Source organism: Piliocolobus tephrosceles, chromosome 7 (assembly GCF_002776525.5).
Source record: "Piliocolobus tephrosceles isolate RC106 chromosome 7, ASM277652v3, whole genome shotgun sequence".
Taxonomy (NCBI): domain Eukaryota; kingdom Metazoa; phylum Chordata; class Mammalia; order Primates; family Cercopithecidae; genus Piliocolobus; species Piliocolobus tephrosceles.
Window position 1 is genome coordinate 73,199,869 of NC_045440.1, and position 72,089 is coordinate 73,271,957.

Genomic DNA, 72,089 nt, shown 5'->3' on the forward strand with positions numbered 1-72,089 from the left:
TAGATGTACTTTAGTAAGTTTTAAAAAATCACATTCTACCATGACCAATGGTTCTTTGTTTTGGAAAGATGCAACTAATTTCCAAACTGCCTTTTAAATCTCAACACTTTTAAAAATCAGCATTTAAAATACATATGTTGCCCCAATGCATATAATAGAGAACTTGAGGAGTTCTTATAAGTAATAATGTTTATACCTAGTTCTCAAATTATGCTTTATTTTCACCATCTTCTTATAAATCCCTATTACTTGAAATTAGATATCTGACTGGTAAAAGGAGTATCCAGATATGCAATGACTATTTTATCCATATTAAAAGAATAAATTTTCATGTTTGAGTTTTTACAATTTATAAAAAGTCACTCGTGGTATGGTAAAATATCAAGTACATGAATTAAATTGTGTTTGAGAGATTTTGGAACCAAACTTGGAAAAAACTTTGAAATATGATGGCTAAATTTTTAATAGTTTTCGTATAGTTACTACTTAGTCTAGATAAAAAGAATAAAATGCTTTAAAAAATTGTTCTTTCATATATTTGCAAATGATTTAGTCTTCCATATTGGCTAGTATTTATTGAGTGCTGACTATGTGCCAAACATTTTACCTGCACCAATTCATTTAATCCTTAGTGCAATTCCATGAGGTATGTACTCTTATTATCCCCACTTACTATAGAGTTTAAGTATCTTGTTTAAAGAAGTCACACAGCGAGATAGTAGTTAGACTTTCTATGACTCAGGCTTCCTGACTTCAGTGTCTGTGCACTTGTTTTCATTATGTCTGTAGTATTCCATGTCTCTTACCCTTCAAATGCACTTACCTATGAATGTTACATTGGAAATATCCACTCAGTAACCTCTAAAGTATAAAGTCAATGAAGAAAGGATGCTCTTTGATCTTATTCTTATTTAAGAGATAGTATAACTTTGTATTAAGAACACAAACTCTAGAAGCAGACTGCCTGAGTTTACATCTCAACAATGTGACCTTGACCAAGCTACTCAGCCTACAAGTGTCATGATTTGTTTTACAAAACAAGGATGATAATTATCATAGCACCTACCACTTATAGGTTTTGAGACTCAAGTGAGTTAGTACATACTACTTGGAACAGCGCCTGATACCACAGTAAACTTCATAAGCCTTTTCTTTTTGATATTATTTAATATGAAGGCACAAATTGCTTCTTGCAAAGTACAAACCTTTCAAGTGCCCATGCTAATCATAGTTAACAATCATTAAAACAACAGCCCAGATTGAAGCGGTGGGAACAAAAAGGGAGAAAAGTGGTGTTTGATGCCTCTTCCACCACTTAGAGGCAAGTTATTCAACTTCTCCAGGACACAGTATCAACAGAAAAAGGACACTAAACTACTTTTCTGAGGCAGATTGAGCCAGTTTTCTTGCAGTCTCTCTCAGGCCTATGATATTTATTATTTTCACTGATTTCTTTTATTTGCCTATGTGTATTTGCTGAGCAACTGTCATGTGCAAGGCACAGTGCTAGAAGCTCCACAAGATGAAAAAAAATGAAATAGGATGTAACTCCATGGATCTCTTGAGACTACTGGTGATAGTGACCCATAAAGCTCGGGGAGTCTACCCTCTAGTTGGGGGAGGACGTGGCAAGTCACAGTCACCGTTAACAGGCTACAGTAGCAGAGGAGAAGTGCAGTCTGTGCCAGTTCATAGGAGGTAGGAAGCATAATGAGTGGGGAGCATTAGGAAAAGACTTAAAGGTGGAGATGCCATTTAAACTGAGCTTTAGGAGTTAGATAAGGGACATTCTGGCTGGAAGAGAATAGAGTTGGAGGTAGGGAGATGGGAAAGCATAGTGTCTTCATGAAACAGTGGTCTTCCAATTTGGATGAAATGAAGAATACTGGAAGATAAAGCTAATTTAGATTCAGAAGTCAGGTTAAGAAGATTAGTTTGCTTATGAAGAAAGAGAAAACCTTTAAGTTTTTAGCATGGGTGTGAAGGTTTAGAGCTCCACTTTAGGAAGATTAAATCAACTTAGTATGTTGACTCCTTTCGAGTCCAGGAGCTTGAGAGAATCCTGGTGCCACTGATGGAAATAGGAAATCTAGAGGAGCTGGTTTGCTTCTCTCACTACCAAATTCAGATTTATATGTATTTAATTTGAAGAACTGTAGGAATGTTGGACCGGACTTTAGGAGAAGGGACAGAGGAGAGGAAACAGAGGAAACAGAGCCAGGTACGACCTCAGGGATGTACACATGAAATTAGTTGGCAGGAAAGAGAAGCCAGTCGGGAAAGAGAGAAGCAGCAATCAGTGGAAGCAGTGGAAAAGCAGTTCTGTGTTTGGGGGTACAGGAGAAAGAACTGCAGAAATAAATGAAGACCCATTAAATTGTAAGCTTCTTGAGAGTACAGGTTGCTGAGGTTGTTGTAAGACAATCTGTTTACTTAAATATTTCCCATGACAGGCATGGTACAGTGTTTCTCACATTCTTGGCACTCAGTGAATGTTGACTGAGATCTATATTGTGCAATGCCACACAAGGTTTGAGGAGAGTAAAGACTGAAAAGACCATTTGTCTTTATGATCAGGAGATCTTTGGTTATTACTCCTGTATTGTGATTTTCCAGCCTTTCTGTTTTAAGAAATATAAAGAACAAAGATATTATTTGTATAAAAGATTAAGGCATATACAACATTGCGTCTAAGCCATGTGTTCTGTTGGACCATGAATGTAAAAATGCTTTGTTTTGTAATAGCACATATTGTTCCTCAGCACCCTGCTTGTTTGTATGAATGTCGGTATGTTTGAGAATGTGTGCAGGAAGGTGGAGGTAACCAAGCTGTCCATATCTAGAAAAGTCCAGTGTGGTGGGTGCACACAATGAAATAGTAAGCCACATCAAATGCCCTGTACTAGGTGGAATATGGTAACGCAGTTGTATCTTGTAAACATCATGTCCAGTGAAAAGCAGTAAGAAACACAAATGAGTAAAAAATATAAGTGAGAAGTATAACAGAAGTAAAAAGTAAAAAAATAAAAAATAAAAAATAAGCACCTTAGTATAATATCAGTGTAAATAAAAACAAACTTAAAATAACACTATTCAGCATAACACAAAGACACATACATAGCCAAAGACATATTCATTAAAGTGGATGTCTCCTGGGGGTAGTGAGAGAATAAACATTGGAATCAGGCTGAAGGGGAAAATCAGACAAAACAAGAGAAGGATCTTGAAAAGATCAATGATGAGGTATGTGATTAATTCATGTTTTATACTAAACATCAAAAGAATGAAGGGAATATGTGGTGGAAGTGTTTTTTGTTTTTTCAAATCTCAAAACACAATGCAATAAAAGGCTCAAACAATGACAGTAATACCATGTAGGTTTAATATTTATTATGCTCATTGGCAAACAAAAACACAGAAACAATATAAATTATCTATAGTAAAATTCATGCATATCATAAGGGCTATTACTTTGTACTTCAACTATATGGCTTAAAGTGACATTAGGTGTGTTGGGGACAGCAAGAAGGGTGAGGCTACTCATCGTAGCAGCAATAGAAGAGTACACAGGGTGCCACCCACAGGTTCTTCCAACACAAAGAAGCTTCCAACTGGTAGAACTCAACTAATACTTAAGACTGTCATCTAAGGCATTACTAATACTTGTGACTATTTTCTAGGGCATCAGATATTAGGCAATTAGCAAGCAGGAATACAGTACTTACATTAGCATTCTAGCTCAATAGTTACATTTATTACTCCTTAGCAATAAACATGTGTGTTCTAGCAAATTCATTTTCTACCCATTCAAATAATGAGATTATCTCTCATCAAAGTGAAGTCCAACTTGAACATACCTGCAAAAATATCCCCAATATATAATGATTGGCAGAAAATATGAATAGATGATAAAAGATAGTTTACTTTTGTATAGCATGCAGGAACCATGATTTCACATGTAGTGAAATGAATCAGATTTCTGCTTATTTCTCATTCTTTTTAAATTGAAAATTAGAACCGGCAAATTGTGCACCCACACCCCCACCCCATTGCATTGAAAGCCTCACTGAAGGTCTGGAGAGATAAGGCTCAAGATGGTATATTTTTGCCTTGACTGCTGTCAACAAACAAATAATTCCATTTGTTCCATCTGCAGTTTCTTAAACCTGTCTTGAAAAGAACAACAGTTATCTTCATTCTCTGTCTCAGAGATGATCTCCATCTTCTGAATGATCAGTTTAATGAGCTCATGCTGCTTTTTCAGGAGAAAAGTGAGTTCCTTCAGCCTAAAAGGTCATACACATTTCATGAATTTATTTTCAGTTCTTCTTTTAGCCCTTCTGAATGTGGGAAGGCGTAGGTTTTAACCTCGTGGTAGTCACAATCCTTCCAGGAAACACATATTTTTGAAGTCTAAATAGTTTTTCCCAAAGTTACACTGTTAGTTCATGGCTAGTTTATTTTTGTTCCCAGTTTACAGGTAAGAAACTATTATAGGAAAAGGTTAAGCAGCTTGCCCAGTGTCACAGTTACTAAGTAAATAGTTGAATAGGGGTTTGAACTCAGGTAAACTAATAGTAAAACCCTCAGGTTTAATTACCACCCACCACATAGTTACTCCAAAGATCTTCAAAAGCTTTCAGATGTTTGCTTTATGAATTCAGATGAAGAACACAGTTTATGATACTGCCTCCAAAAGAAAGGAAATCAGAATTTTAATTTTTATTCACTTATTATTGGAAGGCAACCTGGTGATAGTGGCAAATAAGTTGTTGGTTCTCAAAAATGCCTCATGACTCTCAATACACTACCTACAGCCATCAATAAAGCATGTCTTAATATATATAAAATCAATAAAAACCAATATAAAATATAACCTTATACTGTACATTATTATTTATGAGTTTTAAATTTCTCAAGTTCAGAGAGAAGGAAAAATGTGTACTGGTATTTCTGCTTTAATATTTCAATTTCTAGAGAGGTATTAGCATTTGGTATTTCTTGTCTTATTTCTTGAGTGGAAAATAAAAAATAGAATAGACTCTGTGGGATTAAAAAATAATAGTTACTAAAATTGAATTCAATTCAGGAATTTTTTCTTAAGCATGTGCCAAAATTCAACCACCACTGGCACAAATATGCATAAAGCACAGCTACACCCTCAAGGAGCAGATTGTGGAATCTGCTAAAAGAAATAGGCATGTGAAAAACGAGCTATGAAACGAAGTAATACGTTTTATCAGAGGAAAAAATGTACAAATAGAAAAGGAGTAAATTAAGGTAGGAAATTGTTTAGAAAGGGGCTTAGCTGAATTGTTCTATGCATTTTCATGAGAAATGCCCATCACTGAAGGTGGTATTCCATACGAGATTCATCGTTAATTATCTAAAACTGCACTGCACATTATCCCATACAACTCAACCAATCAATGAAGTTTCACCTGGAGAAATTTCTGAAATGTTATTTTAATACATTTTGTCTTACTTTAATATCTTCTAAACCATAGGTTGACTTCAGAGGGTCAAGGGCAGATGTGAAATGATCAAGAATGAGGTAATTCTAGGAGTCCAAGCAAGAGAAAATGGTGACTTACACAGTCCATCCAGAAAGTCAAATGGGCCAGACTGAGCGGAGAAGGAGGTGGAGGTGACAGGTCAGGGGTGGCTGGTTTGAACAAGCAATGGTCTTGCTTAGTCTTTGATCACTTCATATACTTTCTACAGTGAACATTCCAACTGTGTGTGTGTGTGTGTGTGTGTGTGTGTGTGTGTGTGTGAGACAGAGAGACAGTTAGGCTTTTTGTCCCCAACCAAATCTCATCCTGAATTATAATCCCTATAATTCTAATTATCCCCAAATGTCAAGGGAGAGACCAGGTGGAGGTAATTGGATCCTGGGGGCAGTTTCCTGCACACTGGTCTCATGATAGTGAGTGAGATCTCATGAGATCTGATGGTTTTATAAGTGTCTGGTAGTTTCTCCTGCATTCATTCTCCATCCTCCACCTTGTGAAGAAGGCGCCTTGCTTCCCCTTTGCCTCTGTCATGATTATAAGTTTCCTGAGGCCTCCCAGCCATGTGGAACTGTGTCAGTTAAACCCCTTCCCTTTATAAACTACCTAGTCTCAGGCAGTTCTTTATAGCAGTGTGAAAATGGACTAATACAGTAAATTGGTACCGGGGAGAGTGGGGTACTGCCATAAAGATACCTGAAAATGTGGAAGTGACTTTGGAATTGGGTAACAGGTAGTGATTGGAACAGTCTGGAGGGCTGAAAACAAGAAGGTGTGGAAAAGTGTGGACTTGTTGAATGACTTTGACCAAAATGCTGATAGTGATATGGACAATGAAGTCCAGGCTGAGAAGGTCTCAGATGGAGATGAGGAACTTAGGAATTGGAATGAAGGTGCTTCTTACTATGCTTTAGCATAGGGACTGTCAGCATGTTGCCCCTGCCCTAGAGATCTGTGAAACTTTGAGAGATGATTTAGAGTATCTGGCAGAAGAAATTTCGAAGCAGTAAAGCATTCAAGAGGTGCCCCGCATGCTCTTAAAAGCATTCAGTTTTAGGCATCCATGAAGAGATGGCTTGGAATTGGAACCCATATTTAAAAGGGAAGTGGGCATAAAAATTTGGAAAATTTGCAGCCTGATAATGTGATAGAAAAGAAAAACCTATTTTCTGGGGACGAATTCCAGCCAGCTGTAGAAATTTGCGTTAAGCAATGAGGAGCCAAGTGTTAATCCCCAAGACAATGGGGAAAATGTTTCCAGGGCATGTCAGAGGTCTTTACGGTAGCACCGCCAATCAGGCCCAGAGGCCTAGAAGGAAAACACAGTTTTGTGAGCCAGGTCCAGGGCCTTGCTGCTTTGTACAGTCTTGGAACTGTGTACCTCACGACCCACTCATGGCTAAAAGGGGCCAAGGTACAGCTCAAACCTTTGCTTCAGAGGGTGCAAGCTCTAGGCCTTGGCAGGTTTACATGTTGTGTTGGGCCTGCGAGTACAAAGAAGTCAAGAATTGAGGTTTGGGAACCTCCGTTTAGATTTCAGATGATGTATGGAAATGCCTGGATATCCACCCAGAAGTTTGCTGCAGAGGCAAAGCTCTCACGAAAAACTCCTGCTAGGGCAGTGCTGAAGGGCAATGTAGGGTAGGAGCCCCAACACCGAGTCCCCACTGGGGTACTGCATAGTGGAGCTGCGAGAAGAGGGCCACCATCCCCCAGACCAGAGAATGGTAGATCCACTGACAGCTTGCACCATGTACCTGGAAAAGCTGCAGACACTCAATGCTAGCCTGTGAAAGCAACTGGGAGGGGTGCTGTAACCTGTAAAGCCTTATGGATGGAGCTGCCCAAGGCTATGGGAGCCTACCTCTTGCATCAGTGTGACCTAGATGTGAGACACCGAGTTGAGTCACATGTAACTTTAAGGTTTAATGACTGCCCAACCAGATTTCAGACTTGCATGGGACCTGTAGCCCCTCCGTTTTGGTTAATTTCTACCATTTGAAACAGGAATTCTTACCCAATGCCTGTACCCTCATTGTATCTTGGAAGTAACTAATTTGCTTTTGATTTTACAGGCCCCTAAGCAGAAGGACTTGCCTTGTCTCAGATGAGACTTTGGACTTGGACTTTTGTGTTGATGCAGGAATAAATTATGACTTTGGAGGACTGTTGGGAAGACATGATTTGTTTTAAAATGTGAATGGGACATGAGATTTGACAGGGGCCAGGGCTGGAAAGACATGGTTAGGGTTTGTTTTTCCACCTAAATCTCATCTTGAATTATAATCCCCATAACGCCCACATGTCAAGGCAGAGACCAAGTGAAGGTAATTGGATGATAGGTGCAGTTTCCCTCATGCTGTTCTCATGATAGTGAGTGAATTCTCACAAGATCTAATGGTTTTATAAGTGTTTGGTAGTTCCTCCTGCATTCATTCTCCTTCCTGCTGCCTGTGAGAAGGTGCCTTGCTTCCCCTTTGCCTTCCACCATAATTGTAAGTTTCCTGAGGTCTCCCAAGCCATGTGGAACTGTGAGTCAATTAAACCTCTTTCCTTTATAAACTACCCAATCTCAGGCAGTTCTTTATATCAGTGTGAAAATGGATTAATACAGTGTGTGTGTGTAAATGTGTGTTCTTTATTGTATATTATAAACACTTAGCTGTACATACACACATATATATCTACACAGAAATGTAAATGACATGTGACTAGGAAAAGCAAATAAAGTATATCTTTGCTGTAAAAGATACTGAAAGGGTAAGGTTGGTCCCCCACCCATCTACTCTCACAGGGACAGTGTGTATTTAACACAGATGCTATGGATGAGCCTCCCAAAAGATGAGGGTAAATTTCACCCTCCTGTCACTTAGTCCTTTCACATCTTAAGTTAATCATACTCATTTTTTTAAAGCATAGTTATTTCTTTCTCATTGGCAGAGATGGCTCAAAGTCTATAAAATAACCCCCTTAAGGATAACACAAGGAATGGATGTCAAGCAGTGTCAGGTTATTGATGTTATTTGTTATGTGTACTTACAAATAATGTCCCACCACATCTGGGTTTGTTGGGATATATGGTGGTGGATTTCCAATCCACTTTGCATATGCAACAGCATGACAGCGTTGTTTCTAAGCTGGTATGAAGTTCCACCTAAAATGCATTTTGGATTTATTAACAGAATAATTAATTAGTATCTGAAATTCTTATATGGCACAGAGGCAATCATTAGTACAGCAAAATGAAAACCGATTCCTACTTCCTGACTTCTGGACAGCAGCTGGGCTGACCCCTCTCACTTTCATTTCAGAGGATTCTATGAGAGCATTAAATGACCCTGTAGTAAATGCATGCTACATGTCCCCTTCTGCTGTGGGCTCAGACATAGGTTTCAGAATGGATGCAGAGAGTTGCCTAAGAAACAACTCAGGGGAAGTAGGAGAATGGCTTCCTGGTTTTCCAGTTGATGCTGCTTTTGATACAAAACAAGGCACAGATAACAGTGGGGTACTAGGATTTGTGCTGTTTACTTTCAGGGAGCAAAGTAAACAAAATATAGCATTGCACTTTTCAGCTCAATCCCACTGGCACTGCAGTTGAGTGAGCTTCCCCAAGATATTTTATTTGGTACTATTGCTTATATTATTCTTTTTATTTATTCCCCAATGTATTTTAAAGAGGTATTAGGGCATTTATGAGGTATTGCTGACATACCTACCAAGAAGTTTATACATCCCCTCTCCATATTGACATACCTAGAGTCCTAAACATCATCTTTGTGACACTAATAACCTGCCATTAGCTCTTCCTACCTTCGATCTTTCCCCACTAAACGAACAGCAGATCACCATAAACACCATTTTCATTGTGGAAGAGCTGATAATAACCCTCCACTAACTTACAAAGTAACTTGAAGCACTTCATCGTTTACTGCCCTTTGCTAAGGTTTTTCTCTGCTAGTTTTGAATAAACCCCCCTGTCATCTGGAACGATCTAATCACCTACTAACATGAATGATCCTTACAGGCAAGGGGGCCTTGGGCCAGTGCCTTGGCCATTTTCCCCGTTCCGATGTGGCCCTTTGCTCTTGCTGGCCCCTCCTTTCAGGATGGTATTGATGTCCTGTTAGATCCCAACCATCTTTCAACACTGACTCATCTCACCCCCTCCATGTAGCATTCCCTTACTTTTTTGCATTTTTTCTGTACCTGATAATCATTTAACTGCTTTTGTTCTCTAAATGTTCAGATAGCTCTGTATCTCTGCATAATATACAGCCATGTCATGCAGTGTAGAATTTAAGAATGGTTCTCGGTTGATTTTCGGTATTTCACTTTATCAATGCCTAGCTGGTGTGCTAAGTAGACACAGTTGACTTAATAGTCAAGGATCACATCCCTGTGTTTCCTCTGGGCTCTCACGCTAAGTTGTACTGCCCTTGTACTGCCCTTTGTATACTATATGTATTGAAACATTGTGTTTCAATAAATAAATGCTAATGTATGGCTGAATGAATAACAGAGAAGAAAACTGTGACAAATAAAAGTGAAGAAGAGACAAGAATGAATAGAAAGTTACATCGTAACATGATTTTTGTCTCTCTCAAACTGGCCAAAATTTCTTAATGCGCATAGTCAACTGGTCATCAAATATCCTTGAAGCATCAAAAATGCCCATTTGAGTTTGAAATTTAAAGACATTCCAGTCAAGAACAGGAAAATAACTTGGTGTTGTATTATAGAAAAGTACCTCACAACATTCAATAGCTGAGGACCTAGCCAAGAAACTTTGACACCAAATTTTACATCAAATTGTCCATAAAAATGAGAGAGATGTCACAAGAGAACAAAACCACATAGATTCTGTTAAAACTTTAGCATAAATCATGCTGTAGGGACCTTGTGATTCCCTGCACAAAACAGAAGCAGCTCCTTTAAACAGTGTGGATAAGATGCCAGTGATGCTCTTGATCTAGCAGCTAGCTACCTGGGTGGCCACAGGTTAACATAACAAAAGATGCTCAGGCAATTTCTTAATTTCTCTACTAAAATTATTCTAGGACATTTTTTTCATCATCTTTGATTACAGCAGGTATACCAGATAACATGCAAACAGACACAGGATATGACTCCTCAGGATTAAGAAAACATCCATGCTAAATAACTGTCCTCTCAGAAAAGGAAGTAATTATAATTGTGTTAATATCAGTAAGTTTAAATTAGATGTAATGCAGACAATGCCTAATTTAGGATGGTTCAACTCATGCTTTTTTAACTTTATGATGGTGTGAAAGTGATACACATTCATTAGAATCTATACTTCAAATTTTAAACTTTGATCTGTTCTGGGCTAGTGGTATGTGGTACTCTCCTGGGATGCCGGCCAGTGGCAGAGAACCATAGAACCCAGTCAGCCACATGATCAGCAGGGTAAACAGTCCAACTCTACAGTGTAAGTGGTGTAAACTTATAACTGGCTTATTCTTACAAAATTCCCATTTTTGACTTATAATATTTTTAACTTACGGTGGCTTTACCAGAACATAACACTATCATAAGTGGGGAAGCACTGCACTTACCTGCATAGCTATCCTCTTCAATGATGCATGTTTCTGGACCTCAGCAATGTCACCAACTGCCAAACCAATCTGAATTATGACACAAAATTAAATCACTACAGTTGAAGGCCCACCTAAAAATGCATGTAAGGTCTGTCTTAGTCCATTCAGACTGCTATGACAAAATATTTTAGCTTGGGTAATTTATAAATAGCATAAAGTAATTGCTTACAGTTCTGCAGGCTGGGAAGTTCAAAATCAAGACTTGGGCAGAACTGGTTTCTGGTGACAGCCCATTCCTCATAGGTGGCACCTTCTATGTGTTCCCATATGGTAGAAGGGCAAAGGAGCTAATGAGCTCCCTCATAGTTCTTTTTTAAGAGAACCAATTCCATTCATGAGGGCTCTCCCCTCCTGGCCTAATCACCTCCCAAAGGCCCCACCTTCTAATGCCATCTTCTTGGTGATTAGGTTTCTATATATATATATAGTGTATATATATATATAGTATATATATATAGTGTGTGTGTGTGTGTGTGTATATATATATGATGGGACATAAAAATTCGAACCATAGCAAGGTCTCTGTGGCTAAAGTGGGAGAGTGGGCAAATGATCTACTAGTAGCAGCTGCAGAATACTTTGGTAATACACCTTACAGAAAACTACAAGGCCTATATACCTCTGCAACAGTGATGGTCACATTTGGAGGTTCAGTACTCTTAAGTGTTATGAAAACTTAAGACATACAAATTAATCTGAAATTCATTTAAGATAATCTGTTATTTTTTGAAAGGACAGGGATGATGTGATATCACATGCAATTGGGTGTAGCCACACAACATGGTGGGAAACTCCAAGAGTTTAGTAACTAAGGTAGACAAGAGGGATTTAACAACATGGAAAAAACTACTAAACTGAGAGAATGATAATATTATATCTTACATATGTTCAGAAGGAAAACATATACTCTAGGGGCAGGAGAGGCTCTGGTGAGAAACCAGAAATGTATGGCTAGATAAAAATAGGTGGGGGGAAGCTGTTAGTTCAGTTCTACTCAATCTGATGAATTCGCTCATTTCACTCACTCATTTATTTTTCTGGTACTTAGTTCCTGCCTTTGCTGAGCCAGCATCTTGCATGCTGCACCACAAAGAAACGTCAGTGACTGCTCTTGAGGGGCTCAAAGTCCAGTAAACTCTATGAGACGAGGGATCTGTCAAGCTCACCACTGTATGCCCAGTGCTTAGTATAGAGCAGGGCACATAATAGGTAAACAAAACAGTCACAGAATGAATGAAGAGAGGGAGAATATATTCTAGGGCTTGCAAACTAGCACTGAGAACTGGATATAGTCAGGAAATAGGTTTTACTGGGCAGGATAACATTTTTGTGGTTTTTCACTTGCAAGTCTTCAGCGGGGTATTCTCACCGATTTACAACAGTCCCCATGAAAACCAAACATCTTTGATTTTTGCCAGGTGTGGCAGCTCACATCTGTAATCTCAGCACTTTGGAAGGCTGAGGTGGGAGGATCACTTGAGCCCAGGAATTCCAGACCAGCCTGAGCAACACGGTGAAATCCCATCTCTACAAAAATACAAAAATTAGCTCGGCATGGCGGTGAGCACCTGTAGTTGCAGCTACCAGGTAGGCTGAGGTGGGAGGATCATCTGAGACTGGGAGATAGAAGCTTCAGTGAGCCATGATCACTCCACTGCACTCCAGCCTGGGTCACAGACTGAAACCCTATCTCAAAAAAATAACCCCAAAGCTAACCATCTCATACCTGCTGCTTCACATATTTTAGAAACTTACCTGGGGTCTGAAGACACTTGAGCTTGTAAGCCATAGAAGAGATCAGTTATGAACTTTTAATGGTCACTAACATTTATCAAATGCTTATCATGTGCCAAGTACTGTTTTAAGTCCCTTGTATTAGCTGATTTAATCTTTGCAATAATCTAGAAAGTAGGTTTCATTATTATTATCTGTTTGTATCCTCAAAGCTATGGTAACACAAGGAAAGAGCACCCAACAGAGTAAGGTAATTGGAAGTCTACCCCAAAGAAATGATACTTGTGCTGTTTTGAAAGCATAGCATTAACCCATGGTGGGAGGATTTCCAGGCAAAAGGAAGAGCCTATACAGAGTCTAGGCAGCATGAAGGAAAGTGTGGCACACTCAGGGAGTGTGCATTTCTGGGTAGTTGGGAAAGATCTTGGTAAGATCCAGCTCACAGAGACCTTTGCCTGCTATGCTGATGGGTTTGGACTGAATTAAAGCTTTTGAAGAGGTATGGAAAAAATATTTAAAAGAGCCACTGATGGGTTCAATTTTTCATTATCAGAACATCACTCTGGTAACCATTTGTAGGAAGAATGAGACGAAGCAGTGAGGTAAGGTGGAGATGCTCTTGAGGCTGCTGCAGCAATTTGGATGAGGAACCATGACAGTCCAAGCCAAATGGAAGCAGATGTGAAAGCCCAAGAATTATTGAAAGAACTGACGAAAAATGTGGGAGAGTGAAATAGAGACTATCTGCCAATGATCTGAGTAGGATGACTAGGAGATTCTACTGAGAGGCAGTGGAGATTCTGGAAGAAAGATAACATTAGTCTTGGCTCTGTTGGTTTGATTTTCCTCCCGGATATCCAGGTAGAAATGCACAATGGGTGCTGGATGTGTGGATCTTCAGAATGGGCCAACCTGTACTACTGCTAAGCCCAATTTTCTTCTGGATAATTATCTTCCAAAACATAAACAATTATCAGAGAAGAGTGTGGGCTTTATGTCATTCTCCATTATTCCTATTGCCATCCTTTGTTTTTCTAGGTCACCAAAATAAAACTCTGGAGTTGATCAAATAAGTGAATCAAAATACTTATGAGCCTGAATAATTTTTTTCTTCCCAGAAGCACTAACTAGCACATTCCCTGGTAAATAGTCAGACTCAGAGAAAGCGTGTGGAATATGTGCATGTGTGCCTAAATGGATAAAGGAAAAACAGGCATGAAAATGCCAATAAGGGTTCTCCAGAGACTTAGAGTGGGATGCACCTTTGCCCACATCAGCCAACATGTTCATGGCTTGAGCAGATTCTCTAGAGAATTCCATGTGGAAGGGCACTCTCTTGTCTGCTGATACTGTCTAGGCTTTGACTGGGTTCAAGGTGGCATCTGAACATCGCAGACGCCCTCTGCATGAGAGACTTCCCCACTTGAATCTCTGGTCAATGATAAATTCAAGCATAGAGGCTATATGTTCCATAAAATCTCTGCCTCACCTCTGACCCCTTCTCCAACTCCAAAGCATCACATAGCTTCATCTTTATTGCTTTTCCCTGCTTCTTAATTCTTCATAGCATTCATCACCCCCATGACATTATGCTACACAGTTGTTTGTTTAACTTCCTATTTTGCAATCACACTAGGACTGAATATTGGTTTGCTTTCTTCACCACTGTTTCCCAGAACTTGCAACAGTCCGTGGTATTTAGTAGATTCTCAGTATTTGCCAAGTGCATGCATTTTTGCACACCCTGAGCCTCTTGATGTGCCTGGTGCTTCCCAGGCACCAAATGAGTGTTGAATGAATAGATTTTGTAGTAGATCCTTTCTCATCTCCCCAGTGGAGGAAGGTTAAAGAAGTTAAAAATAATTATCATTATAAAATGTTTCAAATGATCAACAAACAGAAAATACAAGAAAAAACTACTTACAACTAAATTCATGAGGACAAGTGGGGCAAATACTGTGAAGGAAATCAGCTGTGCAAAGGACAGAACTGGATACACCAATTTATTCTTCAGAAATGGTTCTAGGGAAGACTCTCAACAATTGATATTTCCTTGTATCATGATGAAGTTCTGTATTATAGACAGCAATGGAGAACTAAAGGCATCCTGAAAACAGACAGTGAGGTAAAAGTGAAATGCAAGGTGTATACAATGAAAAAATGTTTCCTGGGGAGTAGAATGATAAAATTATATTCAGAATACTTTTTAAAATTCATAGGTATATAGCTCCTGAAATGCAGTGATAAAATATTAATAAACAGTGGCAAAGTCATCAAAAGTATATTTTCTGCATAAAGAATAAATCATCATGCACTTTACATAAACTTTTTTTTTTTTTGAGATGGAGTTTTGCTCTTTTTGCCCAGGTTGGAGCGCAATGGTGTGATCTCAGCTCACCGCAACTTCTGCCTCAGCCTCCCAAGTAGCTGGAATTATAGGCATGAGCCACCGTGCCCGGCCTAAACTTTTTGACAATGGAAAACGTTACTTAACAAGACCCTACTTTTTCATAGGGTTCAAAAAAGGAAAATGATTGTTCTAAAATCATTTAAAAGATATAGCAGATGAAAAATACTAAAGTATTAAAATACTGTTGTTATGTAATTATAAATTTTCTAGACTATTTAGATTTACATATAAATATATATTTCCATAATTCACAGTGACAAAATCAACTACTGATACAACTGCCTTGCCTGTAAATTCAGGAGGATGTAAAAGCTAAGTCCAAAAGCCCAAAGAAGGAAGCAAAATACAACTGCAGACTTCAACAAAGTTTTACAGATTACCTCCAACATAACAATGAAAATTCCACAATTCTCAAATCTAGGAAAATGAAAAAATAAAATTTATACTCACTTTTTTGTCAAAGTGTATTCATACAGTGAAAATATTTATCGTGTATTAAATCAGGTATTAGATTTCATAGATGAGATCATTGAGGCCAATTATTTTGAAAAAGAAAACATTAATTGAATAATAATCCTATCTCATTTTCTTTTTTTTTTTTTTTTTTTGAGACGGAGCCTACCTCTGTGGCCCAGGCTGGAGTGCGGTGGCCGGATCTCAGCTCACTGCAAGCTCCGCCTCCCGGGTTCCCGCCATTCTCCTGCCTCAGCCTCCGGAGTAGCTGGGACTATAGGCGCCCGCCACCTCGCACGGCTAGTTTTTTTTTTGTATTTTTAGTAGAGACGGGGTTTCACCGTGTTAGCCAGGATGGTCTCGATCTCCTGACCTCGTGATCCGCCCGTCTCAGCCTCCCAAAGTGCTGGGCTCATTTTCAATGTGTTAATCAAACTTATTTTTTCTTACTATTGTTATCTAGTTTTAGATCCAGGGTCATGCTTTGTCACCAATGTTGGAGCACTGTGGTGTGATCATGGCTCACATGATGGATCATGTGATGATCATGGCTCATGCAACTCTGGCCTCTGAGGTTCAGGTGATCCTCCTGCCTTAGCTTCCCAAGAGCTGGGACCACAAGCATGTGCCACCAAACCTGGCTAATTATTGTATATTTTGTAGAGAAAGGATTTTGCCACGTTGCCCATGCTGGTCTCAAACTCTTGGGCTCAAGCAATCAGCCAGCCTCGGCCTTTCAAAGTGCTGGGATTACAGGGGTGAGCCACTCTGCCTGTCCCTAAGGTTATCTTAAATCATTTTACCACTTGGCAACTGGACATTACTTCAACTGAAGTAGGAAAGACAATTAACAGCTCCCCAATATCAAAGAAAATGCTACCAAATTGGTAATCAAGAAATTAGAGAGATTAATGGTATGCTACATCAAGCAGAGAGATAACTGAGTTCATGAACTGGAAGACACCTAATGCAGGGTATACAACATATGATTTGTATTTGATTCTTTTATCTCCTTCAGTTTTCTTTTCTACCCACTGCATCCTATATTGGGAAATGTCTGGATAGATAATGGGTTTGGTTTGTCATCTGGCCATTAACTTGTACTTTGCATTTGGCAAAGACAACTTGTTAAAAGAGGAAATCACAATCTTATAAAGCTGAAAGGGACTTCAGCTAAGTTCACAGAGATGCCTAGTAACTCACCAAAGTCACTAATAATCCTCTTATTCCTTAGCCACTGCCTTTCTTACCATACCGCATCCTCTCCAAGAGGGCACACTCAACTTTGTGTCACTGTGCTCCTGACACAGTAATGCAGACGATATCATAGAAAAAGCATGCCCCCCGGAGTCAGAAAGACTTTAATTAAATACCTATGTCATGACCAACTAGCTGAGATCTTCAGCAAGTTACTGAACTCAGTACTTCAGCTTCTTTTAGACAATGCGAGTAACAACATTGGCCTCGAGTAACAACATTGGCCTCGTTATGGGAAAGATTACATGAAATAACATGAAACTGTCAGAGGCTGGGGGACTCAACCTTTTTTCCCTCTCTAGAATTAAATTATTTGGGCTCATTTTTTCTTTTATACCACTTTGATCCCACATACTATCTATCAGTTCACTTTGAGTGTTTTAATGCAAAGTAAATGCTTACATATAATATGAGGTAAAACAAGAATAGCCAACACTTTTTGCATTTATTCTCCCCATTTAATCTATATTTGTCTATATCAGTGTTCTTGACCTGGGCTCCCCAGATGACCCAGGGGACATCTGGCATTGTCTGCATACATTTTTGATTGACACAACTGGAGTGGGGTGGATACTAGTGGTATCTAGTGGGTAGAAGCCAGGAGCCAGGAATGCTGCTAAGCATTTTACAATATACAACACAGTTTCCCTCCACAAACAAAAAAAAAAAAAAAGAAGGAGAAGGAGAAGGAAGAGGAAGAAGAAGAAGAAAAGAAGGGGAAGAAGGGGAAGGAGAAGGGGAAGGGGAAAGGGAAGGGGAAGGAGGAGGGGAAGGAGGAGAAGGAGGAGGAGAAGGAGAAGGAGAAGGAGAAGAAAGAATTATCTGGCCACAAAATTCAATAGTGCCGAGTTTGAGAAACCCTAGTCTACATTCTAAACTCTGGAATCATGCTCCAGCCTTTCCTTAATAGGGTATAAAAAAACTTCACATTTTGAAAAAACTGGAAAAGGAATAAGCCAGTTTCAAATTTACACCACTTACAATAGTTTTTCTTTTGATACCGAAAATGCTTAAAGATGGGGAGATCATTAAAGCTTGTTTACCTTCAAAGATACAATAAGAAATTAATCCAATAGAAATAAACAGCAATTGCCCCACATTGCCACTGCAGATGGGCTGGTATTTCAGTGAACAAGGGTAGCACAAAAATGAGGCCCATTGTGTTGATAATCCATTCAATACTATTGTTAATATCCATAAAGTAATTCCTTTTCTGGGATAGAAAAGAATAAAAAATTACCACATATAGAGACCTTGCATCTATGGATGATTATATATATGTACCCAGTAATAAAATTTTTCTAGCTTTACAGCCATCTGGGGAGAAATTTAGGACCAAGGAGTAACCTCACGACATCCTGGATTGACCTCAGAGCCCCTGGGGTATAGATTGGTGTTGGAGATGGCCCAGAGTCCTCTGTTAACCTGGTGGTGTTGGAGTCTGTTGCCTAAGGAAATCCTACAAAATGCTGGGCTTTCCCTGTGGAGACCACTCTGCAGTGATAAAAATGCAAAGAATTATTGTCATCAAATTTATAAATGCAAATATCTATGTGCTTATATGATGCAACAAAGAAAATTTTCACACAAAGTGAGTTGTTGTATAAAAGACATATGATTTATAAAAGTAATACTCATGAAAATATACAAAAATAATTATAAAAGACTTTCAACCTCCATACTGAGAAATGAAGGATCCATATCATTTATCAACCAAAGGGAGGACCTGCAGATAATTTATATACTTGGTTCTGATCTGAACTTGGCTCACTCATTAAAAAAGTAGAAGATAAAGTAAAAATTATGCTATAAAAAGTTCCAAAATTGTATTGAAACTTAGAATTTTATTTAAAAGAAAAGAATTTCTGCTAGAATTCAAAGAAAGACCCATTTGAAATGGAGTCTTGGGCCAGATGACTTCTTTATAAACTTTTACATTAAAAATTATCAAGTTCAAAATCTAACCATTATGTTAGCAAAATCTTTAAAAACTATGGAAGAGAAAAGACTGAAACGTCACTCATAATAACCATTTGTAGCCAGGCAGATCTTTATGGACCAGTAAAAGTGGAACATCTCTTTTATAGATATATATAAATATATCAAACAGGCAGTGACCTTACCCAAAATCATGTGATTTCTACATTTTGAAACATTTATGCTTGGTATTTCTAATCTATATGTTAGTCAAACTATGTGAATTTATTATGACATAATATTATCTCAAGTAATAGCTTATCAATTAATTTATGTTCTGCATATTAAAATATTTGCAAGTTTAGAAATGCAAAATGTATTTCATACCTGTTGAAAATATGAACCACTTCTTTGACATATCCTAATATACATGAGCAAAAAACTAAAATCATATGAATTGTTATTAGACTTGAATTCTAAAACAAAAAAGGATAAGACACATAGTTATGAGGGATATAAAACACTTTAACATTTCCATAATTTTCACTACTAATTTTTTTACTTATTTTGCTTAATTTATACTGTCTACATTTGAATTAAACAGAAAATTTAAATGATGCAAATACTCATTTACTAGAGACGAACACACCCACATTTCATAATGTCCTTATTAAGAGAAGTTCAAAAGTTGCCAATGGAATTATAAAAGAGTATGAATCTGTAGACCTACATAAAATTTTCATTGTGGTAAAATACATATAACATATAAAATTTGCCATTTTAAAAGTGTTACATTTTACATGTACATTTACATTTTAAAATATAAAATTCAGTGGCAATAAGTGTATTCACAATATTATACCACCATCACCATTATCTAGTTCCATAACTTTTTCATCTTTTCAAATGGAAATCACATACCTAGAAAGCATCTCTCCCCATTCCCATGCCCCACAGTCCCTGGCAACTACAAATGTGCTTTCTTGTAGACCTATTTTAAAGTTATACACTTCAGCATTTAAGCTAGCATCTAATAGATGTCAATTCTCTTTAAATTAGTTTACAAAATAATTAACTGATCTGTTTGTTTATATTCCCTCTCATTCCACAAAGGATTTTAGAAGAAATTCATACCATATACAAATTTTTACAGGCTATCTATAGTAATCAAAGTCTTGATATTTCAGATTTATTATGGTTTAGTATTCCTAAGAAAAAACACACATTTTATAATCCTGTATTTTAAAAAGTTAAAATTTGAAACTACTGTGTTATCTAGTATTTCTGAATAATCACTAGTTTTATTGATGATTCCAGCAGCATTGAAAGCCATTCCTGGTTTTATTCTAACAAGAAAGGTCATAGGTATGAGACCAAGACAGTAAAATCTTAGATTTATCATATGGGCTATAAATCCATAAGCCAACTTACAAAAAAATAAGCAAACCAGAATTGAGTCATTTTAAACAAAAATATTTACTTAAGATACCTGTGAGAAAAGTGGTAGTAATCCCTTACAGAAACCTAGTTTGGAAATTAAGTGAAGTTTGAAATCAAGTAAATCCTCTAATTCACCTTTTTCATTTTCAGAGAAGGAATCTCAAGTTCTGAGGAAATTATGACTTAACAAATTAATGAAAGAGTAGGGTCTTTAGCCCACATAATCTGACACCAAGATGAACGCTCTTCCCAGAACACACCTCTCACTTCTATGTCCACTACACTATAGGCTCCAAAGTGCCTCTCCATGTTTGACATAATAGTTCCTTCCCATTCCCCAAATAGTCCATTTAATGTTAAAGATAAACAAATTGTAGGCTCTAGGAAGTTTCTTCATGTCTTATATAATAATTTTCCCCCACCTCCTAAATATTTCATTGAATGACAAAGATAAACAATGCCAGTATTTCAAAAACAATAGTTGCCCTTGACGCTTATTCTTTTTAAAGTGTAAAACATTAAAATAACAAAATCGAAAACATTAAAATACCATTAAAACATAATTGTTTTGAAGACTTTTAAATAGATTCAAGATGCACAGCATTACACAATAAATACTACTTAATACCCACCATTTCATGAGTAAATACTCTTTACACACAGGATGATGGAGAAGCTTTGTGCAGTTATATTGTAGCACTGCTTGAGAAATAAAGAAAGAGTAATAAAAATACAATAATAATAAACTACTGAGTATAAACTAATATTTTTATTGTCTGGTTTTATAACTTTATTTTGATATTGTAAAAGTGACATTTATTTTAGAAAACTGGAAAAATTAAAAATTATGTCAAGATTAAAAAAAACAATTATTTTGCACAAGTACAATTATTTGACACAGTTTGTCACTTTAGATGTCTGACTGCTTAAGATAACATAAGTTTATTAATCTTCTATAGGGTTACAACAGGAAATGAGATTAAAGGTAAATTATCAAGAGTTATATCCTCATTCTGTCCTTGAAGGAATTCAGGCTTATCTTTCTAAAGTTTTTATATAATAGAATACACATTAATATCTGTTAAGTTAAATCTAGATTATAAATTTTCATTAGAATTATTTGTAACTACTAGTATTTATTTAAAAATTAGTTTTTAATTATTCAAGAAATACATAGAGGGACAAATGTCAATAAGGTAGCAAAACAGGAAGTCCCAGACCCTCCTTCCTCCATAGAGATATGTAATTAAAAACAATACACAGACCATTACCTTTGTGAGCAATGCAGAACCTAGTTAATAGATTCCTAAACTCTAGGTGAGCATGTAGCCAAAGAACCATTATCAAAGACAGTAGAAAAATTCATGGCCTTTACTCACAACAGCTCTTCCCTCTGGCACACCACAGTGTCACTGGGAAAAAAGCTTCCAACTTCTGGCTTCTCCCTGGAATAAGAGAAAGAAAAGAGTGGAAGATACATTCAATGTTCTGACTTCTGAGAGGCTACCCAAGAAAATGATTTTTATCTTGCCTGAATCTAAGCTCTGAAAGGAATAAGTGCCCAGAGGGGATCACTGATAACAAAGTAGGTCACTGGGACTTAGTCTAGTGCCAGAGAAGATACAGTGTCACAGACAGATACTAGGCAGTGTCCCAGTATCATGACTTGCTACAGCACCAGAGAGGCTGTAATACCACAGACATATACTGGGGGGAGGTCCTGAGTAAAGAGAGGTAAGCCTCTTCAACTAGATTACAAGCACAAGCCCAGAGAAGATGAATCCCTAGAAAAGGCTTGAGAGGTGTCCTGCATTTGTAGCCAGGCAGAAGAAACGATGAGTGAATTTAAAGAAGGATATTCAAAATTATCAAGTCAGAACAGCAAAAAGAAAAAAGAATGAAGAAAAGTGAAGAGAATCTAAGGGATTTAAAGAAAACAACAGAACAGCATACACATTATGAGAAGTTCCAAAGGAGAAAAAGAAGATGGAGGATTAGAAAGCCTATTTGAATAAATAGTGACTGAAAATCTCCCAAATCTGAGAAAAGAAATGAACACACACATTCAAGAAGCTCAAAGAACTTCAACTAGCATAAATTTAAAGTGAGCTATTCTGAGACACATTATAATCAAACTGTTAAAATTCAGACAGACAATTTTGAAATCAGCAAGAGAAAAGCAAGCTATCACATACAAGTTAACTCCAATATGATTATCAGCAAATTTCTAAGCAGAAACATTGCAGGCTAGAAGACAGTGGAATGATATATCCAAACTACTGACAGAAAATAAAATGATAACCAAGAATATTATAACTGGTAAAAACTTTTTGGTCCTTTAAAAATAAAGGAGAAATAAGATTTTCCCAGGTAAACAAAGGGTGAGAAAGTGCATCACCACTAGAATGGCCCTATTAAAAAATACTGAAGAGAGTTCTTCAAGTTGAAATGAAAAAAATGCTAAACAGCAACACAAAATCATACAAAAGTATAAAACTCTCTGGTAAAGGTCAATATAGAGATAATTATAGAATGCTCTCATATTATAAGTGAAAAAATTATTTTTAAATCTGGCATAAAAGTAAACAATAGCATAGAAAGTAACTCTAAATCTATGTTAATAAATATGCAATTAAGAGGCAGTATTACGCATCATCAAGAACATAAAAGTGGTCGTGGATGGAGTAATACAAAGGAGTAGAGTTTTTCTATGCAGTTGAAGTTAAATTGTTATCAGTTTAAAATATATTCTTATACATTTAAGATATTTGATATAATTGCAATGTTAACTGATAAGAAAATATGTATATAATATGCATGAAAGGAAACAGTAAGGGAATCAAAACATATCACTACAAGAAAAATATCAATGAAACACCAAAGAAGGCAGCAAGATAAAAGAGACGAAAGTGCTACCACATACTGAAAACAATTAATGAAGTGGCAATAGTAAGTATTTCCTGTCAGTAATTACTTTAAAAGTAAATTGGTTAAAGTCTCCTTTTAAAATACAAAGATTGACTGAATGGATAAAACACAGGATTCAACTATATGCTGTCTACAAAAGACTCAGTTTAGATATAAGAACAACACACTGAAAGTGAAAGGATGGAAAAATATTCCATCCTTTGACATATTCCATGCAAATAAGTAGTATGTAGTATTTCTTTAAAAAGATAAGGAATATGTGGTATGTACATACAATGGAATATTATTCAGCCTTAAAAAAGAAGAAAGTTATGTCATATGCTCTAACAGGGATGAACCTTGAGAAGATTATGGTAAATGAAATAAGCAAGTCACAGAAGTACAAATACTTTAAGATTCCACTTATATGAAGTACTTAAATTAGTGAAAATCATAGAAACAAAAATAGAAAGTAGTTTCCAAGGGCTGGGGTAAGGATGAGGGGGAAATTAGCATTTAATAAGTATAGGGTTTCAGTTTTGCAACATGAAAGAATTCCAGACATTTATTGAGTAACAGTGTGAAAATAATTAACACTACTGAACTGTACATTTAAAGACAATTAAGACCGTAAATTTAGCTTTATGTTTTTTGCCACAATCAAAAAAGAAAAGAAATACATAAACAAATTCTTTTTTAAAATACTGAAACATTGGGTAAGGCCCTACTTCTCACTGCACCTATGCCCCAATTCTGGGCATGATGTCATTTCCCCAGTAGTATCATCATTACTAACTTGTTATTCATCCTCCCAAATCCTTTTCTATATTTCCGAACACAAACATCCATGTACAAAAACTTACATGTAGTTATAGAAAATATGATTATTTTGTATTTACGTTTTTACTCAACTTATGTCTTCCACTTGCTTATTTATTCAACATCATAGCCTGGAAATATATCAAAGTTATTTAAAGATTATCAGTAACATTGTTTTTAAATACTGCTTCATATTCTATTGTATGGATAGAGCAGTTTATTTAGACTGTCCTTTATTTAGACTGTTGATTAATACCACTACTGTTTAACATTTTGCAAGTAAAAATGATGCAGCCAGGATGGTCTGCTTAGCCCCTGGAGAAGAATTTTTTTAATTTGATAAGTTATATCTTTTATTTCTGGAAAATTCTCAGACATTATTCTGCTCAATTTTTCTCTCCATCTTTCTCTCTCTTTAAAAATAAAAAAAAAAATCATCTTTCTTGAACAACTTTTTGGTAGAAGTTAGGGTTTCTTGTTTTAGCCTCGTTGTATTAACTTTGATTTGTTTGTAGTTTTCAAAATTATTTCACCAAACAACTTCTACATTTTTGCTCTGAATGCCCACCTACATTTTGGAAAACCTTCTGCTGTAATTCTCATCAGCACTGTATTAGACTTTTTCTATTTTGGTGTTCATAAAAATCCTCTGAGAGGCTTATTTAAAAATTAAATTCCTAGCTCTAATCCCAAATATTCTGGGTTAGTAGGTCTAAGATGGGCCTTAGGAACCTTTATTTTAATAAACGAACCACAATAATTATGATTCAAGCAGCCAGAGATTACAGTTTAAAAACTAGTACTGTGTCAGCAACTGAATATTTCTAGGTTCACTGTTTTTATTTTCAGCTTATTCCTACCCCAACCATTTGAAAAGTAATTGAGATATATTTGTATACAGTATTCTTGGGGAATTAAAGAACCCCCTGTTGCAAATATTCACTGTCAGTTGGATGCCCAGTGGAACCCATAAAGCTACATATCTAGCTATTCTTGGGGGGAAAAAAAACCTGGCAGGATCTAACTATTGTATTTTGAGATCTCAACTAAATTTCCATGTAGATGTGACTTTTTTTCCATTTAAAATTAGTGTTTTTCTCAAGCTAAAATGAAAAATTTGGAAACATATTTGTAAGAGGAATTCATTTAATTAAAATGTTACTAATATTCAAAAACCATACTAGAGACACATACACATAGTTGTTTTCCATGTGCTTTCACTAAAAAAAATCCTCTTATTATGTTTCAAAATCTTGTAACTCTGCTTTTAAACTAATAACAAATATGGCAAACCTACCCCTTAAGGTATATAAGTACAATGTAAGTTTAAATAGCACCCAAATGAAGAGTAAATAAGGCAAAGTATCCAACGTGTTTGTAGCTGTGCTAATAGAGTTTCTAAGGAAACTCTACTCTTGCATGAACCATTAATGAAAATATCCTCTCACTGGCTCCTGTTCGTCTTAATCTCAGTATCTGATTTCTCATGTTCTCCTATTTGGTCCATCTGACTTTCAAACTTTCTGTGCAAAATAATTTCCCATCAGGCCATTTGCCTTCCTGAAGAGCCCCACTCAGCTCACTTATATTTAAGGTAAGGTTTGCTAAGTTATTAAGACGTCATAAAATCTCATGCTGGTTTGACACTGAGTGCATTGTATTTATCCAAGTGAGCCTATTTAATTTAAATTATACTTGCCCATTGTTATATATTGTCTATTTCTTTTTAGATGTCACATAGATCTTATTTCCTCCTATCCTTATTCTGATGGTGGAGACCAAAAAAAAAAAAAAAAAAAAAAAAAAGATACATTTTCTTTCTGATAGAAGTATTGCCTATTTTAAAAATTAAAATTAAGAAACACATACATATGCAACAATTGTTATAACTGTAGTGTAGTTACTATTAGATCACTGGACTATTGATTATGAACTATACAAATAGCAAAATGTAACATACTCCAGGAGAGCTAAAGTTCTCACAGCAAAGGTGAGTCAGTTGCCATCACCAGTGTTGAGGGCCTAAAATCCCCATGAGTCTGCATCCTTCACACTCCAAGTGCCAAGTAAGCCTTGCAGATTTAACTTTGGATGATGGCTGCTGCCATGGTCTGTACCAAAGACTTCAGTGTAGGGAAATGAACTCATTGAAGTTGAATGAAAATTCCTCACTGGCCTAGAGCAGTGTTGCCCAATAGAACTTTCTGCAGTGACAAAAATGTCTTCTACCTGTGGTGTTCAATATAAGAGCTGCAAGTCAAATGGACTACTGAGCACTTGAAATGTGTCTAGTGTGACTGAAAAAATTATAAACTTCATTGAATTTTAACTAGTTTTAATTCAGGTAGCCACATGTGACTAGTGGCTCCCATATTATATAATACGAGTCTAGATGAAAATTTGCAAATCCAGTCCTCAAATCTGTTTTGTTTGCATGCACACAATTTTACTTTGCTGTCAATATTTACACAAGTATGGGCTGCTGTAAGCATTCAGTGTATGAAGTGACTTCAGAATTCACACCAAGAGTGGCAGCTCTTATTTCTATATTGAAGGGACTTAGGATTAGTGTCCAGAAGCTACATGAAATTAATAACCAATCTTCTCTTCCTCCAGAAAGCACAGGCCTTTGCAGTATCTTGGAGGGGAGCTTGTTGCCACCCAAAATCCAGACATTGAAGGAAAAAGGGCCCAAACTCCACACTTTTGGTCAGAGATGCCCGACATAAGGTTGGATCCCAAACACAGTCAGCATTTTCATAGACATATTTTTAGAAATTAGTTAAGTGTTCCTTAGTTTTAAAAATGGTAACTCTTCTGAATAGAAATAAAACCAAAGACATTCATGATTGGGCTTTAATGTTCCTGGCTGAACATTATCATCTTCTGAGGGTAGGCCTTAACTTATGTAATGGCAATTGAACTAGACATAGTCTTTATTCTATCTGCATTTGTGTCTGAAATTGTTTAGAGGAGGTCTCAAAATTCTTTACATAGATTGAAACTTGGGGTATTCTCTTGTTCTGCTTCTGCAGAAGCAGAAGGAAATAATATTTATTTCTTGTGTGTATTTCAATGTAAATTAACTGTAAAAAAGCTATAAAGCATTTATATGCTTATGACAACTCTAAGATAAATGTGTCATATAGAATATGAAGAGTTACCTCCACGAGGTCTATTTGTGCACCATTGTCCAGGCACATTTTGATCATTTCCAAGTCACCATTTTGCACAGCCAGGTGTTAAGGACTGGCTTTCCCATTATTCACAAAGTTGATGTGAGACCGTCTGCTGTACCCATGCTCTTCACCTTTATAAGAAAATAGCATTCAACATAGCAAATATATAAAATAAATAATAGGGAGGGTTTTTTATTTTTATCTTTTAAAAAGGAAGGACACTGAGACACATACAAGCCTATGGTAAATTTGGTTAAATATTTTTCAAATTAATAGCACCCACCAGAGTAGACTTATTTATAGTGTTTATATGGAAAAGCCTCTACTCACCAAACTTTAATATTATTTCCATACATTCTCTGGAACCCGAAAGTACAGCCTGATGAATAGGAAAAACATACAAATGTATTTGATTTACATGGCTTAGCTCCTTTGTTAAGCTGAAGAAAAGACAAAACTAAAAATGACACCAGTTAAACCCCAAATCACAAACTACATTGTATGTCTATGTAAAAGTACATAGAGAGCTTTATATATTATAAAATCTAAGCATGAAAGTAATTTTGAACTAAGCAAAGATTCTGAAATAGGGACATTTTATATCTTCCAAAGAAGTAACAGTATAGATGCAAAAATATAAATCTTGATGCCCCAGCAAACTAAAGTCAACATATTTTTCAATGTAATTAATAAAAATTTTAAAGACATTATCATGACTTCTATACCCATTTTCAATTTCTTATGCAAATAAAATGACAGTTTCCCAAATGCTTTTCCATTTATGTAAAATTAATAAATGAATATGTCAGCAGTCTTGTTAAGCCATGAAAATCAAGTATTTTCACTAATAATAGTTCTTCACTAAAAAGGCATTAGAACTAAGTGTTATATTACGTCGATAATCTGAGCCAATCATTTTAAACTACCATTTTCTATAGATCATTAACCTTTAGTTTTATCTTAAGTACTTTTAATTATTTCAAAAGGAAATATTTTGAGTAAACAGAAATGTGTGTAGAATCAAATACCACCTGCAATCTCTGCTTTTAGAGATAGTTTAGTTTCTATAATATATAATAACTCAGAAATACATATGTATAATATAGTCCAGAAATGGAAGATGTACTTTACAAAATTATATTATTAAAGAATATTGTTGGCCAGGCACGTTGGCTCCTGCCTGTAATACCAGGACTTTGGGGGGCCGAGGCGGGTGGATCACCCGAGGTCAGGAGTTCGAGACCAGCCTGGCCAACATGGCGAAACCCCATCTCTACTAAAAATACAAAAATTTGTGGTGGCATGCTCCTGTAGTCCCAGCTACTCAGGAGGGTAAGGCAGGAGAATCGCTTGAACCCAGGAGGTGGAGGCTGCAGTGAGCCAAGATGTGTCACTGCACTCCAGCCTAGGTGACAGAGTGAAACTCCATCTCAAAATAATAATAATGATAATAAAAAGAATATTGTTAAGTAAAAGCTTTTTGAGCAGTATTATCATACAGTATACACATAAAAATTAAATTTGCAAGGAAATCAGACTTTAAAAATACGTTGTTTTCTGTAGGACTTTCAACTTTACTATTTCTTTATACCAATTTTCCTTTGGTTAATTTAAGGTTCTTTTCCTAAATTAGAGGTTTGAGTGTTAGTTAATTTATTTTTACTCTCTTTATCATTTATTCTCTTTTTGGTCCAATCATGAAAGCTTAGAGTATTTACCTGTCTCTAAGTACATCTAGTAAAAGTGCTAAAACATATATGTATGGTACATTTAAACATTAGGCAAATATTTTTAAATTATTTTATTTCATTTTCTTACTCTCTGGGATGGTAAAGAGGCAAAATCAAGTGGTAAAAATAAAGATCCTGGTCTGGATAACATGCAAGTGATTAAGGAATATTTGAAACAAGGCTGTTTGCTGGGATTCTAACAGCACACTCAGATAGAGCACTGCCAGAAGCAGGAGGAAGTCATGTAGACAAGCATCTCCATCGCATCACTGGACCACAACAGGAAGCCTCACCGGAGACAAGGCTGGCTCTACTCTCAGGCATGTGGCTAAGAACCTTTGTCACTTTATCACTCAGGGCAGTGTTTTTGGGAACACGTGGCCATAATTTCTTCAGGTCTTCAGGAGTGGCTGTGTTTCCTTTGGCTTTTATTTTACAGGCCCGATAAGTCTGGAACTGACTATATTCATCTTTCCTTTGACAATTCAGAAGCTCAGAATCAAATGTACGACTCATCTTTATAACATACAGGCCATTACACTTTGTATTTTGCATTCTATCCCGACCACCAGCTTCATCTTAATTTTTCCTGCCTATCTTTTCTTTTCACTTTGAATTTCTCATGGTTTTCATTACTGCTTTCCTATTAGTCTTCTATAAGCAATCTTAGATCCACTTAAGGCAGGGAGTGCATATACGAAAACACATAGAACAATTTTTTTTTCTGACATAGTTTCTGTATTTTATGTTTTTCTAAGGAGAAAAACTTAACAGCTTTTGTAAATAATAATAATCCATGTTGTATTCATGAAAAGATAAAGCAAGCAGAAAGATATGAAAAATATACAAACCAAAATCTGCAGTGCTTCACTATTATTTTTGGTACATGCAATCATCACAGCTGTGTTTCCATTTTCTCCTTCCAAATTCACATCAGTACTTCTATGCTCGAGCAAGACCTACACAAAAGTGGAGAATAATTGTCAAAATTTTACAGATTTCCAAATAAAGTACTTGTCTTCCACTAGATTTTAAATTGTCAGATGCCAGGGACCATGTCTATTTATCTTTTTTCATCCTTCTCTCACACAATCTAGCACAACATTCTGCACGCTGTGGGTACTAAGTAAATTTCTCAAATAGATGAAATAACCATGATTTCAATGTCACAACAATTAAGGTGATAATGAGTTGTGGCATTGTAAATAAAGTAAGAACTGTAGATACTAGTTATCATAGCTTCACTTAATACTTCGGACTTGTATTAGTGAAGCTATGTTAACTAATATTTTCAGAAAAATAAATTTATGGAGCCATTAAGAATATGTTCGCAGTGAAGGAGGAAGTCAGGAAGGGAAGAAGGAAGAAAGTAAGAGAGGAGGGAGGGAGGCAGGAAGGAAATGGTTTATTTTCCCCTTCTAGTCATTTTCCTTTTACCTGGATTGCAAGCGTCCTAGGAAATGTCAGTGGAAACTCTATTCTCTTCAGTAAACAAAACAGAGGTTTGCGTAACACTTTGGTATGGCTTAACTCAATTAATTCAAACTTGGTCTGGAATGGAAACTTTTTCTGCAATGTAAGAAATTAGCATCCTGGCCGAGCATGGTGGCTCATGCCTGTAATCTCAGCACTTTTGGAGGTTGAGGCAAATGGATCACTTGGGGTCAGGAGTTAGAGACCAGCCTGGCCTACATGATGAAACCCCATCTCTACTAAAAAGACAAAAATTAGTTGGGCATGGTGGTGTGCACCTGTAATCCCAGCTACTTGGGAGGCTGAGGCAGGAGAATTGTTTGAACCCAGGAGGCAGAGGTTGCAATGAGCTGAGATCATGCCACCGCACTCCAGCCTGGGAGATAGTGCGAGAGAAAAAAAAAAAAAAGAAAAGAAGGGTTAGGGGGAGAGGGAGAGAGGGCAAAGGATGGGAAGGGAAGGGGGAGAGGGGAGGGGAGGGGAGGAGAGAGAAAGAGAGAGAAGAAATTAGCATCCTGATAAAATGGTCAAGTAATTTTTCTGATGAAATTTCATTGAAGACCTGTTACTGCCTCACCTGGTTAACAGCCAGCTGATTTTTGCCCAAGTGTCTATAGATCTTTGAACGGTTTTTCTTTAATATTCAATGTAACAAAATTATCTCATCTAAATATCTTATCAAATCTTTAAAGTGGCCTACTAGAGGCTTTTTCTCTTGCAGAAAGACTATGATAAACAATGGCATGTCCTTATAATTAAATAATGTTAAAAGAATTTCTTAAATAAGCTTTTTCTCAAAAATATTGACTTCTTTAAAAAAGTATACAACTTTTTACCAGAGCCTCTTGTTAACAGAACATGCCCCATGTGAGTGTCAGTAAATGAATTAGGTTTACTAATTAGCTCTGCTCATAAATGAAAATTAAACTGAGATTTTAGTACATAAAAACATGTGGGAAAATGATGGAGGAATTAAAGGGAAATGAGAACACAAGATTCCTTCCATGGACTTCAGGCACCTTTGCATTCTGTTCTTAAGAAGCTGTAGATTCATATGGAAAATAAACTACCAAAGAAGAGGCTTTTCTCTCTTTGCCCTCAGAATCATAGACTATAAATGTGTAGCATTTATTAGGCTGTTATTACTGTGCCACCAAAAGCACAATCTTTCAAAAAGCTGTGTTAAATTGTATGTGGCAGGGATCCCAGAGAGAGCAACTAAACTGTGCAACTACTTCAAATTCAGTCATGTCCAGGCAAGTCCGGAAGGTTCGGAGGTGAGCCCTCCACGGGTCCTTTTGATGAGAATCTGGAAAGCCTCATGGAAGGGTCAAACAACTGGATACTTTGAAGTAAAGCCCCAAGGACTAAGGCCTGCAGGCCACTGAGAGACCAAACCACCCCCTAATTCCCAGGCCAATGTGTCCCAGGGAATATTATGCATACCATAAATCATTGTGCAAGAACTTGAAGTGATGCGTGAATGACAGTTTTTTACTTTACAACCATTATAGGCAACAGAGGAAGGTTTGAGGGAAGGTCAGTGGAGCAGTCCATAGAGCAGCTTCTAAACTGGCAGGGGCTGGGTGGGTACAGGCTGGAACATGGGCATAACTGGGAGAGGCAGGTAGAGAGGATTGCTGTTTGCAAGCATGAGGGGAGACATTCCAAAATACCTTCTCCTCCTTCTATTCCTGTCATCTCTGGTGAGCCAGAGGAGTCTGAAAATATTTTTACACACAGTCGTGGTTGGTAAGACCAAGTAGGGGAGGGTCAGTTTTACTTAGAACCCTATTTTTCAGCTTGTTCTGGTGTCATCAGAAAAATTTGTTTTATGTCCATCACTGAATTTATGAATCAGTTAGGAGCTTTATTTTCTATTTCTATGTGATACCTACCTTTCTGTATTTGTTGGTCTAGAGATTTCTGCTTTCTGATTAACAATAGTCATTCAACAGTTATCTGCCTTCAGTTCCCAAACTACATTTTCAGAGCCAATATTAATTGAGTTAATAGGCATGTGTTCTTGAAAAGAGCCTTCAGAGGGAGCAAGAGATCCATGAGGAAATATGTGACATCTCTGTGGGAGTCCCTGCAGTCACTAGTGGCCCAACCCGGATGATATGGAAACAGCACTTAGCTCATGAATAATGCAGATATTTAATAAAACAACAACAACAACAACAACAACAACAAAGCAGCTTGTTTCCAGAGGACTTTCTAGTAACCTCTTCAGGGAGCCATCCTGACCTATCTCATAGCTACTGAGAGTTCAGCTCGCCGCTTCTCAGTCAGCCAGAACTCCCATTTACTCATTCATTCATCACTTGCCACCACAGTGCTGAGGAATATGAGATATTTGGATTAACAAGACACAGCCCTCCTTCAAGGATAATTACCCAGTGGGCAAAAAAAGCACATGAATATTTGATTCCAATATAATGTGTTAAGAATTTTGATAGAGCCATATACAAGGTACAATAGAAAAGCAGAAAGTGGCTCCTCTCATACCCTTCAGGTCAAATGTAAAGGAGTCAAGGTCTCAGAAGGCTGAGAGAAAGGTCTTTGGGCTAAAGGGAGCTGGAAACTAATGCATCTCATTGGTGATTTATAGAGAAGCTGGTTTTCTTGGAACGTACCACAATAGCCAAATCATTATTCACAATAATATTTCTATAGGAAAATTTATTATAAGTTCCAAATAGTCTACCTTAGAAATGAACTTCTGGAACATGATCCATTTGTAAATTCCATTCTTCATCAGTTAAGAATGTTTGTATTCTAGTGTATCTGACAGACTTTGAGACGTAGTTTAAAAGCCATGGCCTAATTCTTATCCTTTAGCAATTTTCCAGGATTTCCTCTACTTGACCAAGCTTACTCTTATACCTTGAAAACCAATAAGATGTTTCCCAATGGTACTGTCATGTCTTCAGCGAACTAATCTTTTCAATAGGCCATACACTCTAACTAAAACAGCAAATCATAATTAAGTTTTCTGCTTTCATTGAGGCTCTCATTACCTTCTTCTTTTGTCATTAAATCGGTCAGGTAAAAGTGATAAAGCCTAAATTTGAAAACATAAAGATGAAAACAAAATTCCTTAGTCTTGCAGTTTTACTTGTGATGTACCATTAGGCAAGCTATTCAAATTCTTTTGGCACCTCAGCATACTCAGCTATGAAATGAGACTCCTAGTATTTTATTAGATCTTTCTTCATAGAGGGCTTATTTAGATGAGAATTTAATAAATGAACACACACAAAGTTCTTAAAAAGTGCTTGGTAAATAAGAACTATTCATTAAAGTTAGAACTAATCATCATTATCATCATTAGTTGGTGAGAAGTAGAGCAAATGTAATTATTATATATTGTTTGACCTGGAAGCTTAGAAGGTGCTCATCCTGGTGCAGGCAGAAAGAGCTGGATCTGGGTCCCAGCACCTGCGCCACCAGTCAGGCCCACTGGAGCCGGCCAGTAGCCTTACCTTCATCACCTCGTTGTGTGTGCCCTGCACAGCTAAGTGGAGGGGCGCCATCATGTTCAAGTTTCCGAGGTTTGGGTTTGCTCCTCTGCTGAGAAGAAACTTAACGCTTTCAATTTGGTTTTCTTCTACAGCACAGTGCAGAAGGCTATTTCCATAATCATCCATAATAATTGCATTCAGTACTAGAAAAAGAAACCAAAATATGGATTAGATTTTGTTTGGACTGTATTCAACACCTCCTGAGTGCCTATCCACTCCAAACTCAGTGCCAAGTGCAACTGACATCAGCTGCATCTTTCCTATGGTAATTAAAAACATAGCTTCAATTCTCATGAAACATTTAATGGGCACCTAATGGGAATATATAGAAACATGGTACTGACTTTATCAAGTGAGTTAAATTTCTATCGGTAGCATTTATAAGAAAAAGATCCTCCTATTGCTACATGTTTTTATCTATATGAGTTTGGGTATTGTGATAAAATATTGAGATTATGTAAAAGAAAGAACTATATACTGGGGACTCTACGAAGTTCACGTGACCATTATTTCATTCAAGCCCCAACAGCCTGCCGGGCATCACCATGACAAATGTTCAGAAGGAGGAAGATGCTGAGGTCCAGAGAGGTTAAAAGTCTTGCCAACATCACAGAGCCAGTATGGAGGTACGAAAGTTACCATGCCTCTTTGAACCTCAGCTTTCTCATATTCAAAATTCATATAAAATATTTGTATGTCTACACACACACACACACACACACACAGAGAGAGAGAGAGAGAGAGAGAAAGACCTTGTAATGTTGTAGTGTTACTGGGACAATAGTATTAAATCGTGTCTTTAAAGATCACAGCAGAGTGCCTGGCCTGTAGGAATGGCTCTGAAAATGTTAATAAGAAAAAAAGCACACCACTAATAAACCACAAAACTAGAATTCGAGCTTGAGCCCCCGATGCCACACCTGGTTTCCACAAATTGTTACAATATGATATAAGGCACTATGTACCCTGTGAGCTCAGCATATAAGTAATATGTCCTTTCATCCTGCAAAGTCCTATAACTATTCTAAAATGGACATGACTGTCTGCTGTATCAACCTTGTAAATTAGTGGCAGTGTATCTTTATGTCCAGGAAGGGAGAAAAAGTATTCTCTCATAAATATGATTTGGGGACCATCTATGGTACTTGGAACCATACAGCCATGTTTCCTGTTTCTCTCCTTTTTATTTTATTTTATTTTATTTTATTTTATTTTATTTTATTTTATTTTATTTTATTTTATTTTATTTTATTTTTTTTTTTTTGAGACAGAGTCTCGCTCTGTCGCCCAGGCTGGAGCGCAGTGGCCGGATCTCAGCTCACTGCAAGCTCCGCCTCCCAGGTTCACGCCATTCTCCTGCCTCAGCCTCCCGAGTAGCTGGGACTACAGGCGCCCGCCACCTCGCCCGGCTAGTTTTTTGTATTTTTTAGTAGAGACGGGGTTTCACCGTGTTAGCCAGGATAGTCTCGATCTCCTGACCTCGTGATCCGCCCGTCTCGGCCTCCCAAAGTGCTGGGATTACAGGCTTGAGCCACCGCGCCCGGCCTCTCTCCTTTTTAAAATGTATCTCTCCACTATTTCCTTTCATTCATCTAAGTGCTTCATTCTAAACAACACACACACATGCAGGGGCACACACACACACATGCATGGGCACACCCACACATACACACATCTCTTGACTGTTCTGTCTGATCAAGAAGAATCACTCCATTCATCATTCCATTTGGCACCAAACTTAAACAGGGATCTATATTTACAAACTCCCATTCACTAATTAAGTAACTTGAATTTTGCTTTTATCCTCATCACTTTTCAGAAATCATTTTTACAGAGGTCACTGGGGCCTTCTAATGTAGGGGCTTTATCGTGATCTCCTTCCTACTAGATCTCTTTGTGGCAAGAGCTTCTTCTAACTCTTCTGTCCCAGTAATTTCGCCCACGACTTGAGTATCATCAATCTTTTATCCATCGCTATCTTCATCTTTTTCTGGCTTTTCCTCTGCCATCTCTCTTGATGTTTGTACTCTACTCTTAGCTACCTTAACTAGCAATTTTGTGATCCGCTAAAGTATTTTCATGCATTTCCACTGTCTCGTCGACTTCCTATGCAATCATGCTCCTGTAGGGCAGCCCCTTTCATTCTACATTTCTGGATATTTCCAGATATTGTAGAAGATTGTAGATAATGCCTGCTGGATATTTCTAAGTGGATGTCCCCTGGGCCTTTCAAACTCACTGTGACCAAATCTCACACCTTGGCATTCACTTCCTTTCTGTTTTCTCACATCCCTTTTGGGGGATGTTTATATTATTAGCCTAATCTCCTAAATTTAAGAATTTCAAAGTCAGTTCCAACTCCCTGCCTCTTGCTCTTCCCATTTACTCTGCTGTTAGGTACTATTGACTTTACACTCCATTATCTCTTGAACCTCTCCCTGTCTCCTTATTGTAGCCTCACAACCCTGGTGAACTCTTATCTTCTGTTTACTATCAAAATAACTTTTTAGCTTGGCTTCCACTTCTAATCCATCTTCTACAATATTGACGGAATTATCTTATATAGTGCAGGTCTTATCACGCCACCTCACTGCCTCCATCTCTGTGGCATCCACCTCCCTCATTGCCTTCAGTTGAACTGCTTAAACAAGGCAGAATGTACAAGGCTGGCTCTGGAAAACATTACTGTGGGGGGATATTACACCTTCTTGAAGTGTCGATTTGCTTCAATGATAATAATTTAGGTGTAGAATAACCTCAATGGAAAGAGGTTAATAACCTCAATGGAATGAATAGAAGAGTACATAAATATATATGCATTTTTACAATCTATCTAAAAATTCAAATAAAGTCTGTGCTTGCTGTGGGGTGTCCTAGATCTGTGCACTATGCTTTGCTATATTTCAGTAGAAGTTGAGGAGTGCTGATGTGTAGGAAAACCCACATTTCTAAGTGAAATATACAAGCTCTTTATAATAGAAACTAATTTCCCTTAAGAATCACTTTGTTCCACTCTTTCCAGTGAATTGAATGGGTTGAAGGATTTCTAGAAGATGCATTGTAATGTTTTGTTACCTCCAGGAAGGAAATCTTCAGGGAACATCTCCATCCACTCAATATGCTGTAGGACCTTTTCCTATAGCATATTGCGAAGGGAAGGCGTTCATGTCATCACAATTGTTTAATATCTTTTGTTTCTTAAAGTTTTGTAATCCATATGTACTTCCTTCAAAATCCACCTAGAGGTATTTAAACACCATTACAACAACCAAACATATGCAAAACTTATGACTAAAAGTTAATCATTTTATAGCCTTAAATAATTTATTGTCCAACACTCTTTATTGTGCTTATAATAAAGTAAAAGTGTTTCTTGAAATATACACAAAATATTTACAGATACAAAGAAGGTATGAAAAAATGCCCCTAAATTGTTCAGTATATGAAATAAATGCTTTTATGTTTTGACCGTAAACTCATATATGCTTAGAAATAAAGGCCTTCTTCTTTGTTGCCAAGGAAACGTAGAAATCTTCCCCAAACAAATGAATCAGACACTTGCTTTAATGCTGCCATTGACCATAACTAGTCACATATGCCACATGATAATATATGCGTTCAAACTCTAGTTTGTTATTTTAAGGATAACTGGAGCATTTCTCACTACTGAAGAGAAAAGCTATCAATTAAAATGATGTATTAAAGTATTTAACGTATCTTAATATAGCTAAGAAATGATTTAGGATATGAGGATTTAGTCAGTAAATGTCAAATTGGAATAAATAAAACAATTTCTTAAATTTTTGAACTTTGAATTTTGCTTCTAGAATCGCAGAACAGTACTTAACAAATCACTCTTCTACGGTAGTCTCTTAAACTGAGATATGTTACTTTTTAACTTATAAAAAAGAATTCTATATAAGCTACATATGGCTTTAGTGACTACAGGATATGACAATGAGCATCCAACCACTTCCAAATTTACACATATTCAGTAATAAATGTAAAACGGGATTATTGTAGAAATAGGGTATTCTCTATATCTCATGCTATCAAAGAAAATATTGATCTAAATCTATCTGGAAGTGTTCTGGCACTTGAATTTGATACGCGATTTGGGTAATAAACAGATTGTACTGCCCACTCCCTAGTGCCAGAAAGAGCAGTTTAGGATGTCTGTTCAGCAATGTGCTGTCAGCATAAACCCAATTCCACACTCTTGAGAGGGAGTACTGGGTTCAGATGCTCACAAGGCACTACTGAATTAACAATGACAAAACAGCATCTAAATACTTCACCTGAGCATATCAGATGTACTAGATCTTCTCAATCACTACCTGACATATTGTCAGGCTTTGAAAGATTTCTTAGAGTTCTGAAAGTAAGCCAAGGATGTCACTTAGACAAGTTATATATTCATTTAATGTAGTTTCATGTTGTCACAGAGTCACTTCAGATTCCTTATGATTCTGAACTATGTGATTAGATTCAGAACATAATAGACTAGATCACTTTTAGGTAAGCTAATTCTAAACCCTGTAAAACAGAAATACCATATATATCTGTTTTAGGTTGCTTTAATGAAATACACATAAACAGCAATGTGGCCAAAAGGTTGGAAACTAAGGTGAGAGATAACAATTGGAAGGTCAAATGGTAAAGTATTCACTGTCTTGAAAGAAAATAACTGGAAAAGGCTAAAAGCATCAGTCCAATGGTTCTTTTTCCACATTTCTCATCTTGTAAGTTTTCTGTGATCCTTCAGTTTTGTTAGTGTTCCTGAGATACTGTGTATGTGCTGGAGAAAATATGTTATACAGCTTTTCTTTTAAATTAGGAAACCACCAAAAACCCTCTAGAGTTCAAAAAGCCCTTCACAGTATTATATATGTTTCTTGGTAATGAGTACAACCACTGAGATTTTTACAAGATGATATGAAAGTACCACAGTTAATGAAATAAAATATATAAATCCCTCAATCTACAAACTAGAATAAAAATAAATAAATAAAAAGCCTTAAATAGGCCAGGCTCAGTGACTCATGCCTCTAAGCCACTTTGGGAGGCCAAGGCAGGCGGATCACAAGGTCAGGGGATTGAGACCATCCTGGCAAACATGGTGAAACCCGTCTCTACTAAAAATACAAAAAATTAGCAGGGCATGGTGTCCGGCGCCTGTAGTCCCAGCTACTCGAGAGGCTGAGGCAGGAGGATGGTGTGAACCTGGGAGGCGGAACTTGCAGTGAGCTGAGATCGTGCCACTGCACTGCAGCCTGGGTGACAGAGCAAGACTCTGTCTCATGAAAAAAAAAAAAAAAAAAAGCCTTAAATAGCATAAGTGGTTCTACTTAGGGAGTAAATCTAAATAAGGACAATTAGAAACATGAAGAAAAATAATTTTGAGACTTGGTGCTGAGAAATCCCTCAGCAAATATCTCTAGAAAATGAAACCACAGGCCAGGCATGGTGGCTCACACCTGTAATCTCAGCACTTTGAGAGGCTGAGGCAGGTGGATCATGAGGTCAAGAGATCGAGACCAACCTGGCCAACATGTTGAAACCCCTTCTCTACTAAAAATACAAAAATTAGCCAGGCGTGGGAGTGTGCACCTGTAGTCCCAGCTACTCAGGAGGCTGAGAGGCAGGAGAATTGCTTGATCCCAGGAGGCAGAGGTTGCAGTGAGCTGAGATCATGCCACCGCACTCCAGCCTGGGAGACAGTGTGAGAAAACAAAAAAAAGAAGAGAAAGAGAGAGGGAGGAAGGGAGGGAGGAAGGAAGGAAACCACATGGGTGATACTAGAAATTTAAAATTTCTTACTGTCCCATATTGATTGTAAAGATACTATCCTAGAGGGTGAAATCCATTCATGACTCAGTTTTCTGGAGTAAGCCACAAGGCCACAGTTACCTTGCTAATATTAAGAAGGACAAAAAATGTCTGTGGTCAAGGTGGACGTGCCAACAGATTCACTTTGGGAGGCCTGGCTACTTGGTGTGTGTGATTTACTATACATGCATGCCTGATTCACACACAGCTGGCAACAGTGCCAACTTGTGCGACCTATTTAGAGAGGAATTTGGCAATTTCTACCAAAGTTAAGGCTGTATGTACCTCTTGACCCTGCTAGGACTTTAACGTACAGACAGTTCTGCAAAAGTATCAATGGAAAGACAGACAGAGAAGCCACGTCTACACTGACAGATAACACTCAGTCAGTTGCGTAATAGCAAAACAAAGCAAACACAAAGCAGCTTGAGTGTCCATCAGTGCAAGACTGGTTAAATAAATCATGATCTATTAATACTGTGGTAAGAGGTGACAATGTGCTAGCAGCCCTCACTCTTGGCACCTCCTCAGCCTCAGCATCCACTCTAGCAGCAGGGCTTGAACAGCCCTTCAGCCCCCCACTGCACTGTGGGAGCCCCTCTTTGGGTTGTCCCAGGCCAGAGCCGGCTCCCTCTGCTTGCTGGGGAGGTGTGGAGAGAGAGGCCCGGGTGGGAACCTGGGCTGCACTCAGTGCTCACAGGCCAGTGGAGTTCCGGGTGGGCGGGGGCTCCAGGGCCCCTCACTCAGAGCAGCTGGCCTGCACCACGGCCTGGCAGTGAGGGGCTTAGCACCTGGGCCAGCAGCTGCAGAGGGTGCACTGGGTCCCCCGGCAGTGCTGGCCCACCAGTGCTGGGCTTGAATTTTCACTGGGCCTCAGCTGCCTCCCCAAGGGGCAGGGCTCCGGACCTGCAGCCAGCCATGCCCGAGCCTCCCCCTACCCCAGTGGCTGTGGGCTCCCCTGCAGCCCAAGCCTCCCGCTACCCCAGTTGCTGTGGGCTCCTGTGCAGCCTGAGCCTCCCCCATGGGCACCGCCCCCTGCTCCCTGGCACCCGGTCCCATCGACCACCCAAGGGCTGAGGAGTGCAGGTGAGGCTGGGGCCTGGCAGGCAGCTCCACCAGCAGCCCCAGTGCGGGATCCACTAGGTGAAGCCAGTTGGGCTCCTGAGTCTAGTGGGGACTTGGAAAATCTTTATGTCTAGCTAAGGGATTATAAAGACACCAATCAGCACCCTGTGTCTAGCTAAAGGTTTGTAAATACACCAATCAGCACTCTGTCAAAATGGACCAATCGGCAGTCTGTAAAGTGGACCAATCAGCTCTCTGTAAAATGGACCAATCAACAGGATGTGGGTGGGATCAGTTCAGGCTGCCGGTGCCAGCAAGCGGCAACCTGATTGGGTCTTATCAACACTGTGGAAGCTTTATTGTTTAGCTCTTTACAATAAATCTTGCTGCTACTCACTCTTTGGGTCCACCCTGCCTTTAAGAGCTGTAACACTCACGGCAAAGGTCTGCAGCTTCACTCCTGAAGCCCAGCTACCACAAACCCATGGGGAAGAAGGAACAACTCCAGACGCACTGCCTTTAAGAGCTGTAACACTTACCATGAGGGTCTGCAGCTTCACTCCTGACAGCGAGACCATGAACCCACCAGAAGGAAGAAGATCTAGACACATCTGAACATCTGAAGGAACAAATTCCAGACACACCAGCTTTAAGAACTGTTACACTCACTGCGAGGGTCCATGGCTTTATTCTTGAAGTCAGTGAGACCAGGAACCCACCAATTCCGGACACAGTGGGATATTATGAAGCTGCTGAAAACTGGTAAATTTCCAAGTGCTGATTTATATTTTGGTGTATTCCAAAATATATTTTGTGAGTAAATCAAAGTGGAAATCTGAGTTCATACTTTTGCAATAAAAAAAGAACTATTAACGTGCGTTTTCGTGTAAGCATTTTTTTTTAACCTGGAAAATTCCTAAGAAACTGTTATGTTAACATGATTCCACTGTTGAAAGAGATTTGTGAGGAGGGTTTGGAGAGTCTTTTTAATGTTGTCTCAACATTTTAAAAGAGCTCCTTTTTCCTGCTGACAATCTGATGAAATCCAGTGGTGGACTCTGAGCACCCAACAGCCTTTATCCCTCAGACTACACCATCAGGTAGTAGCTAGTGCTGCCTTTAGGGCCCAAGAACTGCATAAGAAACAACCTATGGTAGAGCCTCAGGCCACTCATCCATCTTCAAAAGGTCACCTCCTCCACAGCATTTCCTGACACCCGCACCCCCTGAAGAAGGAATTCACCAGTCCGGCCTCCATTTTACAGGGGATATTTTCTCTGGTTTCTCTGTTTCACTCTGTTAGACCAGAAGCCTTCTCAACCCCCAAAACTCTTAAATAGCTATCCGACAACCAGCAGACACAGCCATTCAGCTCTTTGGTTCTAAACAAAATCTACAAAAAAGTTCAAGTGAAACGGCACACATTCCAAATTGTCCTGATTTTAGGCAGCTGCCCGATCTTGTGCCAAATGATACAGATACTTTTTGAGTAGGTTTCCCTGGACTACAGCCGTCCAGGAACAAGAACAGATTGGGCAGACAAGCAAACAAAATAAAGCAGGCGCTGTGTGGGCGCGTCATTAGCGGGGTCTCCTCTAGGGCTGTGAACACCCCCCCCCCCCACCCAAAGCCTGCAGCCCCCTGGCCACTCCACGCTTTCTCCAAACCAAGGGCTGCTCGCAAGAAAACCTAGAGCCGACCCCGACCAGACTTCAAAAACTGTCCCCACCCTGGAGCCCCCAGGGTACCTTAAGCGATTCCTTGCAGTCCTCCGCATTGTACGGCACAACCTCATAGACAATTGCCCGGGAGCTCCTTTTCTCCAGGGCGCCGCATCTTCCTCGGGCTGCGCTTCATGGACGCCACCTGGTGCAGCGCCGGCACCTAGGGCGAGACAGCGAGGTCACCTGGCCAGGCGCTGGCGTCCGCGCGAGCCGGAGCGCTGCGGCGCTGCAGCTCATAGGCAGCAAAAAACTCGCTCCGCGGGAGCCCTGGAGAACTTCTGGAAGTTCTCAGGCCCGCGCTACTTACAGTACAGGAAGCAGGCGGGGCCTGCAGAGGAGGTAGAAACACAGACCTCCTTCGCGAAGAGGGCGGCGATGCAGCGTCTGCCCGGGACTCGCCCTTTCCGGAGCAAAGTGAGTCGCCCGTCCCGCTGTCCTGCAGCTGCAGCAGCACACTCCCAGAGTCAAGCGTGTCAGTTCGGTGTGGATGCAGCGAATTTGTTATAATAAACACACTAAGAGCCCGCTTGCCTCACCCTGCCGCCCCCCCCCCCCCCCCTGTGTGTGTGTGTGTGTGTGTGTGTGTGTGTTTGTGTAAAGAGAGGACGAGAGAATGACAAGGTTACATTGGAAAGTTTTTTTAGTTTTCAGGATTTTTTTCCAACTAAAATTCTATGGACCTGTGTTTCCCTCCATGTGCACCTCCTTCTGGGGGCCTCTTTGATAAGGAAATAAGGTTTTTAGCAAAACTTCTCATTTCAAACATTTGGGAGAACAGCTAAACCCTAGCACTGGTTTGAGGGACCAGATTAAGTCCTCATGAATCTCAGGTCCCATTTCCTGTGGATAATAATATTGATCCCGTCATGCTTTGGTGTTTAAAGGTGGTTAATAAAAAAGTTAGGTTAATGGTAAGCCACTGCTGACTGGTATGTTTGTTTGCCCCCAGCTTTGTTTGAGAGACTTACCTTCATAGGTCTGCTCTGCATACGTGTCAATTGTGTAAAATAAAAGGCGTTCCCTCTCAATCGAAGAGGCTGGTTCTACTTTTATGTACAGACAAGGGAGCCTCTGAAACTTTTGCCGGTAAGTTCAAGTTAACAAGGCTAGAAAGCAAGAAACCTTCTTTCTAAGGCTGATTATACCTTGCACAGGACAGAACGTAGCTTTGACAGTCTTTTGCTTTGACAGACTGTGCTTCCTGAAGGCCCTGGATTGTCGTATTCTCCTGCTCATATCCAGCACTTAGCACAAGACCCCCGTGGATCCAGGACCTGGCATAGAGGTGCACTCAGTAACGGTTTGTGGACTGTCTGACCTAGGGGCTATGGTGGGCTGAGCTTAGGGGTAGGCAGAGTGGGCATGACGATGTTAAGGAACCATGAAAGGTTCCCCCCAAATCTTCCAATGGATATGGCAGGTTGCCATCAATTCCACCCCTGAAGTGGAATTCCTTGGAAGGATTATATTGAACTTAACCACATCATGAGTCTATGAGTATGGCTTGCTGGAGGATACAGGTGTTCAACTTCACCCTCTCACACTTTTCCCACCAGCATCTTTGTTCAGGGTGTACAGAATAGGAATCAGTTGCATAGCTTGCTATGATTTATTTGAAGGAGGTAATACATTTGGAGAAACCAGTAAAGGAAAGAATCAGAGGGATGGGTAAAGAGAATAATTCTCATTGAGCCACTGCTGTCTACCTGACATTTTCCATACACCAGGTTCACGCTTTAAAATGGAAATACCTCATAGAAGTATGACGACTTTTTATTCTTTATCATTGATTACTTTGATCAATTGCTTTTCTCACAACACTTAGCTGGAAAGAGTCACTAAGGCAAAAAGGGAATAAAGAGGATGTTCAAAGTGGTAATTTTGGAAGCTGGGGCAGAAGGCGTGTCATCAGATGGCTCTGTTGGCCCTTAGAGACCAGGGAGGGAAGTGGTGCAGGGAACTCCAGCAATGGAGGGTGGAGGAGAATGCTGGGAGAAAAGTGGCTCCAGGTCAACAGCACCCCTCCTTTATAACATCCCCTGGGGTCAGCTGCTAGCACAGAACGATGCTTTCTGCATTCTTGCTTCTGTACCCTATTTACATCCCCAAAGCATGTATTCTTTTAAATTTGTCTTCTCCAGCTTTAACACTGAAAAATATAGATGGTTAGTATTATAGAACTGAATGTTTATATATATATATATAGAGAGAGAGAGAGAGAGAGAGAGGTTTGTTTCTAGACCCCTATCTTCTTCTATTGATCAATATCCCTATATTTAAGCCAATACCATATGATCTTGATTTATATATTCAGATGATTAATCCCTTGTCAGATGGGTAGTATGATAGTTAATATTAGGTGTCAACTTGACTGGATTGAAGGATGCCTTGATGGCTGATGAAGCATTATTTCTGGGTATGTCTGTTGCATTGAGTCTATAGGTCCATTGGGTGAGAAGGATCATTTTTAAAATGTGAGGTCTTCTGATACATACATGGCATATTTTCGATTTATGTAGATCTATCTTGATTCTCTTGGTAGTGTTTTGTAGTTTTCCATGTACAGTTCATGCATATTTTTGTTAAATGTATTGCTAAGTATTTTATTAGTTTTAAGCTATTTTAAATGGAATGGTTTTTTGTTTGTTTGTTTTTGTTTTGTTTTGTTTTGAGATGGAGTCTCATTCCAGGCTGGAGTGCAGTGGTGTGATCTTGGCTCACTGCAACCTCCGCCTCCTGGGTTCAAGCGATTCTCCTGCCTCAGCCTCCCAAGTAGCTGGGACTACAGGCGTGTACCACCATGCCTGGCTAATTTTTGTGTTTTTAGTAGAGGCGGGGTTTCACCATATTGGTCAGGCTGGTCTTGAACTCCTGACCTCATGATCCACCTGCCTTTGCCTCCCAAAGTGCTGGGATATAGGCATAAGCCACCACACCCAGCCGGAATGTATGCCTAGTGACTTTGAGACCCTTCATGTGATAGCTGCCTTTAATGAGGAGTCATTGTCACTTTGTAGGTACTTAGGTAGACAAAAGCAGGGAATTATTTCATTAAATAACACTTTTATTACCTTAGAGGCCTTTTCTGTACAGCATGGAAATGCTTCTACCCAGTTAGTGAAAGTATCTACCCATACCAGGAGATACTGGATGCCCTTCCTCTTTGGCATATGGGTGAAGTCTATCTGCCAGTCCTCCGCTCAATAGCTTCCCATCTTTTGTGTTTGAAGAAGAAGGAGCCACCTGTTGAGGGGATTATTTTTAAGACAGACTTCACCACCATTAACAACCTGTTTTACTATTTTTAATAAATTATCTCCTGAAAACAATCTCCGGGCACATTGATAAGTTTTATCCTTTCCCAAGTGAAAAACTTGGTTTAGGATCTTAAGGAATTTCCACTGGTTGAAGGTGGGCAAGTAGAGCTTGCCATCCTATGACTGTAGATATCCAGAGTGTATGGATAGAGGCTTTCCCAACAAGGACAGAAAAGGAATTAGAAGTGTCCACATTCTTATGCAAAGGGATAATTTCAAGGTTTGGATTACCAAAATGTCCACCCAGTAATAACATACCCTCCTTCACAGCTAAAGTGATCTAGTAGATTTCCTCAGGCTTGGACATTACACATTATCTTCACTCCTGAATACCTCAATCCTTGTTAAGCTAAAAAAAAAGTTAACCATGCTTCTGAAAGGACATCAGAGAAACTCTGTCAAAAGACTTCACAGGCCTGGATTTCTCTCCCACCAGCAAACCTTTTACATGTGAAAACGGCTCCAAAGAGAACTCTAAAATTTAGTCCATTTGAAATGACTTATGGGAGACCCTTTTTAAGTGTAAACCTCCTGTTTGATGAAGACACACATACAATGCTCACCAATATTATCAACCTAGGCCGGGTTCAAAAAGCCCTTGTGTGTGTGTGTGTGTGTGTGTGTGTGTATATTCCATTATATATATGATATGTAATATTATATATATAATATTCCATTATATATGATATGTAATATATAATATTCCATTATATATGATATATAATATTATATATATACTATTCCATTATATATGATATGTAATATTATATATATTCCATTATATGTGATATGTAATATTATATATAATATTCCATTATATGTGATATGTAATATTATATAAAATATTCTATTATATGTGATATGTAATATAGATAATATTCCATTATATATGATATGTAATATTATATATACAATATTCCATTGCATATATATATATATATTCCAATGGAATATTCAACTTCAGAAAACAAAAAGATTCTGACACATGCTACAACATGGATAAAATTTGAAGACACTATACTAAGTGAAATAAACCACTTACAAAAAAGTTGTATGAATGCAGTTATATGATGTATGAAGAGTAGTCAAATTGATAAAGACAGGAAGTAAAATGGCAGTTTTCAGGGACCAAAGGAAGAGGAGGTTGGATAATTTCTGTTTAATGGAAATGAAATTTCAGTTTGTAAGATGAAAAGAGTTCTGCAGATTGGTAGCATAAAATGTTAATTTACTTAATGCTACTGTATATTTAATGATATACAGTATTTAATGATAAAATTGTACATGTGTTTTATCAAATTTTTTTAAAACTAGAAAACTGGATCATAGTACTAAGAAAATAGGTCATTTATCTTGATTGTCAACATGCTTTGAGACTTCTGACTATTATTTAAGGTTCCGCTTCGGAACAGCTTGATGGGTGAGGGAGACGGGAAAGGGTTAAAAACTACCTATTGGTGTTACAGCAGGTAGCTAATCGGCATAATCAGGGCAGGGGAGGGCTCCCCGACCCACTCAGGAATGTAGGGCAATCATCAGGTAATGGTCATGTGGTCATTAAGCTCTCTCTGTAAAATGGCTCGTTGCAGCCAGCATCAGGGAAAGGCAGTCTCTTAATAGGTAAAAAACACCTAAAGTTGGTGATCAGAAGCTTACCAATAAGATCTCAAGAGTTGGGCAAATAGGATCATGCATGCACACTAAGAGGCAAAATGTTGGAGTTTCAATGAAATATGACCCTTCTCTGTGAACATTCAAGTAAGGGAAGAACACCTCAAGTGAGAATGCATACAAGTCCAGTAAACACATTGTGCATGTGTCTCCTCCCAGGTCACTGTACATGCAAGGCACTGTACATGCAAGGCCACTGTATACAGGCCACTGTACATGCAAGGCAGCCCACTCAAAGGGAAGAATCAGGGAAGAGGGGATGCAAGATCCCAGAAGCATGTCACGTACCTTGGTTTAAACCCATTTCCTCCTTCCTCCTCCCTAAAATCTTCGTGTAACTAAGAGAATTTGGGGGCATTACAGGATTTTGCAGACTATGTATACCTGAGTACCGTAAGATAGCTCGTCACTTATATCACCTCATGAAATAAACTCAAGTGGCTAAAACTCCTTTCCTCACCTGGGAAACTGAAGCACAAAAGGCCTTTAACCAGGTAAAACAAGCCTCACTTAAGGTACCAACTCTCACACTTCCAGTAGGGAAGGCCATCAATCTTTTTTTTTTATCAGCAAAAATGGGAATGGCCCTGGGAGATGTAACTCAAGCTCAAGGACAAGTTCAACAGCCAGTAGGCTACCTGAGTAAGGAATTTGATTTGGTGGCTAAAGGATAGCCAGCATGACTCTAGGCAATTGCTGCGGTGGTCCTGCTGGTACCAGAGGCCAGCAAGTTAACTTTGGGAAATGGCTTAACTGTTTACACCCCACATATTGTAGCAGAATGCTGTCCCCTACAGGTAGCCTTTAGCTAGCAGACAGCTGACTCCTTAAATACCAGGCTGTACTTTTAGTGGGGTCTAGAGTTCAATTAAAATTGTGTTCACACCTCAACCCAGTCACTTTCCTCTCTGAGGAAATTGGGGTGCCTGAACATGACTTTGAACAAATTGTTGTACAGACCTCTGCAGCCAGGTAGAATTTCAGGAAAACTCCCTTAGAAAATCCAGACGGGACCCTCTTCACAGATGGAAGTTCCTTTGTAGAGCAAGGTCTCCATAAGGCAGGATATGCAATAGCCACTCTAAATGATGTTACTGAAAGTGCTCTCCTGTCTCCAGGAACAAGTGCTCAATTTGCAGAACTGATAGCTCTTACAAGAGCACTTCAAAGAAGCAAGGGAAAGGTAGGTAACATTTACACTGACTCCTTGTATGCTTTCTTAGTTCTTCATGCTCATGCTGCCATTTGAAAGAAAAGACACTTTCTTACTACAAATGGATCCCCTATAAAATATCATCAGGAAATTAACAGGTTATTATCCTCAATTTTCCTTCCAGGAGAATTAGCAGTGATGTGTTCTCAGAAACATCAGAAGGAAACAGATGAAATAGCAAAGGAAAATAAGTTAGCTGATGAGACAGCCAAGTCATTGTCAAGAAAGCCTAAGGGCCTCAACACTCTTAAAGCCCCTCTAATCTGGATAGAATCTCTAAGAGAAGTAAAGCCTCAGTACACCCCTACAGGGATAGAATGGGCCACTTCTCAGGGGTACATTTTTTACTCCTTAGGATGGCTACATTCAGAGAATGGCAAACTCCACTTGCCAGCCTCCAGGAAGTAGAAAGTCCTTAAGATCCTTCACCAAACTTTTCACTTGGGTAAGGATAAAACTTACGATGTCCAGAAACTGTTTTCAGGAGAGAACTTATTAAAAAGAGTCCAACAGGCTGCTAATGCTTGTGAAGTCTGTCTTAAAAACAATCCCCTCAACAGGCAGCTCCTTCCTTGTCAAATACAAAGGATAGGATTCTATCCAGCAGAGGACTGGCACATAGGCTTTGCCCACATGCCAAAGATGAAGGGCATCCAGTACATCCTTGTATGGGTAGATATGTTCGCCAACTGGGTAGAAGCATTTCCATGCTATACAGAAAAGGCCTCTAAGGTAATGAAAGTATTACTTAATGAAATAACTCCCTAAGTTATTTAGGTCTACTACTCCTAAGTAGTACTTAGGTCTACCTAAGTACCTCCAAAGTGACAACAGCCCATTGTTTAAGGCAGCCATCACACATGGGGTCTCAAAGGCACTAGCCAAACAGTACCATTTCTGTTATGCTAGGAGATCCCGTCGTCAGGAAAGGTAGAGAAGACAAATGATACCATCAGAGACACTTCAGAAAACTGTCCGAAGAAGCTCATCATCCTTGGGTCAATCTTCTTCCCATAATTTTACTGCAGGTAAGAAATACCCCTTCAAAGTAGGTGTGGGCCCTTTTGAAATGCTGTATGGATGGCCTTTCCTTCCAAATGATTTTCCAGTAGACCAAGAGACCTCTGGATTGGTTAAGCATGCAACCTCCCTAGCTCACTTCTAACAGGAATTAATACAAGTAGCAGAAGTCCAGCCACAAGAAATAGAACAACCTTTTATTAAACCAGGAGATTTGGTATTGATAAAGGCTCTCCTCTCTCTATCTTCTTCCATAAACCCAAACTGGGAAGGGCCTTACAGTTTCCTTTCAACCCCATCAGCAGTAAAATTTACAGAAATTAACTTCTGTATATGTTACAATCGAGTCAAATCTTGGAAAGCTGAGGGAGCAGCCCTGGATGGCCCAGAGGAATATCGTGGATATCAATGTGAAGAGATAGGGGATCATTAGCTGAAAACCATAAAAGATAAGTGAATGAGTGAGAGCTACTTGTCCTACTCAGTCTAACCCCTACCTTGCCAGATACTTTCAGTCATTTCTACCTTTCCTATCAAGGTTCACCATTAGATATTAGAACTTCTTTTTCATGCATACTTTTAGGGACATTTTGATTATCCATGGGATTACATTTGTGACTTTATAGACACCCAAAGGGAAATTCTATATCTTCACGGTAAAATTTTAGATGAAAATTATTTACTGAACCATACTTGAAGAAGTTACTATACTCACTCTACTATTTGCAGAAGGACTATGCACTTTGCCACATGCAATGTCAAATTCCAGAAGGAAAATTCTAATTGCTGTAATATTCTGCCTAATTTCCACCTTTATGGTAGAACTAATAATTATAGAAATGATTTAGCCAAAGTTAACACTAAAGTTACTCTATTCACCCGTCCAATGCCACTTATCCAAAAAAAAAAAAAAAAAAAAAAAAAAAATTGCTTTTATATCAATGCTTCTGGTAAAAGTACAGTGACATCTGGTGGAGGCAAACCAGTATTACAACCCTTCAGAATGGCTAACAGGTATCAAACTCTTCTGTCATGGTTGTGTCCTATAGTACTCCCACTAATTGTGGTAATCCTAATATTCATATCTGAACCCTATATTCAAAACCTTCTTCTTTTCACCTAGAAGCTATTAAACTCCAAATAGTGCTGCAAATGGAACCACACATGGACATGACTTTCTTTCAAGGACCCTTTGATCAACCCCAGGATGAGCCTTAGCTGCTGTTCCCTACACAGCGCTCCTCTCTAGCAGGAAGTAGTCAGAAAGTGTCATCATCCATCCTCCCCTAACAGCAGTTAGGATTTACACTCCTGAGGGGGAAATATGATACAGAAGTAGAAAGAAATTATTTACACAGATAGTGAGGGGAAAAGAGTCCTCCACAGAATTTCTTTTCTGATGAAAAGTGACTCACAACATTGTTTTTTTCTAACAAAAAGCAGCCTAAAATATCAAGCTACAAACTTACATAAGCAAGCTGGAAGTTACACTGGGGAATGACAGCAGCTGCACCAATAGAAAAAGGCTAGCTAGGGGCCAGCCACGTCTAACATGGAGGCTCCATCTTCCCTTTTTTTATTACCATGTGTTCAGTAAGAAAAAAAAAAAATAGCCAACATGGTGCAGCTGAAGCACAGACCTACCTGCATAATAAATGTTTAGGGTGGGAGGTACCAGAGATTGTGCCTTGTGAAAATAAAACACATGATCTAACCACTTTCTTCATGGCATATATAAATCACACACCACCTCTTCACTAGCTCATTGATAGAATGCCAGGCATTTCACCACAGAACCAGCAACCCATTTTTCCAGCACAACTCTCTGCAGCAGAGGGCTATTTTCTTTCTCTTGCTATTAAAATTCTACTGTCAACCTCACTCTTTCTGTGTCAGTGTTTATTCTCCATGGCTGTAAGACAACAAATCTCAGGTGTTACACTAGACAATGAGGCTGCTTCAATAGCAGACCCCAAATATAAGAATATTTTACCCTGACATATGTTTCTTTGATATATTTTGAAATGACCTTGCAAAACTGTCTTTAGAACATTGCCATTAATGCAGCCAGGCCATACCATTCTAGGACTTTTCCAGATCTAGGAGAGATTAAATGAGATTAAATGAGAGGCTGACGCTTTTAACATCTGAAAAGAGACATTTACCACCTATACTCTCTGAAGGCTGCTACCAATGAGGCTTCTTCTGCATAACAAGAAACTTGGCCTCCACAAACCCCCTATCTTAAATCAAGCATTCCTTTCTACTGACTTCAAGTCTCTTTAGACAAAACTTAACTCTTTCAAACAATTACCAATCAGAAAATCTTTGAATCCACCTATGACCTGTAGCTATCCCCCTTGAAGATATCTCACCTCCAAACTTGAACCAATACATTCCTTCCATGTATTTATTCATGCTTTTATCTACAATTCATGTCTCCCTAAGTTGTATAAAATCAAATTGTAACCCAGTTACCTCAGGCACACTATCTCAGGACCTCTTATAGTCACTCATATTGCCTCAGAATAAACCTCTTTAAATATTATACAGAGATTTTTTAATCAACAGACTATTTCATAAGTCTTGTAAAATTATCTGGTTGTTTAAAACATGCACATGTATAACTTTGATAAAAATAAGAATATAATTATCTAAAATATTGCCACATTTATAGCACTATTCACCTTTGCCAAAATTGTAGCCATCCTACAGAAATTAAAGTGATTCTTATTTTCCATATTGGGAAAAAAATGTTTCCACCAATTTCTGGATCTGTAGCAGGATCAGCCGCAGACAAAACTCCTCAGACACCACGTTAAAGAAAGGAAGGGCTTTATTTGGCCAGGAGCATCAGCAAGACTCATGTCTCAAAAACTGAGCTCTCTGAGTGAGCAATTCCTGTCCCTCTTAAGGGTTTACAACTCTAAGGGAGACTGCGTGAGAGGGTCATGATCAATTGAGCAAGCAGAGGGTACGTGACTGGGGGCTGCATGCACTGGTAATTAGAATAGAACAGAACAGGACAGGCATTTTCACAGTGCTTTTCCATACAACATCTGTAATCTATAGATAACATAACTGATTAGGTCAGGGCTCGATCTTTAACCACCAGGCCCGGGATGTGGCGCTGGGCTGTCTGCCTGTGGATTTCACTTCTGCCTTTTAGTTTTTACTTCTTCTTTCTTTGGAGCAGAAATTGGGCATAAGACAACATGAGGGGTGGTCTCCTCCCTTAGATCTTGTGGATGTTTGCCACCCAACTGACTTCTAAATCCTCTGTTTCTCCTTGCAGCCAATTTTCTTTACATAAGTAGACAAGGAATAATACACATGGGTAACTTTAAACAGAAATAATATAATAACCTGTGGATGACAATAACACGGTGCCAACTGAAATTTCCTGGAAAATTTAAACATTCAAGAACATACATCACAGACTGTGCTCTGACAAATTAAGAAAATCCAATCCACACTCTTAATATTGTTTACTTCCATGGCAAATGTTTCTAGACATAGAATGGGTAAAGAGAGAAAAAAAGAAATAACAGTTAAACCTTGAGCTGTGACCAGTGTTAAGTTGTATGCCATCCTGAATTTAAATATGCCAATGCGGAGGCTTTAGAATAGAAGAAGCCAAAGAAACTACCAAGTATAAAGCCCTCGTGAAAGAATTCTGACACCCAAAGTAAGGAGTTGGTTTATCCATACTGATTTGATGAAAAACTAATTTTATAATAAAGCACATTAATTTTTTCTAGTCCTTTGTACAGAGATGCACTTTAGGATTATAGACCAGTTTCACCCCAATAGAGAAGAAAGAGGTAGTGATTGATATGGGGAAGCAGAATTCCCGCCAAATTACAGGTTCTCAGGGTACAGTCATTTTTATCCGCCTGATCAAAGGACAAAATTTCAGTAGAGGGTCCCAGTAGGGGCAGCAGCATGAGCTGGCTGCATGTCCTGTTGCTTTAGACCATCCTGTTGAGCTGGCTTTGTAATCTTCTTACAGAGCCACCAGGCTGTGGTCCTGCCTTCTACCTGCACTGCTGGGCAACCAAGGGCAGGGCCAGGTTCTAGGGGAGGAATACCCAGGCAATGGAAGTCTGGAGCACCCCATGCAAAAATAATACAAATCCTTTAAAACAGCATATATAAAATAAATCACAACATATATATTAAACATACAATGGTGCTGAAATGTTGCAATATTCTAGAGTTGTGAGGTTTTATCAATTATCTAAGCTTTGTATTTAAAGCTTACAGGCCTTATTCTAAAAATGCTTAATCCAATGCTGGGAATCATGTAATTGTATCAAGCAGTGAACAAATAAATAAATTAATGATCAGATTTGTTTAAAAATGTGTATCTCCTTGGATCACTGCTGACCAACCTAACCTCTCCTGCCTTCCTGTATCCTGCCTGGCCTCAGCTGCCTCTCTCTTTCCTTGTCTTAGACATCAACTCCAAGCCACCAGTTCTTAATTTTGCCTGCACTTTGGTATCCTCTGGTGATTTAAAAATATAGATGTCGTGGTCCTGCTCCTGGATATTTCAATTTGGTTGGTCATAGGTGTGACTCTCTCTTTTTTTTTTTTAATTATACTTTAAGTTCTAGGGTACATGTGCATAGCGTGCAGGTTTGTTACATATGTATACTTGTGCCATGTTGGTGTGCTGCACCCATCAACTCGTCAGCACCCATCAACTCGTCATTTACATCAGGTATAACTCCCAGTGCAATCCCTCCCCCCTCCCCCATCCCCATGATAGGCCCCGGTGTGTGATGTTCCTCTTCCCAAGTCCAAGTGATCTCATTGTTCAGTTCCCACCTATGAGTGAGAACATGCGGTGTTTGGTTTTCTGTTCTTGTGATAGTTTGCTGAGAATGATGGTTTCCAGCTGCATCCATGTCCCTACAAAGGACACAAACTCATCCTTTTTTATGGCTGCATAGTATTCCATGGTGTATATGTGCCACATTTTCTTAATCCAATCTGTCACTGATGGACATTTGGGTTGATTCCAAGTCTTTGCTATTGTGAATAGTGCCTCAATAATCATACGTGTGCACGTGTCTTTATAGCAGCATGATTTATAATCCTTTGGGTATATACCCAGTAATGGGATGGCTGGGTCATATGGTACATCTAGTTCTAGATCCTTGAGGAATCGCCATACTGTTTTCCATAATGGTTGAACTAGTTTACAATCCCCCCAACCAACAGCGTAAAAGTGTTCCTATTTCTCCACATCCTCTCCAGCACCTGTTGTTTCCTGACCTTTTAATAATTGCCATTCTAACTGGTGTGAGATGGTATCTCATTGTGGTTTTGATTTGCATTTCTCTGATGGCCAGTGATGATGAGCATTTTTTCATGTGTCTGTTGGCTGTATGAATGTCTTCTTTTGAGAAATGTCTGTTCATATCCTTTGCCCACTTTTTGATGGGGTTGTTTGTTTTTTTCTTGTAAATTTGTTTGAGTTCTTTGTAGGTTCTGGATATTAGCCCTTTGTCTGATGAGTAGATTGCAAAAATTTTCTCCCATTCTGTAGGTTGCCTGTTCACTCTGACGGTAGTTTCTTTTGCTGTGCAGAAGCTCTTTAGTTTAATTAGATCCCATTTGTCAATTTTGGCTTTTGTTGCCGTTGCTTTTGGTGTTTTAGACATAAAGTCCTTGCCCATGCCTATGTCCTGAATGGTATTACCTAGGTTTTCTTCTAGGGTTTTTATGGTATTAGGTCTAACATTTAAGTCTCTAATCCATCTTGAATTAATTTTCGTATAAGGAGTAAGGAAAGGATCCAGTTTCAGCTTTCTACTTATGGCTAGCCAATTTTCCCTTTTAAAACACCCCACAGTTCGTATGATGCAGCCCAAGGTGGAAACGATGTCTTCCTTACATTGACTGAGGACCTCGGTTCTGGTGTCTTCCTCACACTGACTGAGGACCTCGGTTCTGATGTCTGCCTCGGCACCTGCATCCCACCTGCTTCCCACCTGCTTTTCACCTCTTTAATCCTCATAACCTTATCAGGAGCTGCTCATTCTGGCCAGAAGGAGGCCTAATACAAGCTGCTTGTGTGCACATCGGTGACACATGCCAGCAGTGAGAGGCTCAGTCCCTCCATCCCAGATGTCTGAGAGACAGCTTTCGAATCACTGCTTCCCATGCATTGAGCCACCTAGGAGGGTTTCATGTAACCACATACAATAGGGGGTTGTTCTTCTCCAGGACGGCCTCTCCTAGGGTAGACAATAGTCCATCTTCTTCTCTCATGGTGGGCTTGTCCCTCCCTGTCCTCGCCCCATACCACCCTCACCCTTTTGAAGCAGAGACTATGTGTAAATTCTGTAAATTATGCTTAAAATCAGTCATTCTCAAGGTGAAAGCAGATTTCTCTTGAGGATATGGCTATTTAGATTGTGCTACTGGCTTTGTCTCATAAAGAGAAACAGTTAAGGTTGTGCGCATATTTGCTTCAGTTCCACGTATTAGGAAGACCATACTGTCTTACCTGCAGCTCTGCTACCACCTCCTGGCCACCTGTAGAATAACAGCTTTTTCAGCTCCTGCTGAAAAGCTTCTGTTTTTCTTGGACATCATTACTTTATACTTTGCATTTCTTTCTCATTTTCCTTCCCCTCATATTCTCACCACTACTCTTCTAGACTTTGATTATACTATTTAATTGCTCTTATAGATTTATATGGCAAAGCTGAGAATTTATTTTCATTATAGAGCTGGCCAACTATATCAGTTATTTGGGATCACACACACGTGCGCACACACACACATACGCACACTCTCTCACAAAAAGACAATTAGCCATTTGCACTTTGCTGCCAGTTAAGCAGTCACTTGGTATCCATAGGCAATGCACCAGCTGGCCCCACCATGCTTGAATCAGCCAGGTCAGCAGCATCCTCCACCTGGCCAGCATCCCCATGTGTATTATATGTCTATTCTTGCATTGGTATAAAGAAATACCTGAGACTGGGTAGTTTCTAAAGTAAAGAGGTTTAATTGACTCACAGTTCTGTGGGTTGTACAGGAAGCATAGTGGCTTCTGCTTCTAGGGAGGCCTCAGGAAACTTACAATCATGGTGGAAGGCAAAGGGGAAGCAAACACATTTTACATAATGGGAGTAGAAAGGAAGAGAGAGAGGGGAGAGGTGCTACACCAGATCTCGTGAGAACCCTATCATGAGAACAGCACTATAGGAATGGTGCTGAAGCATTAGAAGCTGCCTCCATGATCCAATCACCTCCCACAAAGACCCACCTCCAGCATTGGGTCTTTCTTTTCTTTTCTCTTTTCTCTTTCCCCTTCCCCTTCCCTTTCCCTTTGAGAAAGATCTCCTGACTTTCTAGGCTTCAAGCGATCCTCCCAACTCAGCTTCCCTGGTAATTGGGAGAACAAGTGCACACCATGCCTCATTAATTTTTTTTTTTATTTTTTTGTAGAGATGGGGTTTCATTTCCCTATATTGCTTGCCCAGGCTTGCCTGGAACTACTGAGCTCTAGTGATCTGCCTGCCTGTGCTTCCCAAAGGGCTGAAATTACAGGTGTGACCCACCATGCCTGGTCCAGATTTGGATGGGGACACAGATCCAAACCATATCACCATGGTAGCCATTGTTTCATGATCAAAGGCAGTATTAAATACCATAGCAAATACCATACCAGGATTAAATATATTTGGTGAATTCCTACTTTCATCTTTTAAATCATTTCCATGATAGATATTAATTTCATTTTAATGTTTTGTGATTATTATTAATGTTTATCAGTAGAAGCTAGCATTACTGCTTTCCAATATAAAGAATGATTTCTTAAAAACCACAAATTTAAGGAGATACTTTTACTTCTTAGCCTACTTTTTTTTTTCTCAGTAAAAGAGTATTTTGGGGCCCACTGACCTCTCACTTTATGCCATTGAACTATGTAACCACTTTAGATCATTGGTTTGGATTAGAGATGGTAAAAAATATTTTCTTTCTAAAAGCAAAGTATGTCTTGGTACATATAAGGTTTATATCATTGGGCAGATTTTGAGAAAGTAAATGCAAAATTAAAACGATTAATTCAATTTTCCTAGTTAACCAGATGATGGCAGCATATCCACATTTTATCAACAGTGAACACAAGGAACGGGGACTCGCCTCTACTTAGTCAGCACTGCTAAATACTAATTTCCTGTAATTATCTCCAAATAATTTCAGTTTTCAAAGTATTTTAGTAACAATACTGTAATATTTTATATTGTAAACATAGAACTGAGTAAATACTGAGACCACATCTTTAACTTGCCTACAGGTGAGCTGCATTTTGATTCCGTGGCTCCTTTCTTGGGCAGTAACAGACCCATCAATTATTTTCTACATTAGCAATGTCCAGTAGGACTTTCTATCATATATCTGTGCTGTTCAATATGGTAGCTACTAGGATCATAACCAAACTTGGCTATTGAGCACTTGAAATGTGTTGGTGCTACTAGTACTACTAGTATGTAGTGCCACTGGTGCTACTGAGGAATTCAGTTTTAATTTCATCTGAATTAATTCAAATAAATATAGTCATGTATGATAGCAACTATTGTTACTGGAGAACACAGTGCTAGTTGACACAAATGACTTACCCAACAAGTCAGCCTGTTTCTCAGGCTGATTAATTGCTACTTTGTGGATAAAAGCTTGCTCAATACAAGCATATCTAATCAGAGGCTATTAAAATTAAACTTTTATTGGGAGTTCCCAGTATCATTCTTGACCCAACTCTTGATCAAATTCTCTCCAATCCTACTAGTTCTTTCTAAGGCTCACTTCCCCCATGCCACACCTCAACCCATGTCTTCCTGACTCTTCTGTGAGCTGATGGACACTTTTTTGTGTCCTATAAGACCTCCCATTCATGTTCCACCTTTGGACTATGGGCCTCTATATTCCACACATTCTCCTGGGTTATCCCACTCACTTCATGGTTTTAATTTCTATCCCTGAGCTGCTGACTTCCAAATCTGTAGCAGCAGCCTTGACCTTGGCAATACTTCTTAACGCCAGATCCAAAGTCTTCGTGGACATCTTCACCCGGAAAGCTACCACATAAAATATCCATAACTAAGCTTACATTCCTCTAAGTCTACTTTTCCTGTAAGCTATATTTCCATTACAATCCATCAGTTACCTAAGTCAGATACTGAGTCAACCGTCTCAAGTTTTTCTCCTTCACTTTCCCCACATTCTATTAATTTTAGCTCCTGATAATTTCTAATTCCATCTCCCATCTCTCCATCCTTATGGCTATTGCCCTGTTCAGTCTTCATCATCTCTCTCCTGCTGCAGTGGTTCACTTGATGGTTTCCTTATTTTGTTTTGTCTGCCTCAAATCCTTTTTCCCCACAGCCACATATTTCTAAAGACATCTTTGCCACTGAACACTCTCCATGGCTCTTGTACTGCCTAAGGATTAAGACCAGAGCTCTTACACTGTTCACCATGACCTGCTCCATGTAATGACCCAGCCTCAACCCCCACTACTCCAGTCTCTCACTCTGCCCTGTCATGCTTTCAATGGCTTGTGACTCCCTGGACACACTACTGTGTTTCCCATCTGTCTTTTCATACCTCTAAGGTTTTATCCATTCTCCTCCATCCACTAGAAATAGTCTCTGCTCACCCTCCCTTCTTTGCTGGCTAAGAACTATTTATTCAGGTGCAATTCAAGCAGCATTTCCTCTAGGAAACTTCCATTCAATTTCCAGACTAGATAAAATTACCTTACACAGCCTTTTTGCATAGCTTTGTCTTTGTAATTATAACTGTTGATTTTCTCTCTCAGCTGCTTTGAATGCAAGAATTTTCTCTTATTCAATGATTGCAGGCAGTTGATGCTCAAAATTTTTACCAAACTTTTGCATGAAATTCACATTGAATTGTAAGAACTGTTTCTCCATTGTAGTAGGTGTATTTAAAAAGTATAGTGAGTGTACATAGAAGGAAATTGTGACTACCTCTGAATACGACTTTCTATATCCAAATTGTCCCAAGCTCTCTACAGTAACTTGCCAATCATAATGGATACGTTTTTTCACAAAATCATCCTAAGTGGCCTGTAGCTCAACTCAAATACCTGCTTTGAAAATGAACATTCGAAGTCAATGCTACCGAATAATGCCAATGAGAAAGCATGAAAAACACTATAAAAGATGAATTTTCAGTTTCCTTTTATCAATGTTGTTCAAAGCCTGATTCTGAGGACTTAATCTTGGCCTCCCCTGTGCTTTGTCGGGCTTGTCAATTCTTTAGTAGATGGATCCTTGTGATTAGGACTAAATCCAGCGCATGGATCATTGAGCTATCTCAGTGTCTACAGCCTCTTGGCCTGCCTCATACTGTGTTCTGGGTGCTAAACATCCCATCCAAGCCTGAAATCCAGTCTCCACACACAGATCACAGATCTCCATCTCTCTGGACCACTTTCACTATGCAAAAATCAACCACTTATAAGAATGAGTTGATTTGGTGAGTGATATATGGAAGAACCAATTTCTCTTCTAGATTAAAAGTCAAAACAATTAAAATTTTGCTCACCCTAAGGCATTACATTTAGATGATCTCCTCCTCCAGTTAGAAGCATGGTGGTTAAAAAGGAAATGTGATTTTCTATCAATTTCATTGAATTGAATTTTCCCTCAGGTGTGGTGCTTTCCAATTTACAAACTCTTAGACCTTCCAGATTGTAGAGTCACACTACAACTGTGAGCTAGTACTTTACTGAATGATGTCACTATGTGACTAGTATTACACCATCACTATTAAGGAATCTTGGGTAAAGATCACTGATATTTTAGAAAATCATCCCAAAATTAGAGACATGCACATATGTACAAGAAATAGTTATAAATTATTTTGAATCAGTAAATAATTTGTCAAACATTTTTATAATCTGACCAATTTTTACAGTATTCTTGTCTGAGTCCGATTGTGGGGCTATAACAAAATACCTGAGACTGAATAACGTATAAACAACAGAAACTTATTTCTCACAGTTCTGGGGGCTGGGAAATCCGAGATCAAGGCACTGGCAGGTTGATGGTTGATAAGGGTTGCCCTCTCTGCTTCCAAGATTCAGCTTTGTTGCTGCATCCTTCAGAAGGGATGAATACTATATCTTCACATGGCAAAAACTCTTTTATAAGGCATTAATCCATTAGCCCACATGGTCTAACTCCCTCCTGAAGTCTGCACCTCTTTTTTCTGTTGCCTTGGGAATCAAGTTTCAACATGAATTTTGAGTGGGGCACAAACATTTAAACCATAGCAATTGTCTCTGATTTATTTTTATTTTTATTTTTTTATTTTTTTTAAGGTAGGCTACATAAAAGTCTGTTTGGTTCCTTAATACTCACATTAAGAAGCTTTTATCAGAGTTCTACAAAATTGTAATACTATGAAGCAGAATTCTCATGAAGTCATTTCTTTCCCATGTCATAAATATTTAAAGGCAAATTGATTACAGATGATGAATGTGGAACACTAATCTCTCATTTAAAAACTCAGTAACTGAGAAGAACAAGTTATTTAGCAGAAATATTCAGTGAAGTTGCACTCTTTTGAGAGAGAAAAACTAGCTTTGACTCCATGTAGCTTTCTGCTCCACCCATCTGTAGTTGTAAAAGGGAGAAAGGCACAAAGCGGAATCAATTATTGTTCCTTGCAGGAAACTAGAAATTCTTTCCACTTGACCTGCTTGACCCACTCATTGAAATTACACCCTTTGTAAAATGTATTTTTTTAATCTTCAGTTTTCTATGCAGTTTTATAAACCAACCTGTGATACAAATTTTGACTCAAGAAGCTCATATTTCTTTCTTTTTTAAAATTTTGTTAAGATACAAGATCTTACTCTGTCACCCAGGCTGCAGTGAAGTGGCACAATCATAGCTAAATGCAGCCACAAACTTCTGGCTTCAAATGATCCTCCTGCTTTAGCCTCCCAAGTAGCTGGGACTACAGGTATGTGCCACCATGCCTGGCTAATTTATATTTTTTTAATTTTTTGGTAGATAAATGGTCTCACTATGTTGCCTAGGCTGGTCTCAAACTCCTGGCCTCAAGCAATCCTATTGCCTTAGCTTTCCAAAGCACTGGGATTATAGGTGGGAACCATTGTGCCTGGCCAAAAAGCTCATGTTTCTTAAAATACTTTGCTTTTAAATGCTGGACACAACTTTACAAAGCATATTTAAATATATCTTAGATAGCATGAATGCACAGGCCCTCTGCACCTTAGACAAACAGCTCACATGTGTCATGGACAGAGACTATTTAAAATATTTCGTTCTTCTTTGCAAAGGAAAAACCAATGCTGCTGTTCCCTTCCACGTGAAGGGGCTCAGTTGGTGTAATTCCAAGACTGAGCCTCCCTCTGCTCCTTTGCTCAGTTTATCCCCAGGAGGTGGAAGACTCCTCTGACTACTAAGTGTCAACTTTGAGGAGGATACTTTTTAGGAAGGATGAATGGAGCTTGCTTGGCTCAGCTCTGCCTTCTTCCTCTTGGAGTAGGGGTACGTAGCAAGCTCCCATTTCCCTCTGCACTCCCAAGCTCTGGCACTGCCTGTAAGCCTGGCTTTCACAAGCTGTGCATTTGCCCTCTGAACTAAACTTTAGTCTCCAACTAAGCCTTTGTCATCATACATTTTGTGTCTTACTCCACGTTTCATTTCTCAGCTTATTCAGATATCCAGCTGAGATAAAAGTGTGTGTTTTTGTTTTAGGACCTGTCACATACCTCATTACTTAGTGCATGAACAAGGAATACTGACAAATATAAACAGAAGAGGGGAATTTGTGGAAGATAGGCTGTTAGTGGGAGCAAGGTTTTCTGGCTTTAGACATTGAACTTCACTGTATAGACAGTAATTGACCTTCACGCTTTCTACAGGATCATAAAAGGTCAGATGAGCTTTTAAAATTGTATAGTGGCCTATGGTGATTTCTTACAATTTAATTTAATTTAAAGTTCTGAGATACATGTTCAGGATGTGCAGGCTTGTTACCCAGGTAAACGTGTGCCATAGTAGTTTGCTGCACCCATCAACCCATTGCCTAGGCATTAAGCCCCACATGTATTAGCTATTTATCCTGATGCTCTCCCTCCCCCTGTCCCCACCCATGACAGACTCCAGTGTGGTGTTCCCCTCCCTGTATCCATGTGTTATCATTGTTCAGTTCTCACTTATATGTGAGAACATGCAGTGTTTGGTTCTCTGTTCCTACATTAATTTGCTGAAGATAATTCACAATAGCAAATACATGGAATCAACCCAAATGCCTATCAATGATAGACTGGATAAAGAAAATGTGATACATATACAGCATGGAATACTATATAGCCATAAAAAGGAATGAAATTGTGTCCTTTACAGAGGCTTGAATGGAGCTGGAAGCTACGGTAAAAGTTTTTATCATGCTGGGTTACCTCAACTTATGACAACTTTATGTGCAAGCCATGGCTGTTTGTGTAGACAGGGGAGTGTACTTTGAGGACTCAAGGAAATGATGCTCAGAACTCACTTGGGCCTCAGCAAGGACTCAAAAAGAACTTGGTTCTCCAATGGCCCCAACTGCAAGGTTCTCAGCTTGAGCACAAGCCTCCAGCAGGCACAGGGAGAACCAGGTACAGGCTCACCCCTCAGTTCGCCATGCAGTCATTGCAGTGGGGAAGACACAACCACAGAGGAAAAACAGGCATTCTTCACTTAGGACATAACATGTTGGAGAGAGAACAATTTTTATTGGTTTCACTGTCTTCTTAGCTGGGGGTGGTAAGGCAGTTCAATTCTACACGTGCTACATAATGCTTCCTTTAAGTGATTAACAGCTAGACAGGAAAGACTAGATTTGCTGCCCAAAATTCCATTTACTAGCCGGACCAAGGAGGAAATTGGAGAGATTATTTTAGAAATCACTTGGTGTGTTCATAGAATCCAGTTTCAAAATGCCAAATCATTTCTAGGTGGGAACACAGTTACTACAGGTGTCTGTAGGTATGCCTGGAGGGAGAGCACGTGATAAATACATAGAATTTTTTTTTTTTTTTTTTTTTTTTTTGAGACGGAGTCTTGCTCTGTCGCCGGGGCTGGAGTGCAGTGGCCGGATCTCAGCTCACTGCAAGCTCCGCGTCCCGGGTTTACGCCATTCTCCTGCCTCAGCCTCCAGAGTAGCTGGGACCACAAGCACCCGCCACCTCGCCCAGCTAGTTTTTTTGTATTTTTAGTAGAGACGGGGTTTCGCCGTGTTAGCCAGGATGGTCTCGATCTCCTGACCCCATGATCCGCCCGTCTCGGCCTCCCAAAGTGCTGGGATTACAGGCTTGAGCCACCGCGCCCGGCCCTAATACATAGAATTTGAGACAAAAAACAATATTGAGTTCCTCATGTTTGAGATATTTTCCTCTCTCATCCCTTTAGGCCAGTGTTTCTCAAACATTTAGGGTGCAATTAAATCGCCTAGAGAGTTTGTTAAAACCCAGGTTGCCTAACATGGTGAAACCCCGTCTCTACTAAAAATACTAAAAATTAGCCTGTTGTGGCGGCGGGCGCCTGTAGTCCCAGCTAGGCGGGAGGCTGAGGCAGGAGAATGGCTTGAACCTGGGAGGCGGAGCTTGCAGTGAGCCGAGATTGCGCCACCGCACTTCAGCCTGGGCAACAGAGCCAGACTCCCTCTCAAAAAAATTAAAAAACAAACAAACACAAAAACCCAGGTTGCTGGGCCTCAGCTCCAAAGTTTCCAATTCTCTAGGGCTGGATGAGGTCTGAAAATCAGCATTCCTAAAAAGTCCTCAGTGAGGCTGATAGTTCTTGTTCAGGGACCACACTTTGAGAACCATGGCCCTGGGTGAGCAGGCATCAGAAGCATCAGCAGCAGCTTTAGTTTAAGTGCCTGGCAGGGGTGATTTTCCAGCAGAAATGAATCTCGGTTTGAAGGAAAAAATATTTTCCAGGCAGTGGGTTTATTAGGGCTAAGCAAAAGTATGATAAGCCCATTGAAAATCTGAAAACATAATAAATGACAGTTTCTGGACCTACTAAATGACCTCATCATTTCTTTTTTCTTCAATTAAAATAAGAAGTTTATTCCCATTCTTTCCATTTCCTGGAAAATGAAATGAACAGATGGTTGGCATCTTACATGTTGCCCCAGGTGAGAATATATTTTTGTTCACATTTGCTCACTCACCACTTTTTTATAGGTTTTATTTTAGGTTCAGGGGTACATGTGGAGGTTTGTTATACAGGCACATTGCATGTCACAGGCGTTTGGTATACAGACAATTTTGTCACCCAGATAATCAGCATAGTACCTGATGGGCAGTTTTTGGATCTTTGCCCTCCTCCCACCCTCCACCTTCCAGTAGGCCCTGGTGTGTTGTTGCCCTGTTTGTGTCCATGTGTACTTGATATGGTTTAGCTCTGTGTCCCCACTCAAATCTCATGTAAATTGTAATCCCAAATGTTGGAGGAAGGGCCTGGAGGGAAGTAATTGGATCACAGAGTTGGTTTCTAATGGTTTGGTACTATCCCCCTAGTGCTGTCTTGTGATAGAGTTCTCATGAGATCTGGTTGTTTGAAAATGTGTAGAACCTCCCTCCACCCTCCTGCCAGCCAGGTAAAGATGTGCTTGCTTCCCCTTTGCCTTTCACCATGATTGTAAATTTCCTGAGGCCTCCCCAGAAGCAGAAGTCTGTACAGCCTGCAGAACTGTGAGCCAATTAAACCTTTTTTATTCATAAATTACCCAGTCTCAGGTAGTTGTTTATTACATAACAAGAATGGACTATTACAGTACTTAATGTTTAGCTCCCACTGATAAGTGAGAATATGCAGTATTTGGTTTTCTGTTCCTGTGTTAATGCACTTAAGATAATGGCCTCCAGTTACATCCATGTTCCTGCAAAGGACACAATCTCAGGCTTTTATAGGACTGTGTAGCATTCCATCGTGTATATGTTAATTTGCTTTATCCAGTCTACTTTTGATGGGCATTTAGGTTGATTCCATATCTTTGCTTTTGTGAATAATGCTGCAGTGAACATATTCATGTTCACTGGATATGCACATGAATGTGCAGATGAAATGAATACATAATCTCCTGTTATTGGGTGGAAAGTTTTGTAAATGTTCATTAGGTCTATTTGGTCAAGTGTCGAGTCAAGGGCCTGAATATCTTGTTAGTGTTTTGCCTCAAAGGTTTGTCTAATAAACACTGTCAGTGGAGTGTTGAAGTATTCCACTATTATTGTGTGGTTATCTATGTCTCTTTATAGATCTGTAAAAACTTGTTTTAGGAATCTGAGTGTTCCTGTGCTGGGTCCATATATATTTAGCATATTAGGTCTTCTTGTTGAATTGAACCCTTTACCATTATGTAATGCTCTTCTTTTTCTTTTTCTTTTTTCTTTTTCTTTTTTTTTTTTTTATCATTGTTGGTTTAAAGTCTGTTTTGTCTGAAATTAGAAGAGCAACCCTTGCTTTTTTTTGTTTTCCATTTTCTGGTTAGATCTTTCTCCTTTCCTTTCCTTTCCTTTGACCTGGGTGGGTGTCATTGCATGTGAGATGGGTCTCTTGATATGTTGATACGTGCAGATTTGATCCTGGCATCATGTTGTTAACTGGTTTTTATGCAAACTTGATTTGTGGTTGCTTTATAGTGTCAATAGTCTATGTAATTCACTTTGTTTTCGTGGTGGCTTGTAATGATCTTTTCTATATTTAGCACTCCCTTAAGGATTTCTTATAAGGCAGATCTAGTGATAATGATTTCTCTTTGTATTTGCTTGTCTGAAAAGGATCTTATTTCTTCATTTTTGAGGCTTAATTTGGTTGGAAATGAAATTATTGTTTGGAATTTATTCTCTTTTAAAATGCTGAATATATGATCCCAGTCTCTTGTGGCTTGTACAATTTCTGCTAAAAGTCCACTGTTAACCTGATTGGGTTCCCTTTGTAAGTGACCTGACCTTTCTCTCTAGCTGCCTTTTACATTTTTCTTTCCATTTGATCTTGGAGACCTTTGATTACTATGTGTCTTGTATAGATATATACAAGGGGATACTTAGGGGATGACTTATATAGTATCTTGCAGGGTTCTCTGTATTTCCTGAATTTGAAATAGTGAAATTTTCATGGATGATATCCTCAAATATGTTTTCCAAGTTGCTTGGTTTCTTTTCCTCTCCTTCACGGATGCTTATGAGTCATAGATTTGGTCTCTTTACATAATCCCATATGTCTCAGAGACTTTGTTCATTCTTCCTTATTCTTTTTTCTTTATTTTTGTCTGCATGAATTATTTTGGAGAACCAGTCTTCGAGCTCTGAGATTGTTTCCTCAGCTGGTTAATTCTGCTGCTAATACTTGTGATTGTGTTATGAAATTCTTAAAGTGAGGTTTTCAGCTCTTTCAAATCAGTTTCGTTTTTTCTTAAAAAGTGGTCATTTCGTCTTTCATTTCCTGTATCATTTTATTGTATTCTTTAGATTTTGTGCATTGGGTTTAAACTTTCTCCTGAATGTCAATAATCTTCATTCCTATCCATATTCTAAATTCTGTTTCTGCCATTTCATCCATTTGAGCCTGGTTAAGAATCATTGCTAGTAAGGACACTAGTGTGGTCATTGAGGGAAACAAGGCACTCTGGCTTTTTTGAGTTGTCTGAGTTGTTGTGCTGGTTCTTTCTAATCTGTGTCAGCTGATGTTCCTTTAATCTTTGAAGTTACTGTCCTTTGGATGGTTTTCTTTGCTAGCATTTTCGTTGATGCCCTTGGGAGTTTGATTGTAGTATAAGGTGGATTCAGTCAACTGGCCTCATTTCTGGAAGAATTTAGGGGGTTCACAGCTCAGCTCAGCACTCCTGGGCTGTATACTCTAATTCTAGGGAGCTGGTAGCAGGCCCTGGCTTTGTTCGCTGGCTCCTTGAGATTAGGAACCTGCTAAGCTGAGGTGCCAAAGTGTTCCTGGTCTGCTGACCAGAACACCCTGATGTGTGGTGCCAGCTAAAGTGCTTCTTCTGGGCAGTGGCAGCAGGACTCATGCTCATTCGCACACATGTCTGCTGCCATGGAAGCACAGCAGGATGCATGGGTGTTGACTGGGACAGGGACCACCGGGAGGGGGGCTGTATCATTACTGTGCACACTTTTTCCAGTGGCTAGTGTTGGGGGGAAACAGCTGGGACAGAGTTGCCAGTGTCCAAGTTTGAACTTGTGCTGGCAGAAGTGGCTGTGGGGACTGGGCTTTGGAAGACATGAGGCTAGTGGCCTCCATGTGCATGTTCACAGTGCTGGGTGGCAGTGGCAGCATAAGATGGGGATAGGGCCAGTGGCCACCAATGTCCGTTCATACATTCACAGCAGCAGCAGTGGGTGTGGGGAGCAGCGTGGGGTTGCTTGCCTCTGTGTGAGTGCTGATGTCAGCAGTGGCAGTGCAGCCAGGTGCCTGCTCATCAGGGAGGCAGGGGCAGCAGGATGTGCTCACACAGGCAGCAGTTGGGTGGCACAGTACCCATGCACACACACACACACCCCAGTGGAGGAGAGAAAATGAGCTCTGCCTGTGTGCATGCTGGCAAAGCAGTGAGGGTGTGGCCATGGGTTAGTGCATCCTGGCAATGCAGGCATGGAGGAGGCTGCAGTGGGAAAGGGTGTGGGTGGGCTGTTGCATGTCGGTGGAGGCTGCACTGATAGAGCTCTCTGATGATCAGGCACAGTCTGCTGGTGAAGGAGCTATGATGTGAGCTCCCAGGAAACACCTTGATTGGGCATCCCAGGCCATGCTGCAAGCATGTGCAGCCAGATTGGGGCCCCGTGAGAGGTCAGCAGACAAGGGTGCGGTCAGATAGAACTGGCTCCATCTAACCAACATAAAAAACAGGATTTATACCTCTCTGTGTCTCTTTGATCCCAAGCAGTTGCTTTGCTAAACACATGAATTATCTTTTTTGTCTCTAAAGATCTTCTCCAAGATGACAATATGGCAAACCATTAACATCCAATAAGGTGAGTAGAAACTCTTTAAATCATTGAGGAATTCTCCATAAGTGTATTGCCATCATTGGACTCTCTGTATATTAGTTGTCAACAAGTTTGTATTTTCAGAATGACCATATTTATTTATGGTACAGATATTCAATTATCTGCTACATAGTTAAATAAACAGAATGCTATAAAAATGATTTTGATATTTAGTATTGCCTATAACTTTAGCTATGAACCCAGTGGGTCTCTATGAGGGAGACACCTGTCATTTCTAGGCATGATATAGATTACTGTTGATTTTGTTTTTGTTGTTTATTCTTAATTTAATTTAATTTAATTTTATATTAAGTTCCAGGATACATGTGCAGGTTTGTTACAAAGGTAAAGATGTGCCATGGTAAATTCCTGCACCTATCAACCCGTCACCTAAGTATGAAGCCGCACAAGAATTTTCTACTTATCCTGATGCTCCCCCACCCCCATTCCCCTGACAGGCCCCAGTGTGTGTTGTTCTTCTCCCTGTGTCCATGTGTTCTCATTGTTCAGCTCCAACTTATAAGTGAGAACAGGCAGTTTGGTTTTCTTTTCCTTTGTTAGTTTGCTGAGGATAATCGCTTCCAGGTCCATCTATGTCCCTGCAAAGACATGATCTCATTCCTTTTTATGGCTGCATAGTATTCCATGCTGTGTATGTTCCACATTTTCTTTACCCAGCCTACCATTGATGGACATTTGGGTTGATTCCACATCTTTGCTATTTTAAATAGTGCTGCAATGAACATATGTGTACATGTATCTTTAGAATAGAATGATTTATATTCCTCTGAGTATATACCCAGGAATGGAATTGCTGGGTCCAATGGTATTTCTAGTTTGAGATTCTTGAGGAATTGCCACACTGTCTTCCACCATGGTTGAACTAATTTACATTTCCACAAACAGTGTAAAAGTGTTCCTACTTCTCCACAGCCTCATCAGCATCTGTTGTTTCTTGACTTTTTAATAATTGCCATTCTGACTGGTATGAGATGGTATCTCATTGTGGTTTTGATTTGCATTTCTCTACTGATTAGTGATGTTGAGCTTTTTTTCATGTTTGTTGGCTGCATAAATGTCTTCTTTTGAAAAGTGTTTGTTCATGTCCTTTGCCCACTTTTTGATTTTTTTTATTGTAAATTTGTTTAAGTTCCTTGTAAATTCTAGATATTATACCTTTGTCAGATAGATAGATTGCAAAAAATTTCTCCCATTCTGTATCCCATCCACTCTGAGGATAATCTCTCTTGCAGTGTAGGTCCACTTTAGTTTAATTAGTTCTCATTTATCAATTTTTGCTGTTGTTGCAATCTTTACTTGTGTCTATCTCCTGAATGGTATTGTCTAGATTTTCTTCTAGGGTTTTTATAGTTTTGGGTTTTACATTTAAGTCTTTAATCCATCTTGAGTTAATTTTTGTATGAGGTGTAAGAAAAGGGTCCGGTTTTAATTTTCTGCATATGACTAGCCAGTTATCCCAGCACCGTTTATTAAATATGGAATCCTTTCCCCATTGCTTGTTTTTGTCAGGTTTGTTAAAGATCAGATAGTTGTAAATGTGTGCCCTTATTTCTGATGTCTCTATTGTGTTCCACTGGTCTATGTGTCTGTTTTGGTACCGGTGCAATGCTGTTTTGGTTACTGTGGCCTTGTAGTATAGTTTAAAGTCAGGCAGTTTGATCCCTCCAGCTTTGTTCTTTTCCTTAGGATTGTCTTGACTATTCAGGCTCTTTTTTGGTTCCATATGAATTTAAAAGTAGTTTTTATTTTTCTAATTCTGTGAAGGATGTCAATGTTAGTTTAATGGGAATAGCATTGAATTTATAAATTACTTTGGGTAGTATGTCTATTTTCACAATATTTATTCTTCCTGTCCACAAGTATGGAATGTTTTTCCATTTGTTTGTGTCCTCTCTCATTTCCTTGAGAAGTGGTTTGTAGTTTTCCTTGAAGAAGATTTTCACATCTCTTGTTAGCCGTATTTCTAGGTATTTTATTCTCATTATAGAAATTGTGAAAGGTAGGCCGGGCGCGGTGGCTCAAGCCTGTAATCCCAGCACTTTGGGAGGCCGAAACGGGCGGATCACGAGGTCAGGAGATCGAGACCATCCTGGCTAACACAGTGAAACCCCGTCTCTACTAAAAAATACAAAAAACTAGCCGGGCGAGGTGGTGGGCGCCTGTAGTCCCAGCTACTCTGGAGGCTGAGGCAGGAGAATGGCGTAAACCCGGGAGGCGGAGCTTGCAGTGAGCTGAGATCTGGCCACTGCACTCCAGCCTGGGCGACAGAGCGAGACTCCGTCTCAAAAAAAAAAAAAAAAAAAAGAAATTGTGAAAGGTAATTCATTCATGATTTGGCTCTCTGTTTGTCTGTTGTTATTGTATAGGAATGCTTGTGATTTTTGCACATTGATTTTGTATCCTGAGACTTTGCTGAAGTTGTTTAAATTGCTGCTGATTTTGTATGACAACTCTGCAGGCTATAACATAGCTATTCATTATCCGAAGCTCTATGATACATTTTCTTTAACTCAAAATCTTCAGTCTTGCAGAACATTTAGCATTTTTACTGTATACCTCTTCAAATCTCAAAATGGTAATACATCTTACTAGGTTACCTGGTTTACAAGAGAATGAGACTTTCAGAAAATATGGTTTACTATGTAGAAAAAGAAATGAATGAAAGAGTCCTAGGTCAATACTTCTCATGTGTAAGAGGATCAAAGGAAGGAAGAAAAAGAGACAGAAAGTAGATTATTTAAATTGGGACTGATTTCTAAACCATAGCAGATGGTAACCCAAGGGGAAGAGATGACTCACTATATCTATTTAGAAAAAGCCAGTGAACAGACTGTTACCCATCCTCTTACGAGTTTGCTTGCCTGTGAACTGACCTAAGAAATCCACCAAATGTATTGTCTCATTGAAAAAATGGCTTAGTACCAAAAGAGGCAGGAAATCACTGTTGATCATCTTTAAACATCCACCAAACTAAGGCCTAGGAAAGAAGACATTTCCAAGGGACTCATATTCTAAGTTAGCAACTGCTTATTTGCTCATGTAGCTCAGTCTTCTGCAGTGTCCTCCTCCGTCAGAGCTGAGAACTTCAGCCATGTCAATAGGTGCACAGAACTTGCCTTTCTATCAGTTTACATCATAAGTCCAAGCACACCAAACATTTGATGAGATTCA

The 72,089-nt window shown here is 39.0% G+C and overlaps 1 pseudogene; it reads right to left on the bottom strand.

Annotated features, from left to right (window-relative positions):
• Nucleotides 1–3,359: 3,359 nt before the first annotated feature.
• LOC111520943 lies at nt 3,360–42,894 on the bottom strand (annotated as a pseudogene).
• Between the last annotated feature and the right edge of the window lie 29,195 nt (nt 42,895–72,089).